Consider the following 70,564-nt stretch of genomic DNA (forward strand, 5'->3'; position numbering starts at 1 on the left):
TCTCCTCATTTATTCAGGCCACTCAAATACCCCAAATAATTGAGCTCAGTATTGACTCAATTTTGTGGCCCTAGCTAGATGAGTTTACCCTCTTAAACAGCCAATTAAATCCACACTCCCAAGCACCTGCTGAGTTGTACCCTCACACTCTGCACTACTGTACACACCTGCCCAAATTGCCCTAGGGCCAGGTAGCAGAACAGTCAGGGACAGCCTCAATGCCCCAAAGTCCACTGAAAATATTCACATCAGCCAATCCTAAGCCTGCTTGAATGCCTATCCCCTTCCTTCTTGCTGAATCCACAGTACAGGCACTGGATCCACAGTTCCCCCTCTCCTCTGTCTACCTCTGAGTGGCCCTGCACGGTGTGCCATTTCTTCCCAGGAAACTGTAACTAAACTGTAAAACTCTTTCTGGATTCTCTCTCTTGTTCTGCAACCTCATGCAAGACAATAGGATTAAAACAGGGTCAGAGTGATAACGGCCAATTGTTAAGACACACACACACACACACACACACACACACACGGAAGTGTCAGCTTCCCATGCCTAGTGGGTCAGTTGAGATGTACATGACCCAGCTCCTTACGGAGTACCCAACACGATGGATGTCAGCTTGTTCACAGTGGTCACCAGCTCAGTAGCATACACCTTATTGGCTTTTCCTCCTCTCCTCTGTCATTTCCACCACTACCTCATTCCTGCTTTTTGCAATCACTTCCCAAATAAACTGCTTACACAAGCTCGTGTCTCACCTGTGTTTTGGAATACAAAACAAAGACAACAGGAAAACCAAGCAAGGCAACCCAGCCCCTACTCTGATCAAGTCAAAGACAAATATAGGGACTCCATCCAAAAATAAATTGATACCCACCTTAACACTCCCACCAAGAATTAAGGAGTGGACAGGTCCCCAAGCTAGCAATCCCAACACAATCACCCAGCAGAATCAATTATCACCATCAGGAGAGTCAGTAGTACTTCTGTTGTGTTTTTCAGAACATCTGATTTGTCCACTGACAGCTACCACTTAATGCTGGGAACATCTGCTTGATGCAACCTGAGTCAGATACAGGATTTTAGCTGCAAGGGATTCTGGTTTCCATTGCTGTGTAAGAAATTACTGCAAACATAATAGTTTAATTAAAAGAAATGCACTCCCTCACATCTGGAAGACAAAAGTTCAAGATCAGTGTCACAGGGCTGAAACCAAAGTGTCAGCAGGGCCAATCTCCAGAGACTCTAGGGGATAATCTATTCCTTCCAGCCTCTGCTGGCTGCTGGCATTCTTGTGGCCACATCACTCTATAATCTATCCCTTGGTGGTTTCAGGAATTTCTTCTCTAAGTGTCAAATCTTCTTCTCTCATTTATAAGAACACTTGTGATTGCATTTAGAGTGCACCTGGACAATCCAAGATAATCTCATCAAAAATCTTTAATTTAATCTGTACAACTCTTTCCATATAAGGTAACATACACAGATACCAGAGATTGAGATCTGATATCTCTGGGGGCCATTATGCAGCCTTCCATATCTGGGAAAGAGCTTTTACCTTTCAAGCTTATTTAATGAGCAAAGGCCTGCTGCCACAGTGTTGGACTGGTTGCATGTTAAGTGAGCCATTATACATTATCTACTATACTCCCCCAACAGCAAAATTAGTCGTCTGATAAACCTCATCCACAGACCCAGAAGACAAAAAAAGGTATGGCAAGCCAGGAAGGGGCTCAGCCCTGACTTGGAAGAAACAAGTTTAGCAACTCTTGGGACAAACACAAGGTAAGCTGAGAAGGAGGCTGAAACTGAGGGAAAGGAGGTGAAAGGTGGTGGGGGGAGAAGGTATCAGAGAAATAAAAGAAGGAAAATAGGAGGAAGAAGACTCCAAAGTTTTCCAATGTGACAAGAGCTCCTGGGAAACCAAGGGCTGAGTGTGTGGGAGAAGTGGTTGAGGTGGAGGCAAGGGATCAGGACTGGGAAAAGAGATAGCTACCTGTAAGATGTGAGCATCTGCTTCAGTTCAAGGTGGAGGAAGGAAATGTGTTCCAGAGGAAATGTGGGTGTGGCTTTCATCTAATGGAATGGATCACAATTTGACATATCATGAATCCCAAAACTTTTTTTAAAAGATTTCAATCAATTTGAAATAAAAGGTTTAAAAACAGTTCAAATGAAAAGAGTCCTCTGGGAATTCCCTGGCTGTCCAGTAGTTAGGACTTGGCACTGTAACTGCCAGGGGCCGGGGTTCGATCCCTGGTCGGGGAACTAAGATCCCACAAGCTGTGCGGCATGGCCAAATAAAAAAAAGAAGGAAAAAAAAAATTTTTTTAATTAAAAAAAAAAAATTGGGCTTCCCGGGTGGCGCAGTGGTTGAGAATCTGCCTGCTAATGCAGGGGACACGGGTTTGAGCCCTGGTCTGGGAAGATCCCACATGCCGCGGAGCGGCTAGGCCCGTGAGCCACAATTACTGAGCCTGCGCGTCTGGAGCCTGTGCTCTGCAACGAGAGGCCACGATAGTGAGAGGGCCGCGCACCGCGATGAAGAGTGGCCCCCGCTTGCCGCAACTAGAGGAAGCCCTCGCACAGAAACGAAGACCCAACACAGCCAAAAAAAAATAATAATAATAATAAATAATAATTTAAAAAAAATAATTTTTTTTAAAGAGGAAAAAACAAAGAAAAGAGCCCTCTGGACAGGAAGTAGGACTGAACCAACTAGTTAGTTACAAAATCAGGCTCTGTCTCATGGAAAAGGGAAGACGACTTCACTCAGCACAGAGCCTTGGAAATCATCCCCTGAAACACTGTAACCTAATCAAGGAACTGATGGTGTGTCCTGCTAGACTTAGCCAGTGATGGCTAAGTGCCTCCCCATCCCACTGCCCCTTGAATGGACTTGCTGTCGGTATCCCATCTCTGTGTTACCATTGCCTGTTCAGTGTTTGCAGGGCAGGCGATTGGTCACTTCAGGTCACACATCTTCAGATTCAGAGCAACCATGAACATGGAACTGTGCCCAAAGAGCCTATGTGTACCTAGACCTGACACAGACGACAAGATCCTAGATTTTTGAGCCAACGGCTTTATGAGATTTGGGGGAGACTTAGTAGAGTATGAGTATTTTTTTGTATGTGGAAGCTATGTGAACTCTGTGGCCATACAGTGGACAGTGTCATACTATATTTTCCAAAGATGGTCGCATTAACATGTCCCATCCTGCACACTCTTCTGCAATGTGCCCTTGCAACATTTCCATCAAAGACGGAGAGTCTATTTCTCCACTCCTCAGAACTTTCATGGGCCTTGCAACTTCTCTGAATATGAAAAGGCAGAAGTGGCACTGTGCTGGTACCAGGAGTAGCACTGCCAAATGTCCCTTTGGAGGCAAAATCATCCCCATTAGAGAACGATTGGTCTACAGTCTTAAATTTTTTTTTCAATACATTATTTAATATTTCTATCTGAAAAATTTCATTCACATTATGTAAGCTGATAGTTTTCTTTTCATTAGAAATTCTCTGATGTACATAAAGTTGTTTTATTGAAAACTCTGATACATTAAAGGTATTTATAAGGCTTTACTTTATTCTCAGTGTTCAATGAGCTGTCTCTGCCTGATAAAGGCATTCCTACATTTCTTGCATTCTTTGTCTCTTCACATGACTTGATTTTTCCATCAATTGACTGGGGATGAAAGATGACACCACAAGGAATTGTGTTGAATTTTCTACACAATTTGTGTGAATTTTCTACACAAGGAAAGGTAACTTCTCACAGAAGTCTGTCTCAAATTCATAAAATGAACTGGCCACAATGGACTGCTAGTGTTGTAAATAGATTACACATGGGAGGGCCCAACAGTGAATATTTATTTCTCACTCAGGTAAAGCACAAATGGACATTTTTTTTGAGAATGGGAAAATTTCTGCTCTCCATAATCATAATCAATTTTTTCTGTCTTAAGTCATGGTTGCCATCTCCACCCAGTGGCTCCCAAGGCAAACCAGGGTGGGGGTGTGGGGAGTAGATTTGCGCTTCAGAACCACAGGGCATAAAAAGTCAGCAGGAATGCATGGAAGGTTTTTTTTTTTTCTTGTGGCCTGGCCTGGAATTAATGTTTATTGCTTGTGTTCAAATTCTCCTGGCCACAGCTCAGTTATATGGTCTCACCTACAGTAAAGGAAGGCTGAGAAATGCATGCTAACTGTGTGCCCCAAAGAAAAAGAAAGTGAGTTTGGGTGTACATACAGCCAGTCTCTGCCATACATGATTTCTCCTCTGTGTGAGTCCTCTGATGTTTGCTGAGGTGTGATTTCTGGCAAAAGGTTTTTCCACATTCATTACATTCATAGGGCTTCTCTCCTGTGTGAGTTCTTTGATGTACAGTGAGGGCTGACTTCTGGAAGAAAGTTTTCCTACATTCTTTACATCCATAGGGCTTCTCTCCTGTGTGTGTTCTCTGATGTCTACTGAGGGTTGACTTTTCACAAAAGGTTTTCTGACATTCGTCACATTTATAAGGTTTCTCACCTGTGTGAGTTCTCTGGTGTACAGTGAGTTTTGACTTCTGGTAGAAAGTTTTACCACATTCTTTACATTCATAGGGTTTCTCACCTGTGTGAAGTCTCAGATGTACAGTGAGTTTTGGCTTCACACAGAAGGATTTCCCACATTCATTACATTTATAAGGTTTGTCTCTTGTGTGAGTTCTCTGATGTACAGTGAGGGCTGGCCGGTGGCCAAAGGATTTCCCACATTCTTTACATGCATAAGGTCTCTCTCCTGTGTGAGTTCTCTGATGTGCAGTGAGTACTGACTTCTTATGGAAGGTTTTACCACAATCATTGCATTCATGAGGTGTCTCCCTATTGTGAATCCTTTGATGAACAGTGAGGGCTGACTTCTGGCAGAAGGATTTCCCACATTCATTACATTCATAGGGCTTTCCCCCAGTGTGGATTCTCTGATGAATAGTATGGTCTGATTTATGGCAAAAGGATTTCTCACATTCATCACGTGCATAGGGTTTCTCTCCTGTGTGTATCTTCTGATGTTTAGTGAGATTAGACTTTTTATAGAAAGTTTTACTGCATACATCACATTCAAACGTTTTCTCTCCTAACTGAATTCTCTGAAGCTGAGTGGGATGTAATTTCTGGCAGAAATTATTCCCACTTTGATTACATTTATGCTGTTGCTCCTGGAGATCAGTTCTGTGAAGATTCAACTGTGTTGGTTTCTTACAAAAGGTATTCCCCCATTTGTTACATCTATAGTGATTCTCCCCTATGTGAGTTCTCTCTTTGGCAATGACAGCCGACTTATCACAGGCCTTCCAATATTTCTTATATTTGTAAGCCATCTCACCCATACGAACCCTCCTATGTGTAAAGAATATTGCTTCCTTGATGAAGTCTCTCCCTTGTCCGTTACATTCAAAAGGTTGCTGCAGAGTTTGATTCTTCTTCTGATGACTAGGGTACTCAGCATATCTGAGGGATTTCCCAGTTCTATTACTGTCCTCCGGTTTCTCTCCAGCATGCATCTCACCAGGCTCACTAGGGAGAAACGTGTTCTTACACATATTCAACATTTCTGACTTCATTTCTGAATAGTTACCATCATTTATCATCAGTTTTGAAATATGAATTGGGTTCAGATTAAATGTTTTTCCTAAGTCAGTTGTCCCCTTAGTTGATGTTTCGTGGCTGGTGATTACAACTTGCCACAAACATCTACGGTGATTTTCCTGGCTGGTCTCAATCAGGTCATCCACAATCTGGACATCTAAAAGGAGATAAAAATAATTACAGGTCATACCTTTGAATCACATATAAGTATTTCCTATGGAATGGTTTGTAAAGGTAAAGAAGTTTCTTTTCATCCTAGCGGGATATGATTCTTTAAAAAATCAGTAACAGGGGACTTCCCTGGTGGCGGAATGGTTAAGAATCAGCCTGCCAATGCAGGGGATACGGATTCAATCCCTGGTCCTGGGAGATCCCACATGCCACAGAGCAACTAAGATCCCACATGTTGTGCACCCCAACTACTGAGCCTGTGTTCTAGAGCCTGTGAGCTACAACTACTGAGCCTGCGTGCCACAGCTATGAAGCCCACATGCCTAGAGCCCGTGCTCTATAACAAAGAGAAGCCACCACAGTGAGAAGCCCACGCACCGCAACGAAGAGCAGCCCCCGCTCACCACAACTAGAGAAAGCCCGCGCTCAGCAACAAAGACCCAACGCAGCCAAAAACAGATAAATAAATATTTTTAAAAATCAATAATGGGTACTGATTTTATAAGTATGTGATTTTTCTCCCTAATGAATTAATGTAAGAAACTTCATTGATAGGTTTTCTAATGTCAAATCATTGGGTTTTTTGTTTTTGTTTGGTTTTGCTTAAGTTTTTTTCTTTTCTTTTAAATTCTTTGCAATGAGGAAGTATTAGGTCAAAATATTTACTTACTGTCTAAATGTAGATTTCAGCTGACAGCTTTTCATCTACCATTGGTTTTCCATTCATTATCTCTACCTTTCTTCTTATAATTGTGGGTAACTTGGGCTAGCCCTTTTCTGATCGCTCAGCTTTGAAGATGGCATGATTTTCCTGGATAAGCTACTTACAGGATATGGGAGAGGGCCACTTGTGTCACCGAAACAAGAATACTGCTTAAAGACAAGAACTTTACACCTATGTTTGTTTAGTTTTTACTTCTCCCTGGGGAACAGCTATAGGCACCTGTGGGTTTTTCAAAGGCTTAATCTTTTTTTCCATGCTAGACAAGGGAGCTTTCTGCAAATTCCTAACTTAACACTATACCCTTGGCTTCTCAGAACCCTAACAAGTTCACGAAACTCTAATTCATCACTTTGTGCAACTCCTCCCTGCTGGTCTGAAGGATTTAGGTTCTGCAACCCAGCCTGTGCCCACCACCTTCGAAAAGCTTTTTCTGGGTGCTTCTGAGACCAACAGCCTAGGCATTTTCACCTCACTTCATGGTGCAAGTGACTCTACTTGATAATTCACTGCTTCTGCAGATATTAACTTTACTGTACTTTACAGTTTCAGCTGTCCCTTAGTTATATTGAAACTGGAGTCCCATGTACACTTCTCATTCTTTTTTTTTTTTTTAAAACAATGATCTTCACAAGAGAAAGTAAAAAATGTTAATTTCAAACTCCACTCCCAAAGTACGAAATTCTTGGTTTCACTGGCCTTGGACCCACAGTCTCTAGTTTCTCCTCCCATGTCACAGGCCACCGCTTTTCACGGTGAACAGTTTTCTGGGTCCTTCTCAGCCTCATGGTTTCTGATGTCATGATTTATGAGACCTGTACCTGGACCATTTCTCTCATGGTCTTAATAGGTCCGTACGCCACCTCCTCTACTCCTACCAGTCTTGCGTTAATGATTTCCTAATTTGCATCTCCAGCAGTGATGTCCATCTTCTACTCCAGATTTTACATGCACGCATATGTTCCATATCAAAATGGAATGCAGTCATCTCAAACGTAAGCTCTACCAACATAAACACTTAATCTCCCCTAAATGTGCCTTCTTAACACCCTTCTGGAAACACTATACTCTTATTTTCCTCTCTCTCATCCTTGTTTAACACTTTTGTGGCTCTGATTTCACTAATAAACATGTATATTTGTTTCATTTTTCTCTTTCAACAAAATATAAGCTCTATATAAAAAGGACATTTCGAGACTTCCCTGGTGGCACAGTGGTTAAGAATCCGCCTGCCAATGCAGGGGACACGGGTTCGATCCCTGGTCCAGGAAGATCCCACATGCCGTGGAGCAACTAAGCCCATGTGCCACAGCTACTGAGCCTGCACTCTAGAGCCCGTGAGCCACAACTACTGAAGCCTGCGTGCCTAGAGCCTGTGCTCCGCAACAAGAGAAGCCATTGCAATGAGAAGCCCATGCACCACAATGAAGAGTAGGCCCTGCTCACCACAGCTAGAGAAAGCCCGCATGCAGCAACAAAGACCCAATGCAGCCAGATATAAAAAATAATTAATTAATTTAAAAAAAGACATTTCTTTGATTACTGCTGTAATCCACACATTTACAAAATTTACCAGTGTGTAAAACTTCCCAATTAACATGTTAAAAGAATAAATGAATGTATGACTAAATGCCCAAAAGAAAACAGTCTCTGAGAATGAACAAAAAGAGGCCTACTGGGACTTCCCTGGTGGTCCAGTGGTTAAGAATCCTTCTTGCAATGCAGGGGACGCCGGTTCAATCCCTGGTCGGGGAACTAAGATCCCACATGCTGTGGGGCAACTAAGCCTGTGCGCCTCACCTAGAGAGAAGCCCGTGCACTACAACAAATCGAAGATCCCACGTGCTGCAACTAAGATCCAACGCAGCCAAAAAATAAATAAATAAATATTTTTTAAAAAACAAAAAAGACGGCCTACTGAGAATCTAGGGACAGTGACTAACCAAGAAAAAATTCCAAGAGGAGGCAGGTGGGCACCAGTTTTTGGTAAGTCTAAGAAAATATTCAGCAATTAACAAAAAGGGGGAGGTTTACATGTGAGAGCCATATTTGGAGACTGAATAATGCATGAGTCTGATATATGCAGACTAAAGTCTGTCCCAAGGTATGAACTTGGAGAAAACCACTGGTGAAAAATAGCTCAGCATGGCCAACATCTGCTGTGCTCTCCTCTTCCCAGCCTCCCTGCTCATATGCACTGACTGACCTGGGAAACCCTGGTCTGGGGTTTCTTTTACAGTCCATGGTGCTGCTCCTTGCTCCAACTTGATGATCACCTCAGGTTTGGTAATGCAATGCCCTGTTGATGAGAAATAATGTAGGACTTTTGCCAAACTGTTTAAGTTTCATGGGCTCTTGAAAAATGCCAACAGCACAGCTTCAAGAGTCGTGCAATGAAGGGCCAATCTGAACCTCTGACTGGAGGGGTGTACACACGTTCTTCCTGGCCCGGAATCTTAAACCTAAGTAGCATTTCATTTCACAAACAACTGTACATTTACCAATGAAGAAAAAAGTGCTTGCACTTGGCAGTTACTAGGGGAGTTTTGCTCACCCAGTGACACCAGGCTACTGTAGGCCTCCAGCATGACATCTCTGTATAGGGTCCTCTGAGCATCATCCAGGTGCTGCCACTCCTCCCAGGTGAAGTTCACAGCCACATCCTCAAATGACACCAACCTCTGTAATGGTACATTTTTCCTCAATTCCAGGCATCAGCCTGGGTCAAAAGAACAGGAAGTCTAGGAATTCATTCTTATGTGTGTGTTTTATCTTACACAGGATATACCATACCACGCTTTGTACTCTATATTGTGGGATAAGGAGAAATCATAGTAGAAATACCCTACGTCTGTGTTAATTTAGTAGTTCTTCAAAGTACTATCATAGTTTCCCTTATAAATCTGGAATGGTCCTCATTGCCAAGGATACAAGGAGCATATGAGCTGGTATGGAGACATAAGTACAAACACTTACCTGGAATAATGTGTTAGATGAACCAGGTTACACACATGTTTAAGGTAGCCTGGGGTATCAAGGGAGAAAAAGAACAGTTGTACTTTGTACTGTCAGGTTGCACTTCACTGAAGAGCTAAACATGTCAGCTGTTCAGTGTGAACCACATGTTCTCATGAATATGAGGCAAGAGCAGAAGTCAAGCTGAGAGGGCATAAAGAACAGATGCCACTTTAATGGAAGTACAAGCAGCACCACATCCAGGTGGGTGCTCCTGGGCTGAGATAAGAGATAAAGACCGTAAAGGTATTCAAGGAACTGATTATAAAGTTACCCTGCATTTAAATATATGACCTAACTCCATCAATAAAAAACCTTACGTGCTCACCATTTTTTAAAAAAAGTATGTACACATGCATCCTAGAATTTTCTTCTTATTACCTAAGGAATTGCTTATGTCTACCCGAGAGTGAACATGACCCACTTCCTAAACAACAGGGAGTGAATAATGAGGGGCTGATAATGAGAGGTAAGCTACATAACCAGATGTGCCCTTTAACACTCATTGTCCAGTAGGAGAATGGAGAAGGGCTTAAGGGAGAATCAGAGGAGAAAAAAGAGGGAGAAATGACCAACTATACTGAGGTAACAGAGGAAGATGAATACAGAACAGGGGACTAATTCCAAAACAGAAAAAAAAGAAAAAGAAAAAGAATTTGGTACTCATTTGCTCTGAGAAGGTGAAGGGAAAGTTTTACTACCAGGCTGTCTGCACTACAAGCTGGTAGATACTAGCACTATAAACTGACATTGGGGTAAGGACAAAGAATAGGATTTGCAAAACAGACACAGATCTTGGACATAGCATGTTTGAAGTTTGAAATTTCTGTGGTCAAATATGTGAAGATGTGCAACTGGCAAATGGATATATGCTCTTGAGCTCAGGAGAGAGATACAAGATGAAGAAAAGGATTTAGGAAACAGCAATATTTTAGTGGTAGCTGAAGCCATCGGAGTGAATAAAATTGCTCAAAGACAACCTAAGAGATTGAAAGGAGAAAATGAACAAGTATGGCGTTTTAGGAAACACTGATATTTACTGACAGAGAAAGAAAAACAGACCGTGACAATGGAGAAGAAATTTTTAATTATTCTAGGAATAGAGAAAGCCTCAATATTAAGAAATCTATTAATACAGTTCATCATATTTGTAGTTCAGTGGAGAAAATTCTAGATCATCCACATAGATGCTAAGTAGACATCTATAAAAATACCCTCTCATTTGTAATAAAAAAACTTAAAAGAGGATTCATGGGATTTTTCATTAACATGATAAATGTGTATGTCTTAGCCACAAGTGAAAGCCAGCATCACACTTATGGGGAAACATGCAGAGCAAGGATGCTTCATCACCATAGTTATGAACACTGTACTAGTAGTGTCAGTCAACACAATTAAAGAGAGAAAACAGCAGTGAAAATGATGATGGTTTCCATATAATTCATACTGAAGAGAATCACATGACATCCAAGTACATCCAAGTACTCCACATAGGAAGATTTAATAAATCAGTAGCTTATATAACTAATATAAGGCTTTTATATAAACTTTCATATACATGAGGATACTCACACAACCACAATAACAAGACGACAAAACACCTAGCAATACATTTAACAAAATAACGTACAAAATTTATGGGGGGGGGGAACTCTGAAGGATACAAAAAAGAACTAAACAAATGAAAAGACATACCATGTTCACCAATGGGAATGAGTAGTACACATCATGGCAAGCTGATTTAAAAGTTCATGTGGAAAATTAAGAATAAACATGCGGTAGGTTATATTTCTGTCCAGCTAAATTCAGCGCCATAGACTGGGTGGCTTAAACAACAGAAAACTCTTTTCTTACAATTCTACAGGCAGGGAAGTCTAAGATCAAGGTGCCAGCCAATTCATTTCCTGGTAAGGGCTCCATTCCTAGCTTGCAGATGGCTGCGTTTCTGCTGAGTCCATATATGGCAGGGAGGGAGGGAGGGAGAAGGAAGGAAGAGATCTCTCTCTTCCTTTTCTTATAGGGCCACTAATTCTATTGGAGTAATGGCCCCACACTACGACCTCATTTAAACTTGATTAAATGCATTGGGAGTTAAGGCTACAGCATATATATTTGGGGGGAATATAATTCAGTTCATAGCACTCCTTGCAGTGCCTTTCTCTGTAAAAGGATGTATATATCCCCTTGCGCTGGAACTCACATAAACAGATTTGTAATTCTCCACCTGTCTTGCTTTGACCAATGACATGTGAATGGAAGCGTCACTCCTAAACAGAATCTGTTTAAGAGTCACACAATGATCACCGTATTTCCCCTTTACCATGTTCATCCTCAGCAATATTACAGAAAGAAATACTCCTCTGTCCGGGATGCTGCATGATGCTGAAAGGAACAAAACTAAAGCTGACCCATGAAGGATAGGTAATAGCACTGAGAAAGAAACCTTTCTTCCTGACCGAACTGGTAACTGAACTGGCACCAAATCAAACAAAAAAACACCACCAACAATGGCAACAAGTAGTGCAGAGAAACTGTGAGGATGGTGTTATAATGGACCATGGTGTTACTTAAGATAACTGGTAGTTATATACTTACTGTTACTTAAGCCACATGAGTCATACTTCTTAAATCAAATAATGTTTACCTGATGGACTTAAAATCTTAGAAAAAGAGGCAGGAAATCAAAATGTTAATAGTAAATCTCAACTACTAGTCACCGCTTCTGATAAAGCAATATAGGAAAATGATGAGCTAAGGGGAGGAAAAAAAAAAAAAAGATTGCAAGGAGGGATGAAAGAAAATAAGCAGATGCTAGAAATTTGGGGTCTTGTAGAGTAGGAAAACTCTCAAAACATTTCTTTTGCTTTTATTGTGTTAAGGCAGAAAAAGTTACCTCTTTCAGTTCTTACAGAAAAAAATACAATGAGAAATACTTTAGGAATCCAAAGTAGTTATACTCAACTGCATGGCAAGTAACAAATGAAGAATATAACTATGATAGTCACTGTTAAAACTTAAGAATGGCTTGAGCTGGCCCACAATAAATCCCTTCTGTTGCACAAAATGGCACAGACTAAGGATGAAATACTTAAGAAAAAACAAAAACTTACAGTCTAAAAAATATATAGATACATGAATACCAAAAAAAAAAAAAAAACCCATAGAAAGGTATGTCTCACAAAGCTCAAGCTAGCTGAAATAAAGATATAAATCCAACTACATTTTTTAGGGTTGTACTGTCAAAAACCAACCAAACTGAACTAAAAAGTACTGACAGTTTAAGATTTAAAGAGGCTGCTTGAGACTATCGACAAGAAGTATATCAAAAAAAGAAGCCCAGCCACTGAGGAAGGCGTATTTATTTTTTATTTTATTAGTTTTTAATTTTATACCTAATCTTACATTATTCCATTTTTATTGAAGTATAATTGACAAATAAAATTATATATATTTAAAGTGTATAACCTGCTGATTTGATAAATGTATGCATTATGACCTGATTACTAAAATCAAGTTACTTAACACACCCATCACCTCACAGTTACCCTCTTTGTGTGTATGTATGAGAACACATAAGATCAATTCTCGTGGCAAACTGCAACTAAACAATAAAGTATTATAAACTATTGTCTCATAGTCACCATACTGTACATTAGTTCCTCATAATTTATTCATCTTATAATTAGAAGTTTGTACCCTTTCACCAACCTTTACCATTTCCCCCATCCCGACAACCACCATTCTACTGTTTTCATGAACTCAACTTTTTTTTTTTCCTTCCACAGTTCAGTGATACCATAAAGTAGCCTTTCACTGTTTGGTTTATTTCACTTAGCATAATGCCCTCAGGTTCATCTATGTTGTTGCAAATGGCAGCATATCTTTCTTTTTAATGCATAAATAACATTCCCCTAGATATATATACCACATTTGCTTTATCCATTCATCTGATTACTGACACTTAGGTTATTTCTGTATCTTGGCTGTTGTGAGTAATACTGCAAGGAACACGGGTGTTAAGATAATTCTTTGAGACACTGATTTCATTTCCGTCAGAAATATTCCCAGAAGCAGATTTCCTGGATCACAGAGTAGTTCTATTTTTAAGGTTTCTTATTGTTTCTTTCTTCCTATCTATCTATCTATCATCTATTTGGCTGTGCCGGGTCTTAGTTGCAGCACACGGGATCTTTGTTGCCGTGTGCGGGATCTTTACTGTGGCATGCGGGATCTTTAGTTGTGGCATGTGGGATCTAGTTCCCTGACCAGGGATTGAACCTGGGCCCCCTGCATTGAGAGCACGGAGTCTGAGCCATTGGACCACTAGGGAAGTCCCTATTTTTAAGTTTTGAGAAAATCTCATATTGTCTTCTAAAATGGCTGTATAAATTAATTCCCACCCTAGCGTAAAAGGTTTCAACTACATCCTCAGCAACACTTGTGATCTCTTGTCTTTTTGATACTAGCATTAAACAGGGGTGAGGTGATATCTCATTGTGGTTTTGATTTGCATTTTCCCAATGATTAGTGACATTGAGCACCTTTTCATGTACATGTTGGCTATCTGTATGTTTTCTTTGGAAAAATGTTTATTCAGGTCCTTTGCCCATTTTTGACTTGGTTTTTTATTTTTTCCTATGAGTTGTAATAAATTCCTTATATTTTGGATATTAACCTCTTATCATATATGACTTGCAAATTTTTCTCATCCCACGGGTTCCCTTCTCGTTTGGTTGAGTGCTTTCTTTGCTGTACAAAAGCTTTTTAGTATGATGTAGTCCTACTTGTTTATTTTTGCTTCTGTTTCTTGTGCATCTGGTGCCATATCCAAAAAAATATTGCCAAATCTAATATAGAAGCTTTTTTCTGTTAGGAGTTTTATGGTTTCAGGTCTTACATATAAGCCCTGAAGTGTCTTGCCTGATACAAATATCTTTGTTTAACCTGATAGCTTTGGGTCACACAGATATCCTATGCTAAAAATGTGATTAATGGTGGGAGGCCTTGTTATCAGCACATTTTATGAGCTCAGTCTATGGAGGGACTAGAGATTAAGATCAGCCACACAGACGGTCAACCATGTCTACATGACAGAGCCCCAATACAAGCTGGATATCAAGGCTCAAGTAAGCTTCCCTACTTCTCAACATTCCATGCACACCGTCAAACCTTGTTGCTGGGAGAAAAAGGCACTGTCCACGTGGCTCCACTGGCAGGATTTTGGAACCTTGCCCATGAAGACTCCTGGACCCTGCTTTATCTGCCTGATCCCTTAACTGATTTTAATCTGCATCCTTTCACTGTACAAAACCATAAACATGAGTACAACAGCTTTTTTTTAAAATTTATTTATTTACTTATTTATTTAATCTTTGGCTGCATTGGGTCTTCGCTGCTGCATGGGGGTTTTCTCTAGTTGCTGAGAGCGGGGGCTACTCTTTGTTGCAGTACGCAGGCTTCTCATTGCAGTGGCTTCTCTTGTTGCGGAGCACAGGCTTCCGTAGTTGTGGCTCGTGGGCTCTAGAGCGCAGGCTCAGTAGTTGTGGTGCATGGGCTTAGTTGCTCGGCGGCATGTGGGATCTTCCCGGGCCAGGGCTCGAACCTGTGTCCCCTGCATTGGCAGGTGGACTCTTAACCACTGCACCACCAGGGAAGCCCACAACGGCTTTTCTAAGTTCTGTTGAGTCCTGCTAGTGAATTACTGAATCTGAGGGTGATCATGGGGACTCCCAAAATTGCAGCTGGTAAAGGGCATGAGGGCACTCTGGGGACCACCAAAGTTTGTACAAGCAAGAAACATCAGGTAACTAACTATAACAAGGACCACTATAATCAAATTGCCTAAAATCCGAAGAAAAATGATATCACATAGAAATCTGGGTATATATAAAGGAATAAAGAGCACTCGAAATGGTAAATATATTAATAAATATATAATATATATTGTAATATGTAATATGTATTGTATAATATAATATGAAATAATATAATATATAGTTTTTATGCTCAAACTCCTTTAAAAGGTAATTGACCATATGAAGCAAAATAAGAATGCATGTGGGGGACTTCCCTAGTGGTGCAGTACTTAAAAATCTGCCTGCCAATCAGGGGACACGGGTTCGATCCCTGGTCCAGGAAGATCCCACATGCCATGGAACAACTAAGCCCGTGCACCACAACTACTGAGCCTGCGCTCTAGAACCCGCAAGTCACAACTACTAAAGCCCGCATGCCCTAGGGCCTGCGTGCTGTAACTACTAAGCCCGTGTGCTGCAACTACTGAAGCCCGTGCGCCTAGAGCCCAGGCTCTGCAACAAGAGAAGCCACTGTAATGAGAAGACTGTGCACTGCAATGAAGAGTAGACACCGCTCACTGCAACTAGAGAAAGCCAGTGCACAGCAACGAAGTCCTAACACAGCCAAAACAAAAGAATGCATGTGGGAGTAAAAGGTATGCCAACAGTATCACAGAAGCTGGGAGGAGAAAACTTTTGAAGTATACTGTTTTAAGGTTCTTATATAAATGGTATCTTATTTTAAAGTAGACTATGATAAATTAAAGATGAATAGCACAAACCTTACAGTAACTGCTAAGAAAAAGTGTAATAAGCCAAAAAACAAGCTCATAGGTCACACAAAAATAGGTAGTAGCCACATCTGACCTGTATGCCATAATTTACTGACCCTTATCTTGGATGAATTATTCCCATGGAAGAAAGAACTGAGTTGGGATAGTAATAAGATTGGGAGACTTAAGAGAGCTGAACAATAGTCCAGTGGAGAGAAAATGACCCTATGATAAAGACAGGCCAGATAAACTAGTGAAGATAGATTTAAAAATATAAACATCATAAATGTAGCATGGCTTGTATGTTAATGGCAAAGTAGCTTGACCAGACTAACAATGTGCAGGAAACTATTATAAAAGCTGGACAGGGGCTTCCCTGGTGGCGCAGTGGTTGAGAATCTGCCTGCCAATGCAGGGGACATGGGTTCGAGCTCTGGTCTGGGAGGATCCCACATGCCACGGAGCAACTAGGCCCGTGAGCCACAGTTGCTGAGCCTGCGCGTCTGGAGCCTGTGCTCCGAAACAGGAGAGGCCGCGATAGTGAGAGGCCCGCGCACCGCGGTGAGGGGTGGCCCCCGCTTGCCGCGGCTGGAGGGGGCCCTCGCGTGGAGGCGAGGACCCAACACAGCCATAAATAAATAAATAAAGACTTTCTATTTCACTGTCTTTAAAAAAAAAAAAAAAGCTGGACAAAATTTATAACACAATCACCTAAAGGCACTGGAGAACAACTAAAAGTAGGCAGAAACTAGATTTGAATAATCCATTGAAGGACAAACTACTTTGCAAGTTTATGGCATTTTACCAGAGGGCAATCTTCAATCTGCAAATAGATCAAGAAGCTGAAAGCTGAAGCTTTACTGGCTTAGGTGTCAGAGGGCATAGTTTAGGGCTGCCAACAAAACTGGAAAACTCAGTGGGGGTGGGGGGGTAGCCCTGGGAGAGAATCAGCAAAAGAACATAATGTACCAAATTTCCACACAAAACCAACCACGGTTGTTGGCTGACTGCTAAACTACACATATGTGGAAGACCTCAGAGGGCTCAACAAGAAAGCAGCCTCTCAAAGCTGAAGGAAATGAATGAAGAGTCAGCTGCTGGTCACTATAAGAAATAAAGTTTAGAATTTGAATCCAGCCAAGTTAACTGCCTCGTAGAACAAAATCACTCTTTAGAGAAATATAACAGGATCCCAAATCTCTTGCAACATATGATTTACAATGTTTAGTACATAATTCAGAATCTCAACATATGTAAAGTAACAGGAAAATGTGACACATACTCAAGAAGAAAAACAAAAAACAACAAAAAATAATCACTAGAAACTAATCCCAAGGTATCCCAGATCCTGCACATAGCAGAAACATTGTTAACCCATCCATAAATACGTTCAAGTACTTAAAGGAATATAAAAAATAATGTATTGGTGGGGGGGGCAATATCAGTACAGAAAAGCAAACTAGAAAAACAATTAAATGGAAATTGCAGAGCTACAAACTACAGTAACAAAAATGAAAAACTTTCTGATGAGCTGAACATTGGATTGGAAACAGCAAAAGAAAGCCAATGAACTTAAAGATAGATCAATAGATAGTTTATCTTTTTAAGAGAGAAAAAAAATGAAGAAAAATGAAAAGAGGCTAAGAAGCAATTTAGAAAACAGTCTAACATATATGTAATTGTAGCACCAGACAGAAAGGAGAGAGAAAGAATGGAACATAATATGTATTTTTAGAAACAGTGGCTAAAACCTTCCCAAATTTTGTGAAAGACATGAATTTACAGATTGAAGCAGCTCAATGACCCATGATCAGCTTAGATTCAAAGAAAACTACTCTAGGGACTTCCCTGGTGGCACAGTGGTTAAGAATCTGCCTGCCAATGCAGGGGACACGGGTTCAAGCCCTGGTCCAGGAAGATCCCACATGCCGCAGAGCAGCTAAGCCCGTGCGCCACAACTACTGAGCCCATGTGCCACAACTACTGAAGTCCACGTGCCTAGAGCCCATGCTCCACAACAAGAGAAGCCGCTGCAATGAGATGCCCGCACACAACGAAGAGCAGGCCCCACTTGCCGCAACTAGAGAAAGCCCATGCGCAGCAACAAAGACCCAACGCAGCCAAAAATAAATAAATAAATAAATTTATAAAAAAAGAAAACTACTCTAGGCACACCAGTCACACTGCCAGTATCCAAAGGTAAAGAGAAGATCTCGAAAGCAGCCAAAGGAAAAGGTCACATTCAGGTACATCTGCACATGCATGATAGATGACTTCTCATCAGAAACCGTGGGAAACATCTTTAATATGCTGAATAGAAACATCCTTCAAGCCGTAATTCTATCCAGTGAAACTATGCTAAAAATAAAGATGAAATAAAGACATTTTCAGATAAAGAAAAACTAAGCTAATTCATCATCAGAAGATAGCACTAAAAATGCTAAAGGACATTCTCCAGGATGAAAGAAAAAGATACCAGATGTTAACCTGAATCCATAGGAAAGAATCAGGATCATTGGAAATGGTAAATGTGTGGGTAAATATAAAGGATTATATATATATATATATTTCTTCTCTTAATTCCTTTAAAATAGATATGATTGTTTAAAGAAAAATTATAATAACATACAGGAGACTCATAATGTATGTAGACTCAATATGTAAATACACATGTATAAAAACAGAAGTACAAATAATAGGGGTTGCAAATGGAATACTACTACTCAAAGGTCTCTACATTTTATGTGAAGTAATGCACTGCTCCTCTAGTATATTCTGATAAAGACTCATATTGTAAGCCTTATAGTAACCAATAAAAAAGCAGTGGAATGAAGTAGTGTATTAATTTGACAGGGCTGCCATAACAAAGTACCAAAATGGTAGAGCCACTCCAGAAGACAGTTTGGTACTGTCTTCAAAATTAAACACACACTTTTAACACATGATCCAGCAACTGCGCTTCTGGTATTTATCCAAAGGAACTGAAAACATATGTCCACATAAAACCAGTACACGGATGTTTGTAATAGCTTTACTCATCAATTGCCAAACTTGGAAGCAACCAAAATGTCCTTCAGTAGATGAGTGGATAAACTGCGGTACATCCAGGAAATGTAATATTATTCAGTGCTAAAAATAAATGAGCTATCAAGCCATGAAAAGACACAGAGGAAACTTAAAAGCATGTTAACAAGTGAAAGAAGCCAATCTAAAAAACCTACATAATATGATTCTAACTATATGACATTCTATAATAGGCAAAACTATGCAGACAGTAAAAATACCAGTGGTTGCCAAGGGCTATGGATTACAGAAGGATGAACAGAAAGAGCACAGAGGATTCTTAAGGCAATAAAACCACTCTGTATGACTATAATGGTGAATACATATCATTACACATTTGTCCAAACCCATAAAAAGTACAGTACCAAGAGTGAACTATAATGTAAACCAAGGACTTTGGGTAATAATGATATGTCTGTGCAGCTTCATGAAGTGTAACAAATGAACACCTGATACTGATAACGGGGAGGCAGCGTGTGCAGGCAGAGGGTTTACACTGGAAATCACCGTACCTTCTGCTCAATTTTGCTGGGAACCTAAAACTGCTATAAAAAATAAAGGTCTATTTAAAAAATGTGCAAAGAGGATATACAAATGGCCCATACACACATAAAAACATGCTCAACATCGCCAGTCATTAGAGAAAAGCAAATCAAAAGCACAATGAGATATCATCTTATGCCCGTTAGGATGGCTATTATTTAAAAAACAGAACAAAACAGGAAAGAACAAGTGTTGGCAAGAATATGAAGAAACTGGAAACCTTGTGCACTGCTGGTGGGAATGTAAAATAGTGCAGCCACCATGGAAGACAACATGGTGATTCCTGAAAAAATTAAATACACAATTACAATGTGATCCTACAACTTTACTTCTGGGTGTATAAGAAACAAAGTAAAAGCGGGAACTAGAAAAGATAATGTCTACACACATGGTCATAACAGCATTATCCTTTATAGCCTAAAGGTTAAAGTAACCCATGAAACCATTGATGGATTAATGGATAAATAAAACGTGGACATACACATAATGGTAATATTATTGAGACTTTATAAGGAAGTGAATTTTGACCTGCTACAATATGGATAAACCTTGAAGACACTACACTAGGTGAAATAAGTCAGTCATTTAAGGACAGATACTGCATGATTCCACTTATATGAGGTTCTTAGAGTCATCAACTTCATAGACAGAGATTAGAGTGGTTGCTGCCAGGGGCTGGGAGAGGGGAGAATAGGGAGTTAGGGTTTAATAAGTAAAGTTTTTTTGGTTTTTTTTGTTTTTGGCTGCGTTGGGTCTTCAGTGCTGCGTGCGGGCTTTCTCTAGTTGCAGTGAGTGGGGGCTACTCTCTGTTGCGGTGCACGGGCTTCGCACTGCAGTGGCTTCTCTTGTTGCGGAGCACAGGAGAAGGTGCTCAGGCTTCAGTAGTTGCAGCATGCGGGCTTCAGTAGTTATGGCGCATGGGCTTAGTTGCTCCGCGGCATGTGGGATCTTCCTGGACCAGGGATTGAACCTGTGTCTCCTGCATTGGCAGGCAGATTCTTAACCACTGTGTCACCAGGGAAGTCCCGAGTAAAGTTTTATCTGGGGAGGATGAATCTGGATATTCTTAGTGGTGATGATTACACAACAGTGTGAATAAACTAAATGTACTACGAGTACTGAACTGTACTCTTAAAAATGGTGAAATTGCCAATATTAGCTTACGTATATTTTATCACAATAAAAAAAATTAACCAACAATTAGGAGAGTTCTGCTCCATAGTCATAGTTATGAATAATGTACACATTCACTTCTCCCTACTCATTTTTAAGTGATTAACTGAAATAGCAGAAGAATGAAATAGTCTTTACTAGGGTTTGGAAAAAGGTCGTTTCTGAACTAGCAATACACAATTATATCATAATAAAAGTGATAGAATCACTGACAAATTTATATAAATGAAAGTTAAAAATTACAAAAATCTGTAACCCTTGTTTTTAGACTTTGTGTAACTTTGTCCTGACCCTTGTTCAAATATGTCTGAATAACCCCTGAATTCTTTCTCCCACTGGACTCCTAAGGCTGTCACCACACATGTTGGCCAGTAGCACAGCTCGAGGGGAATCGAACCAGATCACAGCAAACACATCCTTCAGGTTTTGCCAAGGATGACAATTCCAACGTAAAAAAGAAAGTTACTGCGTTTGTTAGTGAGCAACAGTGCAGACATCAGATGAAATTAAAGGAACAAACAGAAGTAGCAGGACTTTACCTTAGATGAGATTAAAGCTGAGAGAGAGGGAGGGGTCCAGGAGAAATCCCATTTCGGTGGTCTGAGTCACTGGCTGGATGAAAGTAGTATCATATGTAACGGAAGAAAGAAGAATGTGGTTTTCATTTTGGATTTGTTGAGCTTGAGGTACCTTCTGGATAGCTACAAGAAAGCATTCAACAAGGAGCTGAACCTATGGTCTAAAGGTAGGGAAGAGGTCCAAGCTGGAGAGAAACAGGACTGTCAAATCACAGAGGGCCAAACAGGTCAAGGAGAACTGCAGAGTGTGAAGAATGGGGCCCAGGTTTGAACACTTGGATGAGCAACGTTCAGGAGCAGAAGAAAAAGACAGAAGAATTCGGGAATAAACCATCAAAGAGGGCACAATAGAAGCTAATGGACAAGAATTCCCAGGAGATCATGGACAGTAGCTTCAATATGGCAGAAGGTTCAAGTAAGGCAAAGGCTACAACATATTCATTGAACCTAACTATAATTTAGGTTATTGGTGAGCGTGAGAAGAAATGAATTAAGACCATGTTGAGCAGGTTAAGCTGCAAAAGAGCAGTGGAAACATTTGCCAGAAAATATAACCTTGAACAGTCTGCTATACAACCTGCATACATAGACTAGCTGAGAGAAATGAGTTATTTAAAAGACCTGCAGTCAGTTCAATCCTCCAGACATTCCACGTTTTATCCATGCATCAAGTAGGGCCTTCCAAAAGCTGTCTGGGACCACACCATTTTAGCAACTCCAGAAAAACCTGATTAAGCAAGTTCCGCTTCAGCACCAGGTAAGCGTCACCACTGCAGAATGCATGGAGTGTTTATGTCCAGACTGGCAGCGAAACACTGTCCACTCCATCATCTATGTGACCAATCAAGACACTGTTCAGACTTCTGTGCATGCAAGTTCTCATGTCTCAAGGGAATGTAGCATGCTTTCTTCTAAGGGTCCATTCTGATCAGGGAACAGCTGTACTTGTGTTTTTGCCATTGCACTCACCTTGGACGACTCTAAGGTCATATTACCTGACTATATCCACATGCCACCTTTATCTTGTTTATGTGTATTGCCCTGAAGCTGAATCTTACTTATTTTTACTTTTCCATTTTGCTTTAAGGACCCTCATAAAGCTCATATAGTAAAACATAAAACAAGTTGAGGAAAAAAAACAACTCACCAGAGATGTATTCATTTCCTGCTGTTCTTAGAAACACACAGAGGACTCTGGAAAGAGAGCTGGGAGAGAAGGTGAATGGAGGGGCATCAATTTAAATTTTTAAAAATTCTTATTTAAATAATGGTTGTTGCTTTATTTAAACAATGGCTGCTTCTCCATATTTATTTCCCTGTGAAGTTCCCTACAACTGATGTGGGCTCTGCCATTTGACTTGCTTTGGTTAAAAGGACATAGGATACAGCAGAAACTAACACAACATTGTAAAGCAATTATACTCCGAAAAAGATATTTTAAAAAAAAAAAAAAAGGACATATGATGCAAACACAGATGAAAAGCACTTTTCCACTACAGCTTGCCTTCTGGGGCTAGCCTGTTAGGGACACGTGGTTTAGCCAACAGCCAGCACAAACCACCAAAAAAGTAAATGAAGTCATCTGAAATCAAACAGCCTCAGTCAGGGCACCAGATGACTACAGCTTCATTTGTGAACCAGACAACACTAACATAGGTACTGACCAACTAAACCTAGCCCCAAAATGCTGAACCACAGACCTAGAGATTGTCATACTGAATGAAGTAAGTCAAAGACAAATATCATATGATATTACTTATATGTAGAATCTTAAAAAATGGTACAAATGAACCTATTTACAATACAGAAGTAGAGTCACAGATGTAGAAAACAAACTTGTGGTTACCAAGGGGAAAAGGAGTGGGGGAGGAATAAATTGGGAGATTGGGATTGACATATACATACTACTATATATAAAAGAGATAGCTAATAAGAACCTACTGAAAGCACAGGGAACTCTACTCAATACTCTGTAATGATCTATACGGGAATAGAATCTAAAAAAGAGTGGATATATGTATATGTATAAACTGATTCACTTTGCTGTACAGCAGAAACTAACACAACATTGTAAATCAACTATGTGCCAATAAAATTTTAAAAAGTAAAAACAAAACAAAAATTTAAAAAAACCCAAAATGCTAAACTTTGAGCAAATCTTTCTTTAATATATTTATTTATTTATTTATTTTTGGCTACATTGGGTCTTTGTTGCTGCGCGCAGGCTTTCTCTAGTTGCGGTGAGCGGGGGCTACGCTTCGTTGCAGTGCGCAGGCTTCTCACTGTGGTGGCTTCTCTTTGTTGCAGAGCACAGGCTCTAGGCGCACGGGCTTCAGTAGTTGTGACACGTGGGCTCAGTAGTTGTGGCATACGGGCTTAGCTGCTCCGCGGCATGTGGGATCTTCCCAGACCAGGGCTCGAATCCGTGTCCCCTGCATTGGCAGGCGGATTCTCAACCACTGCGCCACCAGGGAAGCCCCCAATGTTTTTTTTTTTTTTTTTTTTTTTAAGTCAGTAAATTTGGGTTGGTTCATTACTGAGCAAATACTAAATGGTATGTCTAAGTCCCCAAACTCAATGTTTTTAACAAAATTACCTGGGGAAAAAAGTCTTACATTACATGCTGAAATACAATCAATAGAACTTCACAACCACATGTAGAACTTCTGAAAGGAAAACAAATGTCACATGGATGGACCTCAGTAAGGTTGTTGCAACTAAGAGACCACGTGAATTTTAGAAAGCAATTGTGTGCAGACCAGAAAACTATGTTTTAACTTTTTTACATCATAACACGAGTCTGTTAATTTTATGGAGGCATATGCTGTGTTTTATTTACATTTTTTAAAAATCAGTTTGGAGCCAATTAGAGTGAAGTGTGATTCACTCTAATTTTCCTAGTTTAAACAGTGGGAAATAGGCTTCTGTTACTGTGCTGTGGAATTTATGATTATCAAGAACAGATTTCTGATGTTAAGTGGGAAACACTTGTATTATTAGTCCCCGGAGCTCACTTAGTCCACAGAAAGAATTAGGGAAAATAAGATAGGCATGTTTAAGTCAAGGTCTTCTAAAAATTATTTGTTAAGTTGACTGCATTTCTCAAAAATGGTGTCAAAAGTAAACGTGTTTGACTTAATGGTGGCAGAGTGGATAATATTATCCAAAAGTCAAGATGCCTGATGTATACAAAAAATCACGTGAGCCTGGCACATCACTCATGTCCTCAAATCCTTTTTCCTCTCCTCCACCCACACCCCGCTCACTCCCCAATCTTTCTCATAAGACAGACATACCCTGACAAACCCTTCCTGAACTAACAGAAAGAACTGCTAGGAAGAGCGAGCATCAGCATACCTCCAGATACCAAACTTGACGGTATAATAGGCTTGAGAGAGTTCAGATAACAGAAACAGTGGGGGTAGAATGAAGGAATGGGAATATTTAGGGAGCACCATAGACAGATTCTCTCAGCTGTGACAGGTTATCCCTCCACCCCAGACCACACCCTCGGGACCTCTCCAATAAGTAACATTTCTTTTGGTCTCTGCCTACCCCTCTCAGCCTAGCTCAGGTCTCCTTCTGAAAGTCGACTGGGACCTTCCATTATCACCCAGTCTTTGACAACTTCGGGAGGAAGCAGTGTCACCCATATCTCGTTCAGTCTGGGCAGAAGCATCAATAATTGCTTGGCCATGCAAAGCTAGAATCTTCTCCTTTCTGTGACTCTTCTGCCTCTTCTCTGAAGCGTTAATAAGTGGGTTCAGGTTTCAGGGGTTGTCCTTCGTTCATACGGCGCCTCCCCTTCATGCTACCTTGTTCCAAACTACCTTGTTCCAAAGAAAAGGGGTCAGTCATTCAGAGCCCAACGATCCCCCCTGGCACTCACGGTCTCTAGAAACTAGGTCTTGTGTAAACTGTAAACGAAACCTGGAGTGCTCAGCAGGCTACACAGCGCAGGAGGGGACCTGACACTTCACCTGCTGAAAAGACTCCGAGAGACCCCACTAACAACTACACAAAGTAAGACTCCTCATGCACTTCACACTGATTTCTCCGGGAATCGGGGGCAACTCGCTAGTCCTTAAGGCGCTCGCGTCACAGGTGAGCAAACCGAATGTCACAGAGGTTAATGACATCGCCCGGGAGGCTTGCTTCGGCGGCACAGCTGGACAGTGCACGCAGCCCGCAGCCCTCCCACGCTCGCTCGCGTGGTCTGCAGACCCGCCCCGGCCTCACAGTCACCTTGGACTCCACCCCCAGGTCGCGAAGCCTCCGGAGGCGGGCGCCCGGCTGTCCGCAGTGCACCGTCTTCTGACCAAGCAACACTCGAAGCACGGCCCGAGCCGGCCCTTTCCAGCCCCGGACCAGAGGGTCCTGAGGCCACAATCGCCTCCCGGCCCCTGCCCAGGCCGCGGCTCGCCCCTGCGCCTCAGGCCGCGCCGCTCACACCCGCCAACCTTTACTCTCCCACCGAGTGGAGCAGCATCCCCGCCCCGCCCTGCGTCCCCGCGCCGCGGCCGCCTTCCACCCTTGCACCCACCTTCAGGGACCCAGAATCCCAGCCAGCGCGCGGGCGCAGCTGCCGAAGCGCAGTGGGCCCCGGAAGTTCCGGGCGGAAGAGAGTGAGGTGGGCGGGGCCGCACACGCGCAGGAGAAACGCGGAAGACTCCCTCCAAGTGGCTCCTGCGGGAACGCGTCCTTGCGTGGCGAGAGTGCGTGTCCCACACGCGTCTCCGTCCGTAGGCGCCGTCGGGGGACGTTTTGTGTATCGAGGGGTAATGGGTCTTGCTGCCCTGAGCCCCGGATGTGATGGATGAGACCGTGTCTCGACCCACGTGCAACCACGTGGAATTCTGGTTTGTTATTAAGTCCTAGTTTAAGAAGCTGAAAGAGATGTTGTGGGACGAATGGGGAAATTCTTATGGGGGCCGAGACTCCGATGATACTATAAGTTAGCTTTAATGTTTTTATTTCCTATAATGGCATTGCGGTTATGGAACCCACGTCCTTTCTTTTTTTTTTTTTTTAACAGTTGCATACTACAGCATGAATCGTGAAATATCACAATGTCTGTCCTTATTAAAGTACTTAAACCAAAATTGCGACTGTTGTGACTTTGTTAAATTAACAGTTTAAATGTATATCCTCAATGTGCGCGATGGTGAACCACCGTCAACAAAGACCACAAGGAAACGTGAAATAGAAAATTGTATTACACGTAGGTCTATGCGTGCCTGTATGTGCCACAAGAGGAGTTCAAGGCAGGCGGTGTGGTTAGGAAAGGGACAGGGCATGCTGCTTCGGAGGGCTCTGGGACATTGCAATGGTCGCAATGTGACAGAGTGATAAGAGTCCTGTAACTCTTTGTTCTGGCAATGCTGGCCCTTTGAGTTTATCTTGTTCTTTGTCCTCGGAGCACCAAATTTCCCCCTCTCTTTATTTATAGGGCTAATCCTTTGGCCCTGTTGGACACCCTGCTCATGTCTACCTATCTGCCTAGCTCCTTCTCAGACGTTCAGAAAGGCTTTTTGTTAGGAGAAGAGGCAGGGGCGTCGTAGGGGCCCTGGGTTCCTGATGCCCGCTCTCTGTCAGAGTATTCCTAGAGAGGGGTTGGGGGCTCCATGGAATGTGATGGAGGCTTGTTCAAGTGTTGTCTGGGTGTTGACGGGCTGGTATTCTTGTCACCTTACCATCTGGAGGTTCATTTGTTGTATTCTAGAAGAGACAAACTTAACAAGGAGGTTAAAAATGCATGGCCCAAAGATCAGTAGAAGTAGGAAGGCTGCTATAGGACCTAGAAAAGGAGTTAGCCAAGAGAACCAGGACCAGATATTAGTCTTGAAATCCCACCAGTGGAATCCCTTTGAGGCTCCCTTCCTATAAAACCCGTTAGCTCTTTTCGATACTATTCCAAAGTTTAGTTTGAATTTTGCCCAATTGGTTGACCAAAAAAACCCAGCAATCCTCCTTTAACATTGCACAGGTCCCACCTTGTTTAGCCGTTGGTAAGTATAAAGCTCTCCTATTCTGTAAAACCATGCCTGCTAGAGAATTTATTTGTTCTTGTAGAGTGTTAATTTGAGCTGCTGAGTAGGCAATCTGTTGTGTGAGTTCAAGAAAGAGCTGTCAGGCAGTGAAAATAAAGTTTAAAAGTCCAGCTGAGCCTGTCTCTATCCCAGTGGTCATCTCTAGGACTGATATTACAGTGAGGGCTGCCCGCTTTTGTTTACGTGATCGAGAGTGTAAGGGAAGTGGGATGCTGTCATTTATAAGTGTAAGATTAGGTATGCAAGGGTACAGGTCCCCGTCCAGTTGGCTGGAAGGCATAAATAGGCATTGGATCCTCAAAGGAAATAGGTGCGATTTGTAGGGGCTAGGCAGACGTCTAAAGTGATGTTGAAGTAGGGTTTTCCTAAATGGGTGCGGGAATGTTCTATGCCCTCACAGGTAGTAGCTAAAGTCATTCCAGCTAAAGGAGAGAGGCAAGCAACCTTTGAGGGATAAGAGGAAAAGTTATAAGCCCAGTTGAAAGAAGGAATAGTAAGGTTCCACCCTATGTCATAATCCTCAGGTGTCTTGAGTTTTTTGCAGTCTTCTTGCTTAATATTTGAGGGTTGGAACCAAAAATTGTGGTTCTGATAGGGACAACTTGGGGATGGGGTGGGACTTTAGCTAGAGTAGGCTTCGTGGTGGCTGTTAAGGCCATATTTACTGGTGTAAATGATAAAGTAGCTTTTTAAGTTTTGTTAAAAGGTCCCAGCCTAACAGAGGTGTAGGACAGGCCAGGAGGATTAGGAAAGAGTGTGTGAATAAAGTATTTTCAAGAGAACAGGGTAAGTGAGGTGTAAAATGGCCATAAGAGGGTTGTCCGTCTATCCCTGTTAGGAGGATCGAGGAACGGCGAGTGGGACCAGAGAAGGAGGTCAGAGCTGAATAAGTAGCCCCAGTGTCAATCAGACGCTGATAGTAGCCCCTGCCACATCCAGGGTTACCCAGGGCTCCTCTGGTCTTACGGGGAACATAGGGGCCTGGAGGTTGAGCCACGGGCACCTTCAGTCATCCGCACCCAGGAGCCCCAGATCTAGAGCGCCATCCGCTCCTTGCTCCTGGTAGTCACTGACCACTGACAGGGGAAATTGGCCTTGACTTTGGCCCAAGGGGCCGGGACCCGAAATACCCTGATGTTGGGTGATCATGGTGTTGGCCTACCCGCTTGAGGTTGGGAGGGGCAACTCCTTTTCCAACGGCCCTTTTGGTGACAGTAAGGGCATGGGGTATGGGGTGGCAGGGTGCAGCATTTCCTGACAGCATGCCACTGCTGACTGCACTGGCAGCAGGTCAGCGGTGGTCTTTGAGAAGGAGAGGGGATTCCTGTAGGTCCCTGTTGTGGGGGACTGAGCAATGGCAACAGCCATGTATTGAGCATGTCGCTTTAATTTTTCCTCCTCTCTTAGTTCTCGCCTATTCCTGGAAATTTCCTCCCTGTCGCTGAAGATCTTAAAGGCCGTGTCAAGCAGGACAGAGAGTGGAGTTTGTGGGCCCTGTTCTAGTTTTTGTAATTTTTGTCTGATGTCAGGGGATGCTTGGCTTATAAAATGAACTGCAAGTATGGCCTGACTTTCAATGATCCAAAGAGGATCATTCTCAGGCTTTAAGGTCTTGTCATTTGCTCTGCTAGGTTTTGGATTTACTTGGGACCCGACACCACTTCCTTCTTTCTAATCTGTGAATATGTTACCTAACATGGTAGATGGGACTTTGAATATGTGATAGGGTAAGGATCCTGAGAAGGGGAGAGATTCCAGGGTTACCTGGGTGAGCTCGATGTTATCACAGGACCTTGTAAGTGAGAAGCAGGAGGGTCAGTGAGAGCTGGAAGATGCTGTACTGCTGGCTGTGAAAACTTACTCACTTTACTAAGGAACATGGGGCTTATATGCTGCACAGTGTTCCAAAGCTCTGCATCTTACCCGTTCAGCCCTCACACTCTATGCTGTGGAGAGGGGCTGCTGACATGCCCATTTTACTGACGGGGAAGTCAAAGCAGGAAGTCTGGGCATACAGTGGGTTTCCTGGTGTGTGCCCTCTGGGTGGGAACAGGGTTCTTGTCCCAAATTATTCTTCTGTTTCATAACATTGAGGTGTAGTTCACTGAGCTGATTAATGATTTCCTCGTTTCTGCCTCATTCTGCACTAGGGTCCCCATATCCTTATAAGTTCCCCTTCCAGGCACAAAGACTTAAGAGATAATAAGAGATCTCTGTGCTGACTTTTCAAACATATTTTAATCTTAAAATATAGCACAGGATAATGCTATTAGTGAGCCCAAAGGAATAACTTCACATCCTAGGGAAAGATGTCAGGGGATACATTTAGGATATGGCTAACAAATCCTCCAAATGTATATTATTTTTATTTTTTCCAAACAGCAAAATAGTGTCTGTACTCCTTTTTGTGAATCCTTTACAAGAGATGCTGACTCTGGTGACTGGGTAGCTCTACTTTTGCAGAAGAGCTTAGTTTAACCTACACTGATATGTTCTTACTTATCATGGTTTCTAGGAACTCCAACACAAACTAAGTCATAGTTTGCTTTAATTACTTTAATTAGTTTGACACAATCTTTTATGGACTTTGTTTCAAATTCTATCTGAAGAATGTGCTTAGCCTGGAAAGCAGCCTCTCTGGCCCAGTTGGTTCCCTGTGGAGCCTTGGCTAGCCTTGCTGAGGGGGCGCAGGGGAGCAGGAGACCTCCAGGCCAACATCAAGGGACCCGCGGTCTTCAGAGAACGTGTGCCTCACACTTGTGAGCGGGGAATGACACAGAGTTTGTAATGGGGGGGGACCTTGGCAAACCCAATTGCGATGGGGCTGAGGTCGATATCCTTGGGGTCTACCGGCGACTTCAAGTTAAAGTGCTGCAGGATGGAGGCCAAAAACAGGAACAGTTCCATGCGAGCCAGGCCTTCTCCAACACACACCCGCTTTCCTGGAGGTGACAAAAACACTAAGACACCGCCCAGGGCGGGACAGCAGGGGCAGAGCTGGGTGGGCGGAGGCTGTGCGTCAACGGCCACCCTAAGCGGAATTGACCCCCGTCTGCCTGTTGAAAGGGAGCCCAGAGTGGATTTCAGTGTAAGAGTATCAGCGACAGGTGTGCTCAGGGACCAGCCTTCACACAGCCTCAACCACCAGGACTCAGCTGCATAAACCTGTGTTAGGTTGGGAGAATGGGCTCTGCCCAGTGCTCAGCCTGATGTCCTACAGGAAAGAAGAGTGGCCCCAAGTGGAAGCCAAAGCTCTCGTGTTGGTGTTAAAGTTGTCGAGTTGGTTACAGATCTTCCATCATACCCACACCAAGGGCAGGCCCTGGAAAGGCAGCCAAGGGCTGGAAAGGTTAGATGGTCCTATGATGAGTCCAGGTAACCAAACGTTAAAATTTGCTTAGTAACCCTTGTTTAAAATTATGGAGAGTCAGGTAATATAGTTTTGAAAGATTTTCACTAAGTTCTATTAAATGAAGAGTTTTAGCACTGAATGAAGTGAAGTATCTAAGGAAAAAAGAACTCATCTCAACTCATTCCCAGGACTTCTGGTGAAAAGATGTCATTTAACCTCTCTGAACAGGGAAGAACACATTTGGGTCATGTTGGGGACAGAAATCAGGGGCACGATGCTGATCACACATGGAACAGAGAGCAGGAATTAGGGACAATCCCCAGGGAAGGTGCTACACCTGACCTCTTCTTACCTGCAGAAAATGGCTTGAAATGGTCACTGTACTTGAACTTTCCATTTTCATTCAGAAAGTGCTCTGGCTTAAACTTCTCTGGTTCAGGGAATTCTTGGCTGTCATACAAGAGGGAGTCCAGTGTCGGAATTATGACTGTGCCCTGGAAGGAACAGAGGCTGCCTTGGTCAGTCAAGTTAACACAACACAGGCTTTCACCTGGGAGCCAGCAGTTGAATTTTACGTTAGACAAGATGGTATGTTCCCAACCGGGGAAGTTGTTCGCCTGAGGGCAGACAGAGAGCAGGTGGGGGTCACGACCAAATGGCAATGAGAGCTCTCATCTTTTCAGGGAAGTAGCTCCTCCGAGCTACTCATCCAGGGCTGGATGTTACTGCTGTTGTCTGTGTCTGCTGCTGGAACACACCTCAACCCCAGGCACCGTCTGAGGAGCCCCTTTCCCAGATCGCCGCCATTTCTGTGGCCACCAGGTCCCCACAAGGCCTGCTGGGGGGGCAGCACTCTGCAGGGTAGGGATGCTGGCCCAGCCCCCAGTGTTCAGCCGCATCTGCCCAGAGGAGGTGTCCTTGGTCCCCGTGCTGTGCCCTGGCAGGCGGCTGATCTGCAGGGTGGTGCTGAGGGGTGCACAGGCTCACATCTGACCTTGGGGATGACGTAGCCTCTGAACACTGTGTCCCGGGTTGCTTTGTGGGACAGGTTGGAGGGAATGATGTCGATGAATCGCTGAATCTCATGCACCACAGCATCCAGGTAGGGCATATCCAGCCTGTCCTTGATGGCAGGGATTCGGCTTGGCCCAATCACCCTGTCAATTTCTTCATGAAGTTTCTCTGCCAAGATATGCATGGAATAAATGCATGACTCCAGGCTGGCTCAACATTCATGCTGCCATCCATATACCCAGTAGATGCTTATGGAGCTTTGGATTATTGGACAATTCATCCACACGCGTCAGTAAGAACTAAGCTCAGTGAGGTTAGGAACAGTCTACAGCATTTATGTAGTTATTTATTTATGGCCTCCATTACCTTAGCTGGTCATGGCTAGTCCCGTTCTGGTCTTCATGCCAGGAGTAGAGAATAAGAAAGGGTCTTGGGGATCTCTAGTTGGAGGGAAACTCTGTGTTAATGGTTACCCCAGGCTGGTTTGCTGCAGGCTTGTAGGGAGTATGGAGGCGAATGGAGAATGGAAACTGACATGCACGGTGTGCTCCTGAGCAGCCTTTGGCAGTTGCTTGGCCTCTCTGGGTTTGAGGTTGCCTGTGGGCCTTGTAATCTGTTGAGTGAACTGCAAAGCTCCTGCAGTATGGTAACCGAGTAACAATTTTAAACACATGTAACAAGATGGATGGTATGCTGATATTTACTAGATGGTAAATATAAGAAGTCACGCACAGGGATCTCACATAGCAGTCCAGGGATACTGTGGAGTTTGGGGTGGGTGGGAAGGCAGGGAGGCGAGGAGGGGCCTGGGCTGGCTCTGCAACCTGCTTTCTTTCCAAGAGCTCTGAGCCAGTACTGAAAAATGTTAACACATGTTAAATTTGGCAATGGATGTGTGGGTGTCAGTCATATTTACTTTCTGTCTTTTTCTCTATATTGGAAATTCCTCATAATCCATAATTAAAACAGTTTTGGAGTCTGTGGCTCCCCTAGTACAGAGTGGTCAGAAGCTCCCTCAGAACTGCCACAGACCCGTGGAGCCTTTGCCCCCTGGACTTTTGGCTCCTTCGCCTCACCTTTCTGTCAGGTAGAAAAGCCAAGGCTTTGGAGTCGGACCAGGTCTGATCCTGGACAGGTCACATATACACATTCCTAGGGGAAATAACTTCATGCCCTTTCCATCAGCCCTCAAGAATACAGTGTATTAAAGGGCTAATCCCCATACCTGGCACACAGCAGGAGCCAAATTATCATCATTAGCAGCAGCCAGCATGGCTCAGGTGGTGAGGAGCTCCTTGCCGTGGGGACCCCACCCCCACCCCAGCTCTGTGCCCAGCCCAGTGAAGGGCGGGGGCTCCCGGCCTGAGTACTGCCGGGGAGGGCACCCTGGCCCCAGGCGATGGCTCCTTTACCTCCTCTTTCCTTGGAGGTTGGTGCTGATTGGCCTGTAGACATATGATGTTGCTCACATCGCCTCCACTGGCCCATGTGGGTGATTCTAGTGCCTCATGCTCTGTGCATGCGGCCCCCAAAGCCATGCCTGATCCACCCTGGGTCCCACCTGGTCCAGTGCTGGGGAGGAGCCTTGGGAGGGAAGGCCGGGTCCAGGGCAGCAGGCAGACTTGCAGTGCTTTTCCTGGGGTTCCTCCTCTGATCCCCACTCTTCCAATCGGGTGAGACATGCCAGGAGGCCTTGCCCCTGCCCCCTCGTCCCTCTCAGCTCTGCCTGGAAGGCTGGGTCTGACTCAGGGGCGATGTGCACATTTTTTCTCTGTCATAAATAGATCATGGCCTGGAGTGGATGCAGACAGCATGGTGTTTCTCCACTGGGCTTTCTTCCTGCAATCTGGGGTTTGTCAGTGGGTGTGGGCGGGCTGAGTGCCGGGGCCTGTCATGTACAAGAACACTTCCCCTAAAGCATTCGTCCAGCGATCCCAGTGTCACTGCTGCAAGGGTTAACAAGCAGTGCCAGTCCCCGTCTTGCAGATGGGAAGCTGAAGCCTAAATGCTCCAGGCTGACCGTGCAGGTGCGACGGCCACATGGTCCGGTGTCCTTGCCTGTTACTTGTCCTACCTTCGACCTCCGGGTATTTCATGAGAATCAGGAGCCCGTATCTCAGGGTGGTGTTGGTGGTCTCTGTCCCCGCAAAGAGCAGGTCGGCCACGGTCACAGCAATGTTGTCCAAGGTGTACACAGGGTCTGCACTGTGTTTTTCCTGCGATGTGAGAGATAGGGCCTCAATACAGGGAGGTCTTCAGGTGGATGAGAAAGAGACCCTGTGTCCCTCAGCAGAAGAGCACCTGGCAGCCCTGCCAGCTCCACAGGGGGGCCATCCTGCACAGACACCATCGTCTCCATTGCAAGGCTAGGGAACAGAGGCTCCCAGAAAACCGACCACGGGCAGGACTGTGCCCTCAGCTGGCTGTGGGGTCGGTGCTCCTTCTATGGCACCGAGGGCCCTCCTGGGGTTGGGGCTCTCCCTGGCCCTGTGCCACGACCTCCAGCAGCTCAGGGCTGAGCTGTGGGGCTTCTGCAGGGCTGCCCTCGGCCTCATTCAGCCCCACAGCCGCTGCCTTAGGTCCCAGGAGACAGGGAAGTCACAGGGAAGCTGGGCATAGCGTGGGAGGTGGGAGGGGTGGGAGGAGGCCCAACTGATGGAGGAGACTCTCAGACACCCAGGGCAGTCTTCCAGGAAACCAGGTGTGGAGCTCATGTGTGGTTCTAGAGCCACATGTGATGCCAAGGAAAGAAGAGAAGCTTGACTGATGTGGGTGGGCGACCCAGAGGGGTGCCAGAGAAGTGGTGCTGGGAAGGCCTGGGCCCCCTTGAGTTCGTGCACGATTTGGGGGTTATGTGCTGACGAGGAACACTGAGGGCCTCTCCCGAGGTGAGATGTGGTCATTAGTCAGTTGATCAGAAGTGGTTAAGAGGCTGGGCTGGAGGGAGCCAATGTGAGGGTCCCACTCACCCGGTCCCACAGCCCCCTGATGGCTTCCCCAAGAAAGGCCATCCTGTTGGCCGGCACAGTGGACAGTACAGTGGAGTGTAGGGCGGCCAGGCAGGCTGGCTGTGTGTCGACGTGTGGTGGTCACGCTCAAGCCAGTGTATCTGTGTAAAACTAAGAGCATCAGAATGTACGCAGTGTGGGCAGTGTGGACACCGCAGTGCAGGTCATAATATAAATCTGAAAAATGCACCCTGCCCCCGCAAACCCATCTCATAATGGCCGAGCGCTCGGCTCCGCCTGGTCTGGAAGCTACGAGCTGTGAGGGTACCTTCTCCATTTCCATCAGCATGGTGTCGGTGAAGTCTCGGGGGCAGCTGGGCTCCAGCGACTTCTGGTGGTCCTTCACTCCTTCTAGAGCATACTCTTTTATTTCAGACACATTTTTGATTAGTTTTCTATGGCTTCCAGGCAGGTAACGTATGTAGCCTGGGAAATTATTATAAAGCTAGAGAGAGAGTGAGGGAGGGAGAGAATTTTCTTACTATATTTTTTTTTTTTTTCTGGGTGCAATAGCATTTGGTGTACTAGGCTGACAACCTTCTCCAAACCTGAATTTATGGCTGTCACTATTGTATTATTTAGAATATTTTGGCTGAAAGTATCTTTCTGGGCACCACTCCACGAGGTCGTGTGAGTTCTGTGGTGGGAATGTGAGCACATAGGCAGAGGTACCGTGTCTCTGGTGAGGACTGATTTTAAAGAGTGAAATGGTAAGTGTCCTGAGGTTAGCAAGGGGGAATGGCGGGCCCCATGGAAGCGTCCAGAAGGAGCGTTCAGGCTCTCTAGTCTTGTGTGCCTGTCTGTCCACACACACAGTGCCCCTTCTTATCCTTTTCCTGCTGCAAACCCTCGATTGAAGCCGGGTGCAGACCAGGCAGGAGGGAGGAAAGCGCTTCACCTGGATCCAGGGGCTACTGAGCAGGTAGAAGTTCTCATTGAACAAACTCAGCATCCTCAGAGCCGTCTTGTCATTGTAGTCAACGCGCTTGTGGAAGAGGATGTCGGAGATGACGTTGTAGGGCGCGAAGCCGATGACAAAGGTGGGGTCGAAGGGCTGGCCTGGAAAACAGGGGAGCCATCAGGGTGCTTCGCTCGTGGGTGTGGCAGGAGGGCCGTTTCCAGTGCTTGCGAAGAGACACCCTAGGACTGTGAGAATTCTCGGGAGGTGGTGACTGTGTGAACCACTCGGGTTTTCTTTACTTGTCAGTTATTCAGGACACACCAGCTACACCCTTGATGACCATGCCCGCTCCATGGGTTAGAGAGGAAACCGGCTTGTGAAACGGTGTCTGTGGGCTAACATGGGGAGCTACCTCGGCCGTCAGGGGCCATGGGGCCCAGGCCAGGCTGTACGCACCATGGGTCTTCCGGAGCGCCCCCAGAAGGAGCTGGGCCTCTCTCTGGATCCGCTGCTCATTGCCCTGTTTCCCCATCCCGAAGTCACGGAGGGTGGTCAGGGAGAACCGCCGGGTGTCCTGCCAGGTCGGTCCATTATTGAAAATAATCCCTAAGGAAGAGGGAGCATCAGGCTGTCACTGCAAACTCTCCTCTCAGGAGAAAGGGGCAGGAGTGATGGGCGCCCCGTGCTCTGCTCTGCGTGGGAGGGACTGAGGGGCCGCCCTGACCAGCTCAGTGGCAGATGCTTGGGTTTGGAGAGAAGCCGCTGGGGTCGGCTGGCTTCCTCCGTTGCCCCTGTAAGCTCTGCAACCACCAGCCTCCTTGCTTTCCCCATTCTGCCTTGTGTCCTCCCCACAGGAGGGAAACCACACCTGACCACTGAGAAAAACCTCTGCCTCTTTCCTGTTTACTGACTAATTTCCTTGAAGCCATTCTGTTTCCAATGATTTTTTACCCTCATACTATAGACACCTCAGCTTGCACTCCGTGGCCTCACAGCAAGTCCTTACTAAAATCTGAGGTCACAGGGCCCCCGGACCACGGAGACCTCCAGATCCAGGAAGATCTTGATCTGGTTCCCTCCTGCATGTGGAGGCCTGAGGAAAGCCATGGCCCCGGACATTCCAGAAGGAAGTCTGGCCGGACCTGAGAGGTATAACGGAGGAGGGCTTCATTCTACCCCAAAAGGACACCTGGACGGCCTGCAGGGGAAGCACAAGGCAGGGGTGGGAGGAGAGGGATGTGACCCAAGGAGGCTGCCATGGAGTCAAGCCCGGGGATGGACAGCATGACCACTGATGGGTGTGTGGGCACCGAGGAGACCCATTTACAGGTGCCGTTCACCAGGTTAAAAGCACAGGTGACACTGAGTTCAGGGTCCTGTGTTCAGGGGTCCTGGTGCCGATTCCTGTGGGACATTGCATAACGGGCCAAGTGGATGCTAGGTACGTGGCACAGCAGCCCAAGAGGGAACCTAGGGGAGGGATGCTCCAAACTCGCGGGTGTCTATGCCATGAGCCCGGCCAGGCCTCGGGCAGCTCCAGCCTTCCAAGTTACTGACCAAGGGCGGACAAGCAAGGGGTGGCAGGGACCAGGGAGTGTGTGCTGAGGAGGCCGGAGGACAGAGCAGAGGCTGTGCCCCTAGCCCTGACGACCAGAGGGAAGGCAGGAAGAGAGATGCTGGGGGACCACCCTGAATGGCATGTGATGAGGAGAAGAGGTGGTTGAGGAGGGAGGGGCAGAGAAGCAGGTAATTTTAAAATGTTCTGGCAAGAACTGTGTAGAAGGAAAAGATGGAAGATACAGAAAAATGTGAGAAGAGACAGAGAGACAGAGATACAGAGATAGAAAGACAGAGACAGAGATGGAGAGCGAAAGAGACAGAACCCAGAGGCGCGCCATCGTTTGGGATCCAAACAGGCTGAAATGGAGGCAACAAATCTCCTCTCCCAGAGCTTTGTGAAGATTGACTGAAAGGATGGGTGCGGCCCCCTCGGCACCTTAATACGCAGCCGCTGCTCCACACTATGGTAATCACCAACGTTCACATCATTATTCCTGGGGACCAAATGCAGCCCTGGTCCAGAGCCTGGCTGAGGTTCAGGGTCAGCCCTGGGCCGTGTGGGACATATAAAAACAGCACTTTGGAGCCCTCAGGCAGGATGCAGGCAAGCCCCTTGTGTCCCACCTGCAGGATGTGGATGCTGGCCCCTGCCTGACTTGGACCAGGGCTGGCAGATAAAGGGTCCCCAGAGTCAGGATGGAGCTCCTTGACCCCAGAACTCCTGCTCTCCTGGGGCTCTCCTCCAGTAAGTCTCCTCTTGTGTTAATGACAAAGATTAGGGTGGTTAATTTTGCTTTGAGCCGCCCCCAAGAGCAAACCCACCCACAATATCTAAGAGGGACAATCAAATGCCATTGGTTGTGGCAGGATATAACCTCGGAAATGTAGACTGGAAAAATAAGGCAAGAAGGCCGTATACAACTGTAAGCACATCAATTTGAAAATTCTACATAAAATGAATAAAAGTTTTCTAGAGGCTCATCACCAAAGTTGACTCAGGAAGAGCTAGAGGCTTCCAAGTTTTGCTGGGTTGGTGGGACACTGTTTCCTTCTCATCTGCTTTGGATCTCAAACACCAGTGAGCAAATGATAAAGGACAAGCAGGTGAAGTTGGAGGACAGCATGTGGGGCAGGGAGTTTTCAGAGCTGAGAGGTGGGGGAGGGGCGCCCCCGCCCAGGCTCCAGGACCTCCCCGGAGATGCGGAAGATGGAGTCTGAAGTCAGGAGTCTGGAAAACACTCAGATAAAGACCAGTTAGACCCCACCCCACCCCACCCCCGCCCAGGCCTCCTACGCCTGCAGGAGGGGAACTCGGGGCTCTGGAGACAACGGAGGGGGGAAGGGCAGAGGAAAGAGGTGAGGCTGGGGAGATGGGGTCACCGGGAAGTCTCAACACACCCTTCCTGGTCTAAGAACAGCCCCAGGTGGGACATCGGGAGGCCCCCTTGATGGAGAAGCAGGGTGCCCATCGTAGGTGAGGGGCCCGCAGTGGATGGAGCCCCAACACCCACGAGTAGTTGAAGCTGTGAGTGGAAAGAGCTCCCAGGGGAGACTGAGGGCCCAGGGAGGTGGGAAGGTCTGCGGGGAGAGGCCCAGCCCGGCCGTCAGAAGCAGCTCCCTCTGTCCTATTTCTCTATGAACACGTCTGTCCTGCTGGTCGGAGGGTGGGTGATCCATGGCTTGTCCACTCTGGGTCCATCAAAAGGCGCGGAGCAATGACTGAGTGAGTGAATGCACCAGCCTTCACCTGAGTTGTCTGCGGATCGCTTCACCTTTCTGCCTTTAGCATGTTGTTACTGTTATTTCAGCACCTCCCCCCAACATCTTCCCCTGCCCCACACGCACCCCTCCCCAAGTAGGACGCACCTTTGTCCTGGTGCACCTGGAACGCGGAGGTTTCTCCTCTGCCAGAAAACTCATTCCTGTAGTCGAGCAGGACCTCCTTCACGGCCTTGTAGCCGTGCAGGACCACGAAGCGCCGTGAGCCCAGGTACAGGGTGAACACCGGGCCGAAACGCTCTGCCAGCTGCGGAGACCACCAGGCCGGGGAGTGAGCCACCGCGGACTTGGGGAGGATGCCTCGCTTTAAAGTGCCCCCCAAGGTCGCTGTTGTTGACCAGGAGAACCCAGAGTGACCTGGGGAAGACCTCTCCAGAGGCTTCTTCTCCCGGGAGCGCATCCAGCGCACGGTGCACCTGGGTGTGCCTAGCTGCCCTCCCTCCGGGGAACAAGTAGCTGGGAGGGCCGATTCCTCTTGTTCCCCCTGAGGCCCCTTTGCCCATATCCGCCCCACCACCACCCCGTCTGCTGTCCCCAGTCAAGGTCCCGGACCCCAGGACGCTGCTGGAGGCCCCGGAGCCATACCGTTCGGAGGCCCACGAGCACATCTTCCTCTGCCGGAAGCTCGTCAACACCTTTCAGAGCAGCTCTGTGCCCTGTGGCGTTCTTTTACTAACTCATTTAATAGATTCATTAACGCATTTCGTTTTTAGATTTGTTAGCTCATTCACTGTTCACAACAATCGTAGTGAGAGGTGGCGGGGGGGTGGTGGTCAAACACTTCACTTTTCCCCCTGTTCTTTGGCGTCTACGGAGAGCTGCAGGTTGACACGCAGCTAGTGTGCGTCTGGTCTCAATGCGTGTCCCTCCTTGCATCCCAGGGGCAAACAGCAGCAGCCCCGGCCACACTGCCCTGGCCAAGCCACCCAACGACAGCATGGCAGTCAACGCTTTGCTCAAGCAAGGGCCTTCGGGGCCAGCCATGGCCAAGGCCCACTGAGCTCCATGCCCAAGCTGTAACACTAGCTAAATATTTTGAATATCACTCTTGGGTGCTACTGGTAATTCAGCTAATTCATAACAAGCTGGTATTGAATTACAATTTGTCTGAGAGTGAATTGAATGCACACATATTACATCTAATTCCTGAATGCTCCTCCCTCAAATCAACAATATTTCTCTTACCCTGGTGAAGGATTTGGGAATATTCTTAATTTCCAACTGGAAAATGTTCCCAACGATGGGCAGTGGGAAAGGGCCAGGGGGCAGTTGCCTGTTGCTGTAGATGTGTGTCCAAATGGAGATGAGCAGCAGGGTGGCCATCCACACCAGCAGGGCGACCATGATGTCCAGGGCGGCCATGGTGCCTTCCGGGGATCTGCCGACTCGTGCGGACACTCCTGGGGAGAGGCAAAGCTTTTATAATGCATCCTTGAGAAGGAGGGTGACCAGCCAACCAATGCCACCTTCCTTTTCCTCTGGCCCAAGATATTAGTTTATTATTAGCTGCTGTTGGCCATCATTTCAAAGGCTGATCCCTTCAGTGTTTGCCGCTTAGAACTCCATCCAGGCACCCACCTGGCCACGCCTGGGCTCTGCCAACACTGGCTACTGACACCTGCACCAATGTCAGTAAACTCGGCATCCAGGGGAGCTCCACCCACCCACATGTCAGAACATGGGGTGATGGCCTGTCCTCCCTTTGACACTGGTTGGACAAGAAGGAGTACGGTCCTGTTTACATGGGTTTGTTTGGGGTAGGATTTACGTAAGGCAACATCAATTATGTGCCGACAGACTCCATGGCAGAGTGCCTGATCTCCTGGTGCAGGTCTCACCTCTGAGCAGGAGGTTTGTCTGAGCAGCCCCAGTGGCACTGAATCCCCAGCAGCCAAATTCATAGGCCAGAGAAGGAAAATTCAGCATCTGACATTTATTCCACTTTGTCAAATCAACTGGCAAATTCAGTAGAAGAAAAAAAAAGAAAGAAAAAGAAAAGAGTTGACCAATTTTGAAAAACTTAACTATGTTTTTAATGTAGAAAATTAGGGGATAATCACTGTTTAGAATCATTTCTTCAAATTAAAAAAAAATATGTTAGGATTTTTATTGTGTTTGTTTAAATCAATGAACTATTTTGGTAGACTTTATGTTTTAAAATGTCTTATCTTCGTGCACAAAAATCACCTTCTGTATATTTATTTATGTAAAACCAAGGCTACATTCCACATACTGAATTCTAACCCACTTTCCCTCCCAGTTTACTAGCAATGTGATTTTTCTGCTTCTAGACCTGCAGCCACGTTACTGGTGTTGGACTTGTTAACTTATTGTGCCGTGTAGGGGCGTTGACCTTGGCAAGAGTCTCGGGCCTGTTTTGTGCCCATGAGCTGCTGGGCTGCAGGCCCTGCCATCTTGCATGGGCTCTGGTCTTTCCCCCCAGGGGCTGGTGTGGGGCAGCAGGGCGCATTCCCCAGGATGGAGACTGAGCCACCTTGACCCCCCTCTGCCCTCTTCTTCCACCCTGCCAGGCCTGCCAGACAGACACCCGGGTCCATGCGGCATTTTTCTTCTCGGTTTGTCCCTCTTGCTGGTGCTGAGGGTTGGGCAGGGTCAGCCTTCCCTGGGGCTCCAATTCAAGCCCTGACTGGTGGGCGTGAGGACAGCAGACGTTTGAGGCAGAGAAGGCCCTTTGGCCCCCGCTGGCCGAGAATAACTACATCTGGCAGCTTACCTGAGCGTGTGCGTCCTGCAAAGCGGCCCAAGGGCAGGCGCAGGTGAACCTAGACCTCACAGGGGTGCAGCCTGGGTGGTCTGGGGCCAGGCCCTACTCTTCTAGGTCCTCTGTGGAAATGCCATTGGAGGGCCAAACAACAACAAATTCTAAATGCAGGTACAGATGTCTTTTGAAAGTAAGGACATTGTTGAGTACTTCTTTTCAGAAGCAAGGCCTTTTTACTTGTCTTGGATCTTATTCAGTTGCCTGCACCTTCTCGGACAATGTTGACTAATTGGGATGACAGAGGTGGCCTTGCCTTGTGCCTGGCAGGAATGGGTACTTCTCCATCAAGTCTATTGTTGTTTGGTTGTAGCAAAGAGACAACCACATTGGGACGATTTTCTTCTTTCTCTAGTTAACAAGGAGTATTTAGCAGGGATGAGTGTTGAGGTAATGAAATATCTTTTAAATTGAGACAATCCTAGGACTTTTCTCCTTAAACTTGCTGGTATGATGCTGGATGAAAACATTGTTTCATATAAAAGCAGTCTTACAGTTCCGCTTCACAGCCAAGATTTTCATGGAACGATACTCTTTTTACATGCTCGTGGGTTCAACTTCTTAATAGTGTTTTTAGTAGTTGTGCATCTATAGCCATAGACAAAATTGGGCTTCAGTTTCTTATGTTTTATTATATCTGCTATAAGAATTGTGCTAACTCTAGAAACAATTAAAATTCTCTCCATCTTTTTCTATTGTCTGGGATACTTTAAATTGTTAGGGAATTATCTGGACTTTGAAATTTTGATAGAATTTACTAGTAAAACAATATGGAAAGTCCTTATTGAAGTTAAACAATTGTTTATAAAGATTACAAATATCATCTCAATTAGGAAAGTAAGACATGCTCCTTGTAACAAATCAAACAATGCAGAACTGGATAAAGCAAGATGTGAGAGTACAGACTCTCCCTACAGCGGTAGTTCCCCTATTTTCAGTCCCATTAAGAAAGAAAAACTGCTGCCAACTCTTCCTTATTATTATTTCTCATTTTTCTTTTATACCTACTGAAAGATTTCTTTTGCACTTACTTTGATTCTGTGTATCAGACTTGTGCCTACATTTGAAAGACAAATGTAAACAAGTATCTTGGTTAAAGTGTACTTAAAATAACTTCCTGTGCCCTGGCATGGCCTGGGGGGAGCCACACCTTCAACACTGGCAGAATCAGTGGCAGCAACTTGAAATAAAGTCCTGGAAGAATAGCAGATATCTTTTAAAAAGCTGCCCTGCAATGCTTTTGATGGCATAGAAGGAATATTGTGTAGGGAAACCATGGACTTTGACAACTCAGAGGAAACATGTTTTAGAGAAGTTGCATCCAAATGGTTTATTCTGGGTACAAGTCCCTGTTGGGTATAGAATTTGCAAGTATTTTCTCCCATCCTGTGGATTGTCTTTTTACTTCCTTGCTGATGCCCTCTGAGCACAAAAGGTTTAAATCTTGATGAAGTCAAATTGATCTATTTTTTCTTTTGTCACTTGTGCTTTGGTTTGTATCTAAGAAATCATTGCCTAATCTAAGTTCACGAAGATTTATTCTGAGGTTTTCTTCTAAGTGTACCACCCATTTTGAGCTGTTTCGTATATGGTATGAGATAGGGTCCAACTTAGTCCTTTTGCATATGGGCAGCCTTTGTCCCAACACCATTTGTTGAAAAGAGCAAACTTCAGGAATGGGGAAATCCCCAAGAGTGCCAACTGTCTTGGTACTTTTGTCGAAAATCAATTGACCACAGATGTGAGGGTTTATTTCCAGACTCTCAATTCTATTCCATTATTCTGTATGTCTATCCTTATGCCAGTTCCACAGTGTCTTGATAACTGTAGCTTTGTATTAAGCTTTTAAGTTAGGAAGTGAGTCCTTTAAGTTAGTTCTTCTTTTTAAAGATTTTTTAAAAACGTATTCTGAATTTCTTGCATTTCCATATGAATTTTAGGATTAGCTTGTCAATTTCTACAAAACAGATAAGTGGGATTTTGATAGGGATTGAAATAAATCTGTATATCACTTTGGGAGAAGAGCTGTCTGTATTAGTTTGCTGGGGCTGCCATAACAAAGTACCGTAGACTGGGTGGCATAAGCAATAGAAATTTATTCTCACAGTTCTGGAAGATATGTCCAAGATCAGGTGTCGGCAGGTTTGCTTTCTTCTGAGGGCTCTCTCCTTGGCTTGCAGGCAGCCGCCCTCTTGCTACCTCTTCACATGGCCTCTCCTCTGTGCGCAGGCCCCCCCGACCCCGTCTCTCTGTGTCCTAATCTCCTCTTCTTATAAGGACACAGGCCAGATTGCATTAGGACCCACCCTAATGCCTAATTTCAACTTACTCACCCCTTTAAAAACCCTGTCTCCAAATACAGTCACATTCTGAGGTGCTGGGGGTTAGCAGTTCAACATATGGATTTGGCGGAGGGGAGGGACACACAATTCAGCCCATAACACCACCTTAACAATGGTACAATATTAAGTCTTCTAATCCACAGAGGGGGAAAGTCTTTCCATTTATTTAGATTTAATTTACTTCAGTGAGGTTTTATAGTTTTCAGTGTTCAAGTTTTATACTTCTTTTGTTAATTTCTTCCTATTTTGTTTTTTGATGCTATTGTAAATGGAGCTTTTTCTTAATTTCACTTTTGTATAGTTCATTGGCAGTGTCTAGAAATACAACTGAATTTTGTATATTGACTTTGCATTCTGCAACCTTGCTGAACTCATACAGTTCTAATAGTTTTTATACATTCCTTAGGATTTTCTATATACAGGATCACATTATCTACGAATAGACACAGTTTTACTTTTTTGTTTCCAATTTGAACATCTTTCATTTCTTTTTCTTGCCTGATTGCTCTGGCACCTCCAGGACTACGTTGAATAGAAGTGGTGAGAGTGGGCATTCTTGTCTTGTTCCTGGTCTTAGGGAGAAAGCAATCTTTCACCATTTAGTATAATGTTACCTGTGAGTTTTTAGTAGATGCCTTTTATCCGCTTGAGGAAGTTCCCACATATTCTTAGCTTGTGTAGTGTTTTTATGATGAAAAGGTGTTGAATTTTGTCAAAAGCTATTTCTGCATCCATTGAGATGATCATGCAGCTTTTGCCTTTCACTGTGTAAGTATTGTGCATTACATTCATTTTTATATGTTAAATCAACCTAGCATTGCTGAGATAAATCCTACTTGGTCATGCCATATAATTTTTTTCTATGTGTTGCTGGATTTGGTTAGCTAGTATTTTGCTGAGAATTTTTGAGTGTGTAGTCATGAGAGATATTGTATTTTTTTCTTATGATATCTGTGTCTGGTTCTGGTAACTGGGTAATACAGCTCTCTGAGCTGGGAAGTGTGTGTGAACAATTAGTATTAATTTTCCTTTAAACATTTAGTAGAATTCACCATGAAGTCATGTGAGCCTGGAATCTTCCTTGCTGGAAGGTTTTTGATTACTTATTCAATCTCTTAACATTATAGGTACATTCAGATTTTCTATTTCTTCTTAAGTCTGTTTTGGCAGTTGGTCTAGAAATTTGTTGGTTTTCTAGGAATTTGTCCATTTCTTCTAGGTTATCTATTTTGTTGGCACACAGGTGCTTATAGTATCCCGTAGAATCATTTTTTTATTTCTGTAAGGTCATTCGTGATGCTGTCACTTTCATTCCTGATTTTAAGGATTTGAATCATCCCTCTTTTTTTCATGATCATTCTAGCCATATATGTTAAAATAATATTTTCAAAGAATCAGTTTTGATTTAAATTTTTCCTCTATTGTTTTTGTATTCCTATTTAATTGATTTCTACTCTAGAATTTATTACATCTTCCCTTCTGCTTGCTTTGGGTTTAACTTGCTCTTCTGCTTCTACTTAATTAAGATGGAAAGTTAAGTTATTGATTTGAGATCTTTCTTCTTATTTAATGTAGGTGTTTACAGGTATAAATGGTATATGCATTACAGGTATAAGTTTTCCTCTAAGCAGTGCTTTAGCTGCATCTCCTATGTTTTCATATGTTGTGTTTTCGGTCTCATTCACCAAAAAATATTTTCTAATTTGCTTAGTGATTTCTTCTTTCACTCACTTGTTATTTAGAAGTGTATTGTCTACTTCTCACATATTTTTTACTTTTCAAAATTTCCTTGTTATTGATATTTAATTTTATTCTCTTGTGGTCAGTGAATATACCTTGTGTGAATTCAATGTCTTTACATTTACTGAGACCCTAAGTTACAGCCTAATCCACAGTCTATCCTGGAGAATGTTCCATGTGTCCTTGAGAAGAATGTATATGTCACTGCTGATGGGTGAAGTGTGTTATATATCAGCGGTCCCCAACCTTTTCGGCACTAGGGAACAGTTTTGTGGAAGACAATTTTTCCGCAGACCGGGGAGGGGGGATGGTTTCGGGATGGTTCAAGCGCATTACATTTATTGTGCACTTTATTTCTATGATTATTACATTGTAATATATAATGAAATAATTATACAACTCACCATAATGCAGAATCAGTGGGAGCCCTGAGCTTGTTTTCACTTGCCGCTCACTGAGAGGGTTTTGATATGGGTCTGCAAGCAACTGATTTATTATGGTCTCTGTGCAGTCAAACCTCTCTGCTAATGATAATCTGTATTTGCAGCCGCTCCCCAGTGCTAGCATCATCGCCTCAGCTCCAACTCAGATCATCAGGCATTAGATTCTCATAAGGAGCATGCAACCTAGATCCCTTGCATGCGCAGTTCACAGCAGGGTTTGTGCTCCTATGAGATTCTAATGCCACCACTGATCTGAGAGGAGGCGGAGCTCGGACGGTAATGGGAGTGATGGGGAGCAGCTGTAAATACAGCCACTTGCCCACCACTCACCTCCTGCTGTGCAGCCCCGTTCCTAACAGGCCACAGACTGGTAGTGGTCCATGGCCCAGAGGTTGGGAACCCTTGCTCTAGATGACTATTAAATCTAGTTGGGTTTTATTGTTGGTCAAGTCTTTTATTTCCTTGCTGATATTTTGCCTAGTTGTTCTCCATATACATTAATGAAAGGGGAGGACTGATGTCTCTAGCTAGTATTGATGAATTGTCTATTTCTCCTTTCAATTCTCTGAGTTTTTGATTAATCTAAATTTTGGGGCTCTGTTGTTAGGTACCTATATATTCATAATTGCTGTATCTTCCTGATGGATTGATTCTTTTATCATAACAAAATATCCTTGTTGTCTCCAGCAATAATTTTTGTCATAGAATCTATTTTGTCAGATATTACTATAGAACTTCAGCTCTTTTTGGTTACTGTTTTCATAACACCTTTTTCTATCCTTTACTTTCAACCTTTTGCTGTCTTTGAATCTAAAATGTGTGTCTTATAGATTGTGTGAAGAAAATCATTAAAAAACATCCATTCTGCCAATCTCTGCCTTTGGTTTGAGTGTATAGTCTGTTTATATTTAATAAAGTTACTGATAAGGTAAAATTTACATCTACCATTTTTCTATTCGTTTTATGTGTGTCTGATGTCTTCTTTGGTCCTCTAACCTCTATTTATATGTGTGTGTGTGTGTGTGTGTATGAAATAGCTATTTTCAAGTATGCTATTTTAATTCCATTCTTTGTCTAAGCTACATATTCATATACATTACATTACTTTATAATATAATTAATGTATTATAATAGAGACTATAAATTATATATATTATTATAATTATGAGTTATTTTCTTATTGGTTGCCCTGAAGACTACAATGACCATCTTAACTTAAAATTATCTAATTTTATTAATACCAACTTAATTTCAATATTATTCAAAATTTGCCCCAATTTGACCTTGTTCTCTCTCCCGCTTTTGTGTAATTTTTGTCATACAAATGACATCTTTATGCATAGTAAGTCTATTGACACTTTTATAATTATTGATTTATGTGTTTTAAATTAGATAGAAGAAAAGAGTTACAAATGAAAATTCATTTATGCCATATGTAGTTACTTTTACTGTCACTTTCCATTTTGTCATGTGGATTTAAATTACTGTCTGGTATCTTTTCATTTTAGCCTGAAGTACTCCCTTTAAGATTTCTTGTAAGACAGGCCTGCTATTAATGAATTCTCTCAATTTGAGTTTATCTGAGAATGTTTGAATCTCTCCTTCTTTTTTGAAGGATTGTTTTTCTGGATATAGAATTCTTGACTGACAGTACAGTTGACCCATGAACAACATGGGTGAGCAACATGTGTGGGTCCACTTACTTACGTGTGGATTTTTTTTTGTTTTGTTTTTTGGGTTTTAAAAAGTATTTATTTATTTATTTGGCTGTGCTGGGTCTTAGTTGTGGCTCGCGGGATCTTCGATTTTTGTTGCAGCATGTGGGATTTTTAGCTGCAGCAGGTGAAATCTTAGTTGTGGCATGTGGGATCTAGTTCCCTGATCAGGGATCGAACCCAGGCCCCCTGAATTGGGAGCGTGGAGTCTTAGCCACTGGACTACCAGGGAGGTCCCTTTGTGGATTTTTAAAAATAGTAAATACTCAAACTAGTGGTTTCCAGTGGGGACAGGGAAGGGGGAAGGAGCAATAAAGGGGTAGGGGAGTAAAAGGTGCAGATTATTAGGTATAAAATAAGCTACAGGGAATATAGCCAATATTTTATAATAACTATAAATGGAGTGTAACCTTTAAAAATTGTGAATCATTATATTGCACACCTGTAACTTATATATTACTGTACAGCAAATATACCTCAATAAAAAATAGTAAATACTACAGTGCTACACGATCTGCAGTTGGTTGAGTTCTCGGATTTGGAACCATGGATACAGAGGAATCGAGTGTACGGAGGAGCATCTATAAGTTATATGCAAATTTTTGACTGTGTGGACAGTGGGAACCCCTAACCCCAGCGTTGTTCAAGGGTCAACTGTATTTTTCTTTCTGCACTTGGATTATGTCATTTCACTGCCTCTGGCTTCCACAGTCTCTGGTGAGAAGTCAACTGTTATTTTATGGAGGATTGCTTACACATGGGGCTCACTTTCTCTTGCTGCTTTCAGGGTTCCCTCTTTGTCTTTGTCTTCTGACAGTGTGACCATGAGGTGTGTAGGTGTGGCTCTCCAGTTTATTTTACTTGGAGTTTGTTAAGTTTCTTGCATATGTAGATGAATGTTTTTCATCGACTTTGGAAGTTTTCAGCAGTTATTTCTTCCAATAGTCTTTCTGTCCCCTTCTTCTTTTCTCTCCTCCTGAGGCTTCCATTATGCATATGTGGATATTCTTGATGATGTCCTGCAGTTCCCCGAGGCAGTGTTCATTTTTCTTTATTTTGACATTTTGGTAGTGTTTTCATCACAGTTATGGAGGAGCAGATTTTCAGAGTTCTTAATCCACCATTCTGGAAGTGCTTCTCTTGCCTCTCCCTTTATCCCTTTCTCAGCGCTTATTCAAGAGCTTTCCAAAAAACTTCCAGGAAACCTGAAATTGCTTTTATTATTGGTTAGAACGTAGCCACTCCTATGTGCAAAAGAGGTTGGAATGTGAGCAGTTAGCTTTTCCAGACTTTAAAAAGTGGATCTGTTCAAAGAAGAAAGTGATCGGAAATGGATGTTAGATTATCAGTTAATAGTGTGTGCCCTGCAGTCTTCTGTGTATTCTTCCAATTTTTAAAAACTTATATAAATACACACACACACACATTTCCCTCCCAGAGAATTGTATCACAGTAATCATAAAATTATTATCTTAGCAATAATTATACCACAGGTATGTATTTTTAGACCTGGAACATACAACTCTTCATCATTCATCTTAATGACTGGAGAATATTTCATTTTGTGAATATTTCATAATTTGTCAATTTTGAGTTGATGAACAGTTAGTTTTTCCCCAACCTTTTGCCATTACAAACAGTGCTGCAATGATATCCTTGCACATGTATTTTTGTTCAGATGTGCATATATTTCCGTAAGATAGTTTTGTGAGAGTGGGGTTGTTAGATCATTAGGCATGCAGACTTAAGATGTGAATAGATACATAAAATCGCTCCTCAAAAAGGTTGAAGTACTTGAAAATCCTTCCATAGTAGTATAGGCGTGCTAATTTCTACGCATTTTTTCTGACACTGGATGCCGTCAGTTACTGACAACTGAGAAAATGCTATCTCATTACTCTATTTTGCATTTCTCTGATCAATAAAGTTCATCAGCTTTTCACTCATTTATTAGCTATTTTAATTTTTAATTTAATGAAATAGCTATTTATATATTTTTCCCTTTTTATATTCGTGTTTAATATATTTCTTATGAGGTTTTTAGAACTTAAAAAAAATAGGTATAGGTTTATTTTAAATATTATCATATTTTTATTTGTTTCATTTATGAAAACATTGTGGGGGCAGGGAGGGAGGAAAAAAAGGAAACTTTCTCCCTGCGCAAAGGGTGTGATATTGACCCAGGAGGACAGGGCGAAAATTGCTCAGTGTGCTCTCACGGGCTGAGGGCGGCCTGCGGTGAAACCTGGCAGAGAATTCCATCCGTTCCCTGGCAGTTGTACCGCGCCCAGGAACGTTCGGAAAAAATGTTGCCTGGTCCCTGGTCCCCAGTCAGAGGCCCCCAGTAAAGAAATGCGCGCCAAGAGGATCCAGACCAGGCCCTGCGCCAGGGCTTCTGGCGACGAGTCCCAGCCGCCCAGCGATTCCGATGGGTCCCGCTCCCTGGACTGCCGGTCGTTCTAGAACTCTTTATATATCCATATCAAATAAATATTTGTTATTTTCCTGTTTTATGCGTTGAAAATAATTTCTCCCAGTCTCTTGTTTGATTTGTCATATAGAAATTTAGATTTTTATGTAGTTAAAAATTTCAGAACTTTTCCTTTATGGCTTTCAGAATTTAGATCATGCTTAAAAAAACTTTCTCGGACTTTCCTGGCGGTCCAGTGGTTAAGACCTTGAGCTCCCAATGCAGGGGGCCCAGGTTCCATCCCTGGTCAAGGAACTAGATCCTGCATGCACGCTGCAACTAAGACACAGTACAGCCCAAATAAATATTAATAAAGAAAAAAAAAACTTTCTCTATCTTGAGATTACAAAACACTTCTATTATATTTTTGTCTTTGTTAATTACTTTTTAATCGTGTAATTTAACACTTGTCTTAAATCTACGTGATCTTGTCATTTCTAAGTAAGATGTGCTGATTTCTCACATTATAATCACGTTTTGTTAAATGCTGCTTTATTTTAAAAGTTATTTTGATATATTCAATGCACATTAAGACTGGTGATTTATCTTTTAACGAATTGTACCTTTTAGCAGCAGAAACATATTTTTGTCCCCTTTGATAATTGTTGACACGTATTTTCTTTTGTTCATCCCAGCATTTTAAGATCTCTATGCCATTTTGTCCTTGAGAAATGCCTGGTACAATCCGAGAGCTTTGACATAATTAAAAATTCTTACTTTTTAACAGGAGAATTATGTCACATTTATTGTGACTGCTGGTAAATATGGCTTTATGATATATATCCTTTCCCTATTAGTTGCTGAATTTGTCATATTTTGTTTGTTCCTTTTCTTCTGCGACGCTTTGGTGTCTTTATGTTCTGTTGTTACTCTACTAATGATTACCCTTAAGTCTGAAAGTACACATAGACTTATTAACCTGAAGAGTTCTTTTGATCTGAGCAAAAAGAGACCTTTAGCTTACTTTTCTTCTCCACTTTCCATGCAATATACCACCCTGCCCCAACTCAGGAATTTTAGTTTCATAATATTAGTTTTAAGTATGTTTAAATGTATTTTCTTCTGTTGTGTTTTTTTTTTTTTAATATTTATTTATTTGGCTGCACCATGTCTTTGTTGCAGCACACGGGATCTAGTTCCCTGACCAGGGATTGAACCTGGGCCCCCTGCATTGGGAGCGTGGAGTCTTAACCACTGGACCACCAGGGAAATTCCTATTTTCTTCTATTTTTGAAAGTCAACTTTTGCAATTGCATGAATATTTATAGCCATCTTATCAAGTCATTATTTTCCTTTAAATATACGCTTTACTGGTCTCTTTGCCTGTTAATTTTACATTATATCTTTTGCTTGGATTCCGGCTCCTAGAAGTGTAAAATCTACACTCAAACAGGTCTTACGGGGAGAGGATGGACTACATGTTTGGAATATCCAGTGAGCCTTTTCCCCTCAAGACTGCTGCTGGGCTGTAACCCCCACAGGCTCCTTGACCTCCCTCCATGGGCCAAGCTCTCCTTAGCGGTAGATTCTGTGGTAACAGTATTTTCTATCAGGTTGATTCTGTGCACTGACTTTCCCTTCCTTCTTACTCACAAGAAGGACACACAACTATCCCAGAAGTTCCTTAAGAGGCAATCCAGTAGCCATGAATCCTTAGACCACAGACGTAAAAAGTATTACTTCTCTGGGCACCCAAAAGGCTGTGGATAAGCAAGAAGGAGTGGAGTAGAGTTGGAGCTGAAAATAGGATGCTCTCCTGGAAATTCCCTCTTCCTTTGTAGGTAAAACGTTTGCGAACAGCCACATAGAAATATGGGCAGGTAAGTATGTGACATTTAATGCACTCTGGGCTAAAAAGAATGACCTTGACAAAAGCCAAAATCTCTTCCAAGTAAAACAAAAGCAGAGAACACACAACCTCCCAGTGTCCAAAGGGCGAGCTGGCTTGGCCCAGGAACAAAATTTTTCACATCAAGGGGACTGGGGATTATAAGTGTGTGTTCTCTCATCTGTCCCCTGGCTCTGCATTCATCTCAGAGCTGCTGTTTAAAATTCCGGGAGCAAGCAACACAGTTTCCCTACGTGCAGAAGAGTTAGCCCCGCGGGGTGGAGGACGGGGCTCTCCTGAATTCCAGGGGTGTGGCTTCCGCTTACCGAGACTCCAAAGGAGATGGCAGCACAGAGCGGTGGTGGGGCTTGGCAACAGAAGGGTCCCCCAAAGGGCACTGATGCCTGTGGAAGATGGATGGACCCAGAGAGAGGACCAGCCACTGCAGGACCCACCAGAGGGCCCAGAGGAGAGGCAAAAGGAAAAAGCCTAAAGCAAACTTGTCCTTTATTATCTTTCATATCATCCTTGGTACATTGAAAAGAACGTATGAGGAATTCCTCATGTAAATCAAGGTATAAGAACAGTGAACACCAAGCAATCTGCTGCTAATCCCAGAACGACCACCTCACTTCCAGCTGCACTTGCCTGCCTCTGTCCTGTCCCTGTGCCTCCAGAGGTGACCACTGCCCCAAATTTCCCTTCTGATATTCTCGGTGGTTTTCTTGCCGATGTTTCCACATTGTTTCATTTTTCTTATTTTTGAATTTCTAGAAGTGATTCCATCATTACCTCTAGGCGCTCTGTGAGCTGTGGCTGGGGGTCAGCGACCAGGACTGCCCACTCCCCATCAGATTATTCCCCCGTTTCTGCTGCTGCACAGAGTCATGCTCAGGCCATTTCCATTCATGCTTCCTGGAACACCTTGCAGGAACATCTCTAGGCCAGGAGTCTCAAGGGCTACGTGATACATGACACCATGTCACTTCTTAAGTGTTTGAACCCATTTAACTCTTACCAGCATGTCCAAGTGTTCCTGTCCATTCACAACACTTAATACTAATGGAGTTCTTAATTTTTACCCAACTAATGGGCATAAAATGGTATATAATTCTGGTCCCAATTTGCATTTCTCTGATTATGAATGAAGTAGAGAATCTCTTTATATATGTTTATTCATCAGACTTGTATCTTCTTCTGTAAAATGCCTACTCATGTACCTGCTCTTCTCTTGTGGTTTCTGCCTTATTCTCATGGTTTGTAGGACTGCTTTATGTATTGTAGCTAATGACTCTTTTTCAGTTTTATGTGTTGCAATGATATTTTTCCTCTTTTTGGGCTTCCTTTTCATACTATGGCATTTTTAAAAAATAAATGGATACTTTAAAATTATCGATCTTATATTTTGGAGCTAGCACTTTTTTTGGGTTTAAAAATCTGTCCTTGCCCTGGAAAGATCAGAAAGATAGTTGCCCATATTTAAAGTTTTACTTTTCACATTTACATCTTAAATCCATGTGGAACTGATTTTTGTGTACGGTAAGGGCTAAGGATAAAATCTGTTTTTCCCGTGTAGATATTAATCACCCCAGGACAATTAACTAGGCTTTATGGCTCGTACACGCAATTTAAGTGTGGCGCACAGACTGACGCTGTCTGTGAATGGTCTGCTCTGTCTGTGCTGAGACCAGGACAGAAACTGAGAGGAAGCAGTGACATAGAAACTTTGACATTGCTGTGCTTACCAAGCACATGATCTTTTTTCCAGTAAGTCACTTCTATTATGTTTTGAAAAAGTATTGGCTCATAACAGGTTGCAAAATAACAAAAACCATGCAATAAACCAACTCTGTACTACAGGTAGTCAGAGAAGCACTGGCCCGAATGAGGCCCATTTATGTAAATGTTCAGGTAATGCTTGAAAAGTTACATGTGCTGTGATGGTGAGGTTATTCAAATGTCTTTCTTGCTATTAAAAATATTTGCTTGTTGGCTTGACTTCATGATGGACAGAGCACTATTAATAGCTTCAGATCTCTCCCAGTAGGCCAATCAGTTTTTATTTTAGAGACTTTGAGACTATTTTATCAGGTACATTGACGTTAGTATGCCTGATAATACCTTCTGCCTCATAGTCTATTTTGTTTGACATTGATGTCGCTACCCTGGTTTCCTGTATAATGTATTAAAGGCCAACTGGCAGAGACCAAAGGGTAACTTGTGAGACCAAAGGGTCACTGGTGGGGCTGCTGTTGGCTTACATACACCCGAAGCCTATCTCAGGGATGGGGGATTTGGGAACGAGACTCACATGTCTCACAAGAGACTATGGCCCAGTCTAACAATACACAATCTTCTTTAAATTTCACACCCCTCCACTGAATGGGGGGACCTCAGCTAACCATCCAAGGAAACATGGGGTAATGAACTTGTCAGGGCCGTGCTGTTCATCATCCAGAAGAGTGACCCAACTTGCTGGCAATCCATCTTCTCTCCTCCATCTCTGGCGCACAAAACGACGTTCAGTTTTTTCAAAGATTAGGTGAGAAACAATGGAAACATTAAGAGGATTGGGAGAAATATTGGCCACAAAGGAAAATTCACATTGGGAGAAGTGATAAGGTGAAAATAATGTATATGAGCAAAACACTAATTGATGAATCAAATCTTCATTGGATATTTAAATGGAGAAACTAATATAGAGGAAGACCATTTGAGTAAAATTAAATGGAAAAAAGTTAGACATAGTTTATACAGGAAATTGACCACATATTAGACCATATTAAATGAGTTCTAATGAAAAGTCATCAATGTTGGCACAATTCTGTTTTAAAAGTGCATATTTATGACAAAATGTCCTCTGAATTAAAATACCCCTACAGTAAAAACACAGAGAATAAACATTCTGGCCCAAAGGTCTCTGGCCTTCCTTCCTTTTAAGTGTGGTCAGGGAGGAGAGCTTCAGCTGCAGTTGTGGGCTCCCTGGTTAAACAGCGAGGAGCGGGAGACCACTCATGGTTACACCGTGTTTCAGCTCTACAGCCTGCATTTTTCTAATCTAGTAAATAGAGTTGTCTGGCACTTATCTATCCAAGGTGCAATTAAATTTGCCCAAACACAGTGTTATCAATCCCAGAGGCACATCAGAATCAAGAGAGCTTTAAAAAAATACTGATTCCAGAACGCCCTAAAACAATCACACTGGACTCTCTGGGTAAGGGGCATGGGCACGAGGGAGAAGCCATGTGCAGCCAGGATGAAGAGCACTGCCTCATAGACAACACCTGCCAGTGCTCTTCAATGGAGAGGCTGGGGAGGTTGTATGAATGGCCCAAAGGAAATGGAAAGGATGAAGGAAAGGCACAGTGGGAGGGTCCATAATGAAAGAAAAAAGGAAAGAGGAGCAATGGGTCCAGAGAATACAAAGAAGCATGAAGGAAGAGTGTGACTAAGAGATGGAAACGGTCCATGCAAAGTCCATCTCTGTCAAAGTGGAAAAGGAAGAGCAGAGCACACCCAAGTCATTATTTCCTTTGCTATGCCAATGATGATAACAGTGACAGTGACAATAATGATGATGGTGATGGTGGTGATGGTGATGATGATGGTGATAGGGATGACGGTGTTGATGATGGTGATAAAGATAACAATGATGATGATCACTAAGATTGTAAGAGGCATCCATCTCAGGAAACTAGGCATTATTTTCTGGGCTTAAACCATGTGGGGGTCCGGACGCTTTCAATATATTTAACGTATTGGGAGGGTTCATAAGCAGAAAGTCTGACAGTTTTATTAATAGCACCAGAAATAAAACTCTACCTAAAGTGCCAGAGTTTATATCTTGCTTTTTCTTAACACTGCGGTTATTTATGGGGATATTCTGTAATACACTGTGTAAGCTAATGTGTGCCAAGAGACAACCCTGCACAGTTTAGACTCCTGGGGAGCATGTCAGGAGGCAACCTTTGCAGGGAGCTGAATAAGGAACTATCTCAAGAGTTAGGTCAACCTGCCAAAGTCCACATTTAAGCAATGCTGATGGCATTCTGTGTAAAGCTAGTGATACGTTGCTTCTGATAGTGAGGTTGGGGATGTCATCAACAGATATGTCTCAAAAGTTCTGCTTTTTCATTAATTTGATTTCAGTTTCTAACTAAAGAAGATTGGAGGAATTATCTTTTAACTATTCCTAACTTTTGATTTTTGAAAGAATGTGGAGTACAACATGTTTATATTTTATAATTTGCTAAGATTTACTTTGTTATTTTATTTTTCAAAATTCTCATATGTAAAATCGGCTTCTCTTTCTTTTGGTGTACAGGTCTATGAATTTTAATACCAATAGTTTTGTGCGACCACCACCGCTATGAGCAGGTACAAAGCAGTTGTATCATCTCAAAAACTTCATCCTGATACTCACTTACAGTCCGACAACCGCCCGCCTCCTTCTCATAACTCCAGCCAACTGCTGGTCGGTTCTTGGTCACTATAGTTTTTCTTTTGATGGATGTCATATAAATGGGCTCATTGAATGTAACCTTTTGGGACTGGATTATTTCACATAACAAAATGCCTTTGAGATCCATGCAAGTGGTTGTTAGTGTCAATAGCTCATATAATATATATATATATTATTTCATTTTATGTTTTCTTACTTTATGTATAACACTTCGTGTTTCTGCATTTAAATAATTTGAATTAAAATGACAAGAGTTAAGAGTTGTATCTTTATAAATCAACATTTTTTTTGATGTTACTTATTATATTTATACTTTTTCTATTTGAGTTGTATTAAATATTTAGCTTCACTGATTTTTTAAAAAGTTTTGTGAATTCAGAACTTAAAATTTTAAAATGTTAATATTGTTATTTTGGTATTACTCAAAATAAATACCGAAACAAAACACTGTTATTGCTATTTTGCTTGGGAATTACATTCTTTACAAGAAACCATGCCCCTCAAGGTAGTCTCTTAAAAATTAATTCAGATCAGAAATTCTCCACATTTCATATGTATTGACCTTTTTCAATATTCTGAGCTATAAGTGAGAACCCAGGCAACCAACATGACGGTAGAGACAGAACATTCTGTTCAGCACGCCCAAGTATACCCAGGCTCGGAGAGCCTTCAGCAAGTTTACTGGGAAGAGTCTCAACTGGCTACAAGCTGAGTGATAAAACGACAATTTATCGAGTATGCTATCTGTCCAGAGAAGCAAGGGGGTGTGGGTCCCCCGAGGACCTTCTGATCCTGTGGTGCTGGAGGGACCTTGTGAAGTGGGCTGCGCCCTGGCCTGCTGGGCCCTGCGTGGGGCACATGGACCCTCCTCCACCTACCCCTGGAAGGGGAGTTTTTGGAAAAATGAGGAAAAGAGGCAGTGATTGGTGAGCATAAAATACCGTTGTGACATTCAATATCAATGCAGCACGGGCAGTATTTAGACCTTAATCTAGGTGATAATTTTCTCCATCATCGAACCTTATTTCTATAGTGGACCCACTTCACCTGCCTTAGGGTGATCACGGCCACGTCTGTTTTCCTTCCTCCTGGGCATATCTGCGGTGTCATGTGTGGGTCCCAGGTGTCAGCATCAATCCCCCGCTGGTCTTGGCAGGTGATGCTTGCAGGTGAGTCCCCTCAACTTGGGAACAAGACCTCTCAGGTCCCCAGCCTTCTCTGTTATTTTCCATCCCCGCCTTAGAAGGTGTTAAGTTTCTCCATCGCTAAGTCTAAGCGGTGGAAAGCATTGCCACAGTCACTTCTACTGTTGGGCAGAGTGGGTCCGGGTGGGGCTGACTGCACGGGCTGCCCTTCTCTGGGGGCAAACCACGGGCCTCGCCAGCCTCGTGTCCCCGAGGTGTGAGGCAGCAGGCAGGGCCCGGGCCCTGCTAAGTGACCCTCCACCTGCATGTCTGCTCTGCTCCCCAAGGATTCCGATCTTCCTTGGGGTGGAGGGAAGCATCTCTTGTCTGGGCACCAGCCTCAGATTCCCCTGGCGATTTGCCTTTGGCCTCACAAAGCTCTGACTTTTTTGTTGTTGATACAAGTAGTGGATTTGTATTTTAACTCCAAGCTGCATGCTGACACTTTTCATTTTTTGCTTGTTTGCTTCTTTCGTGATAACGGACCACTTTACGACTTACTGACTGTTGCCTAAATGGTAAAAGGGTTAGAATAAAAGAAACACTGGGAATGAACATCAATCTCCCTACATTCTCTGAAGGAAGTTTTATTTGATTGAACATGTTTATCTGAAGGGACCTGTTATTCATCTGTGAATCACCAAGAACAAGATCCAAGTTGTGGTCAAAGAGACAGTTGACAAGACGAAAAGACAACCCTCAGAATGGGAGAAAATATTTGCAAATGAAGCCACTGACAAAGGATTAATCTCCAAAATATAAAAGCAGCTCATGCAGCTCAATATCAAAAAACCAACAACCCAATCCAAAAATGGGCAGAAGACCTAAATAGACATTTCTCCAAAGAACACATACAGATGGCCAACAAACATATGAAAAGATGCTCACATCACTAATCATTAGAGAAATGCAAATCAAAACCACAATGAAGTCTCACCTCACACCGGTCAGAATGGTCATCATCAAAAAATCTACAAACAATAAATGCTGGAGAGGGTGTGAAGAAAAGGGAACCCTCCTACACTGTTGGTGGGAATGTAAATTGATACAGCCACTATGGAGAACAGTATGGAGGTTCCTTAAAAAACTAAAAATAGAACTACCATATGACCCAGCAATCCCATTACTGGACATATACCCTGAGGAAACCATAATTCAAAAAGAGTCATGTACCACAATGTTCACTGCAGCACTATTTACAGTAGCAAGGACATGGAAGCAACCTAAATGTCCATCGACAGATGAATGGATAAAGAAGATATGGCACATATATACAATGGAATACTATTCAGCCATAAAAAGAAATGAAACTGAGTTATTTGTAATGAGGTGGACGGACCTAGAGTCTGTCATACAGAGTGAAGTAAGTCAGAAAGAGAAAAACAAATACTGTATGCTAACACACATATATGGAATCCAAAAAAACGGTACTGATGAACCTAGTGGCAGGGCGGGAATAAAGACGCAGACATAGAGAATGGACTTGAGGACACGGGTCGGGGAGGGGAAGGTGGGACGAAGTGAAAGAGTAGCATTGACATATATACACTACCAAATGTAAAATAGCTAGTGGGAAGCAGCTGCATAGCACAGGGATATCAGCTCGGTGCTTTGTGACCACCTAGAGGAGTGGGATAGGGAGGGTGGGAGGGAAGTACAAGAGGGAGGGGATATGGGGATATATGTATACATATAACTGATTCACTTTGTTGAACAGCAGAAACTAACACAACATTGTAAAGCAATTATACTCCAATAAAATGTTAAAAAAAAAAAACTAGCAACAACAAAAAACCCCTTAAAAACATGACTCTCTACGAGGGTGGCGTCCTTGAGAAGCAGCCAGATGTCTGACGGCAGAGGAGTGAATGAACGATGGAAGAGCACGTGAAGGAACACCAGGCAGCCACTGAGAACCACAGTGTGGACGAGTCAGCACACTAGCTGCGTTTTAGGTGGGAAACCCACAGGAACGCAGAACGCGCACTGCTGCGTTGCTGCCGATCATGCTCGCACCTCTGCATCTGTGCAAAGAAAAGCTCTCAGTGGATATAAGCCAAGATGCTCAGGCAGTCTTTTCTGAGTGATAGAATAAGTGATTTTCATTTTCTTTCTTTGTTCTCCGAGTTTTTGAATGTGTATTATGTTGTAAGCAGAATAAGATCAGTAAAGGTTGCTTTCCAAAAGATTTGCCAGAGAACCAGTTTTACAAAGAGCAGCTCTGGTTTTCAGATGCATGTGGAGGAGACGAGGGGTTTCCAGAGGAGGCAGGGGGCCCCTTCTGCAGGACCCTCTGTGCGGCAGCTCCAGCTCCTCCCAACCCACAGCCCGCACCGTGCACTGAGCCACTCCCCCAGCTAGGATCTCAGGGGCACGGGGACCTGCAGCGGCACCGGTGGTATCCCCAGTGCACTTCACTCCCAAGATGCCTAATCAATACCCTCCAAGTGGACTGAGAGGGCTGGGAGCCCTTGGGAAAGAGCTCAGCACGCAGCTCTGGATGGGGATGCAGCCGGGATGCCGGGGGTAGGCGAAGGGAAAGCCATGCTGAGAAAGGGGAGATGCATCCTTCCTGAAGTCCCAACCCTCTCTGACTGCTGGGCTGACACCCTTACTCTGCTCACACCCTCACCTCACTTCCTGCCAGCTCACTCTTTCCTCCAACCCCAGGGACCCCCCGACACACACACACCTTCCCCCATCCCAGGCCCCCGGGGATGTCCAGCGTGCACCATCAAGCCAGGCTGGCCAACTCTTGGGAACCAGTGGGCAGGCCCTGAACGTGCAGAGGGGTGCAAGTTGGGCTCAGATGTCCAGGAAACCCGTTTGTCCCCCAAGGCTCTGTCAGGAGTTGCTCCAGAACCTGGTGACTTGCCCTCCTCACTCCACTTCACCCCAGAGGCCCTGTCTAGCCTCTCTGCACATTACCCTGATCATCTCCCTCATCAGGGCTTCCTGTCCAAGAGAGACCTTCACATTCACCTTCTCCAGCCTCGTGGTCCTTGAGACCACAAGCAGCATCTCTCCTACAGGCCAGGGGAGTGGGGCACAGGGGAAGGGCTGGGAGGTGAGAGGCAGTGCTCAGAGAGACTCCAAGGGCCCAGCACCAGAGGTGGCCGCAACAGGCTGGCCAGACCCTGTGGGTAAATAGGGAGGGGTAGGTGGTAATCGATGGCAGCAGTGGACGGACCCTGCAGAGGAGGGAATCACAGGAGAATTAAACCTGGTCTTTCCCAGGATGCTGACATGGGAGAGTGGGAGTACAGAAAGATCCAGATATGGGTGGGTCTGATCATTTGCAAATGGATACCAGATCCACACAGGGAAGAGGATGCAGAGAAACTTATTTCCCAGAGAGAATGTGGGCATGGGGGATGTGGTCAGGGAGGTGTGGTCACAACGGGCTTGGTGGGGGCATCAGGGCAGGACAGCTGTGAGTGTTGGGGATCCTGGCACAATCCCTGAGCCAGGTCGAGCACTGTCTGCAGATGAAAGGACGGGCGGCCAGGAGCTGGTTCGTCAGGGACCACCCCCCCGACACACGCACACACCGGGAGAACTGTGCGGGCAAGAGGCCGTGGGTGAAGACAGCTGAAGACACTCAGAGCCCACCTCAGACCAGGGCAAGGCAGAGACAGGACCAGAAACAGAACCTGGACCGTGGTGGGCGCCTGAGGAATGTCTGAGATGAATTATGGATGAAAGATTTAATAACTCTCGTTAAGAAACGAAGAAAATGAAAGCCCCCAGGCACACTGGCCTCTCTCCCTCCCGGTCTCGCTGATGTCCCCCGTGGTCGGCTCGTGGTCAGCACGTCCCAGGGCAGAGGCCGCCAGGGTCTTCCTTCCCAGACTGAGCTGTGCGGAGGCCCAGGCTGTGAGGAGCCCTGCCTGTGTTGAAGGAGAGAGACACACATTGGGGACGCTCAGCAATTCCTCAGAGCCCCCAGGACTTCTGGGCCCTGGCTTCTTGCTGCACCGCAAGGCCAGAGGGTCGGACAAGGACTGGGCGGCAGGCGAGGGGGCGTCTCCTCCCACCTGTCTGCTCAGCCCCTGCCGCCACCGCAGACAAGGCGCTGGAGGGACTCTGCGCAGCCGCAAAAAGAAACCCAAATACAAATCCAGGACCCTCCCGAAACTCTAAGTCTATCCATGAGAAGACTCCAGTCTAAGGAACAACTTGGAAGGGACGACCAAGTATCCTAACGCCAAGCCTGTGACAGGAGTGAGGATCACGGACACACAGAGGGTGGCTCTCAGGGTCTTTAGATGTAGGGGCTGGCTGGAGCAGAGCCCTGGGCGTAGGAGCAGTACAGCAGGAAAAGCGCCAGGGACGCCAAGGCGCAGAGGTGCACACCCGTGGCGTTCAGGGGGGCCCCCTCCTCCGCATCCCCCTCCTCGGGCTCCCCAGCGTCGTCATATTCCTCTCCCAGCACCAGGGCCCGGGACACTCGAGGCCCCTCATCTTTCTCCCCCGTGGGGACAGCTCCAATGTCCTCATAAACACCTTCCGAGGGCAGATTCCCCAATGTTCTGGAACCTGCAAAGGTCACACCAGAACCTTTTAGCAGAGACGCTCCCAGCAGTTTAAGCCCACCTGCAGGGCCCCTGCGGGGTGTCTCATGCATGCCAGGACCCTCTGGACCCTGGGCTCCTCTGCCACAGTTCCCCACTGAGAGCGATGTCCCCCACCAGTGGCCACATGCTGCACACCAGGTCCTGGGTGGGAGAGGTCCCCAGCTACACTGACAACAGAGGGATCCGGATACGCCTGGAGCCCTGTTCTCCCACCCAGGCAGCCCCGGGACTGCAGATTTTCCCATCCGGCCCCTCTCAGAAGCAGAGCAGGGCCCAGGGTCCCCTGTCACCAACAACTCATGGGTCTACTTCATGGGAAGTCACCACAGGCCGGAGGGGGGGGTGGGGACAGAGAGGACTTGCGTGGGCTAGGGTCTCAGAGCACCCCCACCAGCCTCCCCAGCCCCAGGGCCCAGTGTTAACCCCACCCACCATGCCCACCTACCCCCGCAGGCTCCTCTGCCCCGGAACCACTGTGCCCCCAGGACCAGTGAGATGACAACCAGGAGCGTGCCGAGGACCAGGCTGAAGGTCATGGGCAGAGTCCCGGCCTTGAGGGCAGCTAGAGGGGCCAGAGGACGGCCTGTAAGAACAGTGAGAGGTGGGGTCTTCCCTGTATGCCTGCGCTGCCTGGGGTATTGTGACCTTGGGCTGGACCACCTGAGCCTCTCAGGAGGGGGAGGGGCACCCAGAGGAGAGACGGGCCTTGTGCTGCTCCTCCCCCAGGGACGGCCCCGAGGTCACAGGGCTGAAGCCAGGAGGGTGTCGGGAGGGAGGGGCCAGGAGGGCAGCTCTTAGGGTCCTGACTGCTTTGGACTCAGAGCCAGTATCTAAGAGGACACAGTGTAGCGGAGCCAACCCCCCCCCCCCGCCCCAGTCGGCAAGGGAAAGGCCCAGAGTAGTGGCCTGGCAGGGCCTGGGCTTGCTGTCCCTCCCTGGGATCTCCACCCGCCTGGTACAGGGGGACCCTCAGAGAAGGGCATCTCCAGCACGGTGGTCCTGGGCTTCCTGGCCTCCGCCCACCAGCCAGGGGAGGGGCTGACTGAGGCATGGCATCCACAGGAGACTCCAGGGCACCCCTGGGGCAGAGCCCCCTGCAGGGCCCCTCTGGGTGGGGCGGGACAGGAGGACATGAGCTGAGGCCTGAGGAAGCACACACATACCTGATGCTGGGGGCAGGGTTAGGGACCCTCTGTCACCTGCAGGAGAAATGGGCCGGATCCGAGTGCCAGACTCGGCTGAAGGCAGCCCAGACCTTCACGCAGCCCCTCAGATCAGCATCCCAGCCCCTCAGCCTGAGATAGAGCTCATGAAGGCAGCCTGTGCCCCAGCGCCCAGAGGGACCGGCGCCGGACAGCCTCAGGGCCGGGTTCTGGAGCACCCAGGGTGGAGGGGACCTCCAAAGGGACCAACCTGGCACCCCAGCCCCAGCCCCCAGGAACCCCCTACTTACCCACCCACCCCCACAGAGGGGACAGAGGGATCCGCAGGCCCCACCCGCTCACCGGAGCAGCGCACGCCCGCGTCCTCCTTACGCCCGCAGTCTCCGCGTCCCCACGGCTCCGCGGGGCAGCCCCACAGGGACGCCTCGCTGCCCCGGCACCCCACCTCGTCCAGCCACACGGGCCCAGAGCCCGGCCCGAAGGCGGCCCCTGCCAGGGCGCCCACAGCCCAGCCGCAGCCCAGCTGGCGGCACACGACCTCGGCGTCCGCCAGGTCCCGGGAGTCGTCGCACACGGTGCCCCAGGAGCCGGCGTGCCAGAGCTCCACGCGGCCTGAGCAGCGGGCCTCACCCCCGCGCACGCGCAGCGCCCCCTCCTCTGCAAATGGGGCTGCGGCCACCACAGGGCAGGACCCGATGCGGAGTGGACAGGGACGTGGTGGGAGGGTTACCTGGGCAGCCGTCGGTCGAGGCGCAATTGAGGGCCTCCCCAGAATCTTGTGTCCATATCTCCGACAATCCTACTGGAATAAACAGCGGCCCTCCCAGTGTAAATGCCCTGAGAAGCCTCAGAATGAAGCTTGTGGAGCCCAAGTGACCCCATGGGTCAATGGCAGCCCCTGCGGATGATTCGTCGGGCCCCCCAGAGACCACCAGAGCCCACCTGCACAGGTGATCCAGACCTCCTCCCCACGGGCGCAGGAGCGCGGGTGCCACGGGGCCGAGGGGCACTGCCACAGCGTGGAGTTTTGCAGCCTGCGGCACTGGATGTTGTCCACCCAAGAGATGCCCAGGCTAGTGTGGGTGGGCCTGTTCTCCAGCCAGCCCTGCTCCCCACAGCCCAGCTGCGTGCAGATGATGGACAAGGAGGTGTCCTTCAGGGCGTTACTGCACACGGCGCCCCACGTCCCATTGTAAAACACGTCCAGCCACCCAGCACAGCGCCCGGCGCCACCTCGCAGCCTCAGGGCCACTGACCCTGGAAAACAAGCACACTCTGGCCAGGGAAATCTCTGAAGGAGGAGGCCGAAACCAGGGGGGTCCCAGCAGCAAGACCAATGCCAAGCAAGGGCATCTGACCCAGCGAGCCCCTGGCATCCACCTCACATCGACCCGACATTCTCATCCATTTCCACCCCAGAGATGGGAGCAGTTGACCACAGGTAACCAGATTTAATCCTCAGTTGTGACACCTTAGTCAGCAGGCATCAGCTGATTGTCCAGAAATCTATCCTTGGAAATCACTCGAAATACAGAATAACCCTTTTGCACAACATGATCAATTTAGCAGTGATTATAAATATTCAAAAATTCAAAAACAGGAATTAGCCCAATCTCCGAGTTTGGAGACAGCATTGGCCCTGGCTGGTCAGTGCCTAAGTAGTGTCTTGTTACCCTTGAGCAGTGTGAGTCCAACAAAAGAGTGATGTAGTAAGTAGACTATAATATCACCACATGGTGGAGTATGAGACAACCCTCTAAAATTATGTCACAGGGCCTGTAATTCATCAAAAAAAATACATATACAAGGATTAATCGAGGAATTTGGATATGAATTGCATCTGACAGGACCGTAACTAATTAAAACAAACTTTAAAAAACAACAGAAAGAACTACATCTGTGATAGATTACAAAAGTGGCCACTAAGATCCCTGCCTGTATCCATGCCTCTGGCACTGAGTCTATTTCCCAGCCTTGCATCTGGGCTGGCCTTGGGACTTCGGCCAACCAAATGAGTGGGGTAAGAGTGACCAGCGGCTTCCACGCCTGGGCCTCAAGAGTGCCTTGCCTGCCTCTGCTCCCACCTTTGGAACCCTGCTGCCAGGCTGAATCGTGACGACAGAGCATGCCCACCCCTGCCAACAGCCAGTCCCCCAGCAGAGGCCTGTCAGCCAGCGAGTGCCCGCGGCACAGAGGAAGGAGCAACTTCAAGGAAACTGAAAACAGAGTGGAAGTTAAAATGTACATCTAGGAACAGGAAGACCAGAAGTGACAGCAAAACAAAGCAGCCATGTGGACAGCACCTGGAGACGCCTTCTCAGGAAGCATGAGAAAAGAGCACAGCACCCCCCCCCACCCCGCCCCCAATAAATTAAGAGGATGGGGAAGAGCCAAAATACTGAGCCTGTTACTAAAAAAAGAAACGCGATGCTTGAAATAGACACAATCATCTGAGACAGCTGAGAAAGTTGAAGAAAACTTTCCTAAAGCAAAAATAGGAGCCAAAATCAATGAGAAGAGGCCACACTGGGCTGCCCACCCCGCCCCGGAGGGCCGCCTGGAGATGCCAGAGGAGGCAGGACTGGCCTGACGCCCCCAGCATGTGACGAAATCCCAGCATCAAGAAAAATCACACCCAGACAAGATCCACCGAAAAAGCCTCAGATATGTATGAGCTGAAACACCAGCAACCTTCGTGCACTGCCTTAAAAATACTCCGGAAAAAGTCCTCCAGCACACTAAAATATGGGTCAAAATTAAGAATTCAAGGCAGGGAACCCTCAAGCACAGATGTGAGATGAGCTTGCGAGCAGGGGAGAAAGAGCCCAGGCAGGGCTGCGCCAGGACCAGCAGCGACAGCGGAGCAGACCCCGCCACACCCCAGGGCCCCTCCCGACCCCCCAGCGCAGTGCAAAGAGAGGGTGTTAGTCACGCAGCATCCCTGCATTAAGAGGGCACTGAAGCAGCGAAGGGAGAAGTTCCCAAACCAGGAAAGGAACAGCCCTGGAGATTTCCGTGGAATCCGAGGAAAGCACATGGGCGTTATTTTACACACTGACACAGCGCTGCCACTGGAAACCCAACCGCCCTGGGAGGGGGCTCAGGTCTCAGCACCCACGTGAGCAGAAGGCGCCGGCGTCCTCCTTGTGCCCGCAGTCGCTCCGGCCCCAACCCCCCGACGGGCACCGCCACAGCGCAGACTCGTGGCCCTCACAGCCCAGCTCGTCCATCCAGATGCGCCCGGCCCCGGCCCCGAAGTGCGCGGCCCCTGGGGCGCTGAGCGCGTGGCCACAGCCCAGCTGCCGGCAGACCACGTGGGCGTCCCGCAGGTCCCAGCCGTCGTCACAGACGGTGCCCCACGCGCCCCCCTGAAGCACCTCCACGCGCCCCGCACAGCGGCCCGGCCCCGCGGCCAGCCGAACCCGGCGGCTCCCTGCGGAGGGAGAGACCAAGTCAGGGCGGCCGCGCCCCACCCCCGGAAGAGGGGGATGGGGGGCCGGGCCCGCACTCACCGGAGCACACGACTCCCGCGTCCCGCGACGTCCCCGCGGACACCAGCGGGGACGCGGACACGTTGCACTGCGTCAGGCGGGTCTCGGTGCCCAGACAGCGCGCGCGGCTCAGCCCCAGCGGGACAGCCCCGCGCCGGGGCGCCGGCGCCTCGTAGGCTCGCTCAGGCCCTCCGCACTCCAGCTGCCGGCACACGACGGCCGCGCCGCGCAGATCCCACGCGTCCTCCAGGACGCGGCCCCACACCCCATCCAGGGACACCTCCACGCGGCCATCACAGCGGCTCTGTCCGTCCCTCAGCCGCAGGGCGTCAGGGAGGCCTGGGGAGGGAGGCAGGACACTGCGGGGGCCAGCGAGGTGCCAGAGGGAGGGACCCTGGCCTGTACAGGGGAGAGGACGGCCCCTCCCAGCACAGCCCCGTCCACTCTCGGCCTCCCTCTCTGTCCCACGCTCTTGCTGACCCACCTGAGCAGACCGCGGTGGCCACGTTGCCGGGGACACAGGCCGGGGCCCCCAGGGTGCTCATTGGGCAATTCCACAAATAGGGCTCTGTCCCCACGCAGTGAAACACGTCGGGCCAGATGGTTGAGTCCCCGTCCCCAAAATGGCCTCCTGGGTGTGTGGCCACCGCGTTGCCACAGTTGAGCTGGTGGCAGAGGACCGTGGCATCTGCTAAGTCCCAGTGGGCGGCACAGAGGGGCGCCCAGGCCCCCTGAACCTGGAGCTCCACACGCCCCTCGCAGGCGCTGCTGCCGTTGACCAGCTGGAACTCTGGGGACAGGAGAGGGTGTCAGCGACCCCCCACCTGCAGGCCCAACACAGGCGGTTTCTTCCTTTCACACCCGGTGTGAGGGTCTCGGAGAGCCCTTGCTCTGGCCAGCTCCCCACCCACCTCAGCCTCAGCTTCCAGCTCATACGTCTCTGAGGGGGCCAGGCTCTGTGGTGCAGCCTTGGGGGTCCCATCCCTCTATGACCAGAAGTCTTCCCTTCCCCTCCTCCCTCCCTCAACCCGCAGAAGCAACCATTCCTTCAGTGGGAACATGCGCGCCCTCCTGGCGGGCAGCGCCTTAGGAGCTGGGAGAGAGCACCTCCCCGGGGCCGGGGCGGGGGAGTCACAGAGGGAGGCTGGTAGGAAGGAGGAAGGGCCCAGCCCCAGAGCCCACCCTTCTGGCCTCACCTGAGCACCTGAGCCCAGCGTCCTGGCCGTGCCCACACTGGTGCCCGGGCCCCCGAGGGCAGTGGAATAGCAGGGACTCGTTGCCCACACAGCGGAAGGCCTCCATCCACATGAGCCCCGAGCCCCGGCCAAAGTGGGCGCCCCCGGGTGTGGACACGGCCACGCCACACTGCAGCTCCCGGCACACCACGTGGGCTGTGGCCAGGTCCAGGTCAGCGTCGCAGACACTGCCCCAGGTCAGGCCGCGCCTCACCTCCAGGCGCCCAGCGCAGGGGTGGTCGCCGCCCGCCAGCCGGGCCTCCGTGTGTCCTGGGGGAGGAGACGAAGACTGGCAGGGACAGGTGTCTCAGGTAAAAACTCAGCCTGGAGCCCCACCCATGGGCCCTGAGAGGCGCCAGCCAGAGTGGACCATCTGCACCCAACAGTGGGTCTGCCAATCAGTGGGCAGGAACTGATGGCCGGAGGCCCGCCGGGTCCCCACCCAGAACAGAGCTCACAGGGGCCACACAATCTCTGCCTGCCCAGGCGGTGGCATCAAGGCCCTCCAGGTCTCAGAGGCACCCTTCAGGCCACAGAGCACTGCCCCCTTGGGGCACCAAGGAGAGTGGACAGTTTACCTCATTTTCACCCAGAAAATAGCCAGGGTCTAAGAGGCCCGATTCACTCTCACAGACTAGAGACGCGGCTGAGAAGGAAACTCACTACCCAACCCTGACTTGCATTAAGACACACAACAGTCACAGCCAGAACGGCACAGACGCTGCAGACAGCCAGGGCCCCACCCGCCCGGGGCTTCTGAGCCCGCACCTCAGGTTCCTGCACACCTGGAGCTGCTGGTGAGGCACCTGCTGTGAGCGCCCACCCCACCCCGTTCTGTGCTCTCACCTCTAGGTCTCTGTCCAAAGTGGGTATGAGCTACGGAGAGTCAGGCCTTCGGGAGACCCTCGCAGGGCGCCACCCTGCTGCGGCAGCCCTCTCCGCCCACCCTGCTCCCTGCTGTCCCTGAACCCCCGCAGCGTGGAGGAACGGTCTCACCTGAGCAGATCACCTGGGCATCTCGCCGGAAGTCGCAGCCACTGCGGAACTTGTTGTTCAGTCTGCAGTTCCGGATGGTCTGCTTGTTGCCCCTGCAGGTCATGTACTTCTTGGCGACGCCTCCGTCTCGGCGGGGGGCCTGCAGCGCCAGGCCGCACCCCAGCTCCCGGCAGAACACCGCAGCCTCCTCCTGGTGCAGGCCACAGAGGCGGTCCACCCCGTTCACATTCCTGATTTCGGGGAGTCCCGCACAGGGGCTTCGGCCCTTCACCAGCCGGACCTCCCGGAAAGTGCCGTCTGCAAAGCACACGCGGCATTGTGCACGGTGCAGGCTCTGTTGGCCACGTGGCCTCGGTGACCAGCCGTGCCCACCAGGCGCCCCCCCTGGGCCCAGTCCCGCCCTGCGCCTCCCTTCAGGGGGTCAGCACCCTCTGGAACATCCTCACTGATTTTTCAGCACAGGCACCTGCGTCCCTGCTTTGCTCTGGGCCCACAAACCACGCTGTGGGTTAGCTCAGAGACAGGACGTAAAGCGCCCAGACACAGCTGAAGACCCTCCAGACCTCCAGGGAAAGCATTTGCGTTGGCAACGGTGATTAGATGCCTGCGAGGCTGCTGGGCGCCCCCCGCCCCCCGCCACCTGCTTCTCCATCCCCTCACCGCTCTTCTACCTGCTGGTTTGTTCCCTCTCAGTCTCTCCCTGGACAGCAGACCCCGTGCAGCAGGGTTTTGTATGGTTTATTCACAGCTACGACCCCAGTACCCAGAGCACTGCTTTGTAAATAAGGTATTTGTTGAGCAAAAAACAGGACTCCTAACACAGGAGGAATGGAGAGATGAGAGTTGGCCTGTCTTAAGGGGTCAGATGGTTCTGGGGCCCCCACCAGAAAGCCCCACCCCCGACCCTCCCTTCTCCTCCCCCCACCCCCGGCCCGTGACTTACTGGAACACAGAGCGACCACCACCCACTCGTAGGGGCACTGGCTCCGCGCCCACGCCCCCAGGCTGCACC

General features: G+C 46.3%; 3 protein-coding genes and 1 non-coding gene across 6 annotated transcripts in view; all 4 read right to left on the reverse strand.

Annotated features, from left to right (window-relative positions):
• Positions 1–3,587: 3,587 nt before the first annotated feature.
• LOC133092311 (zinc finger protein 717-like) lies at positions 3,588–26,078 on the reverse strand. Of its 3 annotated transcripts, none has more exons than XM_061191589.1 (6): positions 26,007–26,030; positions 22,611–22,669; positions 9,500–9,548; positions 9,078–9,204; positions 8,730–8,822; positions 3,588–5,788 (listed from the first exon to the last, which is right to left on the reverse strand). In XM_061191589.1, exons 4-6 carry the CDS (start codon positions 9,109–9,111, stop codon positions 4,158–4,160), a joined length of 1,758 nt encoding a protein of 585 aa, XP_061047572.1. In that variant the 5' UTR covers positions 9,112–9,204; positions 9,500–9,548; positions 22,611–22,669; positions 26,007–26,030; the 3' UTR covers positions 3,588–4,157. The 3 variants fall into 3 exon arrangements, with proteins under 3 accessions (XP_061047572.1, XP_061047579.1, XP_061047563.1); XM_061191596.1 differs by lacking the exon at positions 26,007–26,030 and adding an exon at positions 21,425–21,497 and having other exon boundaries at positions 22,611–22,632; XM_061191580.1 differs by lacking the exon at positions 9,500–9,548 and having other exon boundaries at positions 26,007–26,078.
• Positions 26,079–30,264: 4,186 nt separating this feature from the next.
• LOC133092330 (cytochrome P450 2E1) lies at positions 30,265–40,489 on the reverse strand. The gene is made up of 9 exons (XM_061191604.1): positions 40,313–40,489; positions 39,215–39,374; positions 36,245–36,394; positions 35,786–35,946; positions 35,156–35,332; positions 33,954–34,095; positions 31,860–32,047; positions 31,218–31,359; positions 30,265–30,455 (listed from the first exon to the last, which is right to left on the reverse strand). The coding sequence occupies exons 1-9, from the start codon at positions 40,487–40,489 to the stop codon at positions 30,265–30,267; spliced, it is 1,488 nt and encodes a 495-aa protein (XP_061047587.1).
• An 11,263-nt stretch (positions 40,490–51,752) lies between these two features.
• On the reverse strand, positions 51,753–51,825 carry TRNAW-CCA (transfer RNA tryptophan (anticodon CCA)). Its single transcript has one exon. It is a non-coding gene; the product is annotated as a tRNA-Trp (tRNA).
• Positions 51,826–63,336: 11,511 nt separating this feature from the next.
• Positions 63,337–70,564, reverse strand: part of SCART1 (scavenger receptor family member expressed on T cells 1) — a 9,422-nt gene continuing 2,194 nt past the window's right edge. Inside the window, 13 exon segments of the mRNA XM_061180632.1 lie at positions 63,337–63,497; positions 63,620–63,774; positions 63,867–64,039; positions 64,129–64,487; positions 64,561–64,629; positions 64,792–64,947; positions 64,950–65,087; positions 66,949–67,207; positions 67,209–67,660; positions 67,806–68,111; positions 68,518–68,826; positions 69,553–69,849; positions 70,496–70,564. The exon segment at positions 70,496–70,564 is cut by the window's right edge and continues 249 nt beyond it. Of these exon segments, the coding sequence (XP_061036615.1) occupies positions 63,337–63,497; positions 63,620–63,774; positions 63,867–64,039; positions 64,129–64,487; positions 64,561–64,629; positions 64,792–64,947; positions 64,950–65,087; positions 66,949–67,207; positions 67,209–67,660; positions 67,806–68,111; positions 68,518–68,826; positions 69,553–69,849; positions 70,496–70,564 (2,903 nt within the window).

The sequence above is a fragment of the Eubalaena glacialis genome, chromosome 1, assembly GCF_028564815.1.
Source record: "Eubalaena glacialis isolate mEubGla1 chromosome 1, mEubGla1.1.hap2.+ XY, whole genome shotgun sequence".
Classification (NCBI taxonomy): Eukaryota; Metazoa; Chordata; class Mammalia; order Artiodactyla; family Balaenidae; genus Eubalaena; species Eubalaena glacialis.

What these genes read in the sequence shown, in the direction of transcription:
- LOC133092330 (XM_061191604.1), bottom strand. Translation starts at nt 40,489, where the DNA reads ATGGCCGCCCTGGACATCATGGTCGCCCTGCTGGTGTGGATGGCCACC. An exon ending in CCAGGTGCACCAGGACAAAG is followed by an intron (nt 36,395 to 39,214) that starts GTGCGTCCTACT and finishes CCTCTTCCTTAG; the next exon opens with GGATTATTTTCAATAATGGA. An exon ending in GAGGCTACGTCATCCCCAAG is followed by an intron (nt 31,360 to 31,859) that starts GTCAGATGTGAG and finishes TGTTCCTTCCAG; the next exon opens with GGCACAGTCATAATTCCGAC.
- LOC133092311 (XM_061191580.1), bottom strand. An exon ending in CAGTAGCCTGGTGTCACTGG is followed by an intron (nt 8,823 to 9,077) that starts GTGAGCAAAACT and finishes TCTCATCAACAG; the next exon opens with GGCATTGCATTACCAAACCT. An exon ending in CCCAGACCAGGGTTTCCCAG is followed by an intron (nt 5,789 to 8,729) that starts GTCAGTCAGTGC and finishes ATCTCCTTTTAG; the next exon opens with ATGTCCAGATTGTGGATGAC.